Genomic DNA, 72089 nt, shown 5'->3' on the forward strand with positions numbered 1-72089 from the left:
AATTTGTGCATGTGCATAGTATATATTATTCCTATATTGTATTCTTCTTCTACTGGATTGTCTGGTCCAGACTCGAGTATTAACAGACCGCCGTTATGTAGCTGGAATATTGCTGAGTGCGGTGTTTAACAACAAACAAACAAACAAACAAACAAACAAAACTTCTGAAAGGGTTTAAATAAACGGACATGATTTAGTGTTTGGGGTAAAGTCTGATGATGGTGACTATCATAGCGAAATAAATGGAACGACTTTCATTCAGATGTGGTTGGTTGGTTGGTTGGTTAACGCCGCACTCAGCAATATTCCAGCTATATGACGGCGGTCTGTAAGAATCGAGTCTAGACCAGACAATCCAGTGATTGACATCATGATTATCGATCCACACAATTGGGATCGATGACATGCATCAACCATGTCAGCGAGCCTGACCACCCGATCCCGTTAGTCGCCTTTTACGACAAGTATAGTCGCCTTTTACGGCAAGCATGGGGTGCTGAAGACCTATTCTACCTATTCTATTCCTCACGGGTTCATGCAGCTGTGGTACAAATATCAACAACTGCCACATCTATATGACCCAAGTCTGATTGTTCTGGACAATGATAGTTACCATAATCTGAGGATTCCGGAAAGTGTGCCTCCAAATAAGAGCTTAAGAAAAGCTGTCAGGCTGGATGAGCGGGCATTGTGTATGGATTCAAGGATACAAAACCAGTTTAAAATGAGGATATCAATGTTTACAAGACTACACAAGTTTATCAGATAGACAACTGGTCACGGCACGTTCTACAAGCTTTAATATGAGTTCATTAGAATGAATAGACCATCCTGTATGACAAAATGCTGAAAGACATGTTTTTGAGATTGAGCAACAGTATCGCCAGTCAGAGGTTATAGACTTCAGTAAAATCGACCCAGTAATTGTGAATCTTTCTGACATTTCACAGTCCAATTGAAAAAAATGTGTCACAGTGTGTCCTGATAAATTTTTAGACAATCCCGCGTGCACCTGTTACGAGCGTCGTCAAATGTATAAACCGCTTCTGTATTGTTTCTCGTTACTTGAACTTTATCAATAAACATGAATGAACTTCATTTGGGGAAATATTTAAAATCTAAATTAGTTTGATTATCTTATATAAGGTTGGTTTGTTATAAAGTTGTATCTCTTTTTGCTGTACATGATTTATATGTGTTATGTCAAGGGAAGCTAATTTAAAAGGTTTCCAGAAATACTTTACGTACGTGATATTATACAACCGCTTCATTCAGTAAGTCATAGTTCGTCAACCATCATTATGGCATCCGGTTTTCACAATTATTTTCCATTAAACACACAATCATGTGACGAAAGTTGGTTATTACGAACTTATAATCATACTGTGTCTGAGTTGAGTCATGTAATACTGCGGCATAGTATCACAGTGGGCTAGCACTATAAAATTGGCATTAGTCCGGACTAGTACAAGAAGTCACGCACGCACGCACGCACGCACGCACGCACGCACACACATGCATGCACGTCGCTATTTAAGTGCAATAATCGTATAACGCTACGTTAAACCCCTTTTCACTTCATCTGCAGGTTTATAAACGTTAATCAGGACAGAGAATTCAGAGTAAAGTCCTTCGTGAGATGCAAGTTGAATGCAATTTTCTCTTTGTGAAAGAACGGAGATATATCAAGGGTGTTTTCATTCACGTTTACAGATCGCAGTGCATCGTAAGAATAATATCACGTTACCCTCTAACCAAAAACGTCCATGTTACACATGATTTCTCGCCTATACCGACACCGTTGGTACAACGAGGGGTGTAGAGTGGCCTTGAGCCATGCATGCACCAACCATGTGTGACACACATAATGTCAAATTGTGAAAAACCGGGTACCAAAATGATGGTTCATGGACAATACATGTATAACTTATCCCAACAAACATTTCCACCACATAGCTTGAGTCACATGTACTAGTATTTACATTGTATGTACAAGTTGGGCAACTACATACTTTTACATATGTACTCATATATCTTATACAAAAATAGCTAAAATATTTTGCCCAAAGGGTTTTCATCCACACTAATTCACATAATTTACATAGGGTTATAATGCTGGTGCTAATCATGTGTAATGACGAGTGATACACGATGGCCACCATATAGTCCAAGCCAAGATATAGTGCGAAACGTCCTACCTGCATTATACCACACGCAATGTCCGGGTAATCCACTGATTATGCGCTCTAGACAACTGTACTTGTTAAATCCAAGGCTTGGGAATATGGTCAAATCATCGTGAATAACAGCTCAAAGTTGACCGAACACATAAAACCCGAACACACATGCAGATATATCCAACTGGATTAGACCTGTTACACGACATAGAAGACTGCTTGAATATCTGGGCAAGATTATCTGTTATCACAGGCCGCAGTTGCATTGTACTGCTGTGTGGCGTCAGGCAACGAACAGACACTGACCTATTTATACAAACTGGGTGTAGCGGGTGCAACTGTTAGAATGACATGCTTTCCCTTTTCGCGAACACCTGCTATCATCACTGATTTTCAGTGATCCATCGATTTATTTTTTACCGCTATCTGGCTTTGTACGCGCAATTAAATCTGTTTCGGTGGATAATCGAGAGTGATTTGATTACACTGTCGATGACGTTTCATATTTTCAGCATACATTTGTTGAACCTTTTGTTCCTCATAGAGTGAGTGAGTGAGTGAGTATGGTTTTACGCCGCTTTTAGCAATATTCCAGCAATATCACGGCGGGGGACACATGAAATGGCCTTCACACTTTGTACCCATGTCGGGAATCGAACCTGGGTCCTCGGCGTGACGAGCGAACACTTTAACCACTAGGCTACCCGACCGCCCCTCCTAAAAAGAGAACTTTGATTCATAATGATTTCAGTTTCGAACTTGTGGAGAGTACATATTTATGCGGGACAGCTTAGTACTTAAACGTTTGCTCGTCACGCCGAAGACCCAGGTTCGATTCCCAACATGGGTACATTTTGTTGTTTCCCCCAGTGATATTGTCGGGATAATACTGAATGTGTCGAAAAACTCACTCAATCACTCACTCACAAAAAAGATGTTTTTGTGAGCCATATGATTGTCAGATACCTGTATTTCAAAACTTCAAATCTATATTTCCAAATTTGATATTCGTCTATTGTTAATTAAAATAAAACCCGTCTTAAAATCAGCCGTGCTCCTTTGTATATCTGTCCCTAAGTCCATAGTGAATTAACGTGTAAAATACTGCAAAACCTCTGATCGTATTTTCAGTCCTACAATGGCATCAGCGTCCCCGCATAACCGAGCAGTTCAGTGTACACACGAGAGCCTGCTGGGTGATCAGAATATATCATGTGTGTTCCACCCAGAGCTGCCACCGAGGCCCCGCCCAACAACACCTGCAGTGCTCGAGCTGCCAGGATGGGGGGTGATCAGTGTGGCGGTCAGTGTCAACAGAGAGCAAACACTGATGGAAATGGTGGAGCTGGGTATGTGTCTTGGCTAACATATAGTCCCTGAAATAAAGTTATGAATGACGTTGAATAAACTTAATTATACAAGGGAACCCTCGTGTATGAGGGAGCCCTAAATGTTCTAAATGTCTTGAGTTGAAAAGGGGATGATTAATACAGGCCGGTAGGGCTGAAAAGGGGTTGAGAGTTGAATGTTTTATTAAATAAACCATTGTGCAAAAGAAACACCACCAAACAACTTTCTGATCTAACACAAACCAGAAGAAAAAGTTAGTTATAGTTAATGCTTTATTATATAAAAAAAACCCACAATTATTCCAAAACGGTATTTAAAAATGACAACATAAAAAGACCACGTACTTAAAGTTTATCACTGCCCAGTATTCCATCACACCCGCAGAATCGACGTCGATCTCTTTTAAAGTCCCGTGCTACACACATGGCTCTATATCGGATGTGACACACTCCAGCAGTCTTGGGCCATCTCAGTCTGTGAAGTTGGTCCTTCTGCCGACTGGGTGTGTAAGGCTCTTTGTGGATGATGACGTCACTCATCGGCCTGTCTGCAGTACTGCAGTTTGCCTGTGACGTGTGACGAGTCTGGCGATGACGCACTTGAAGCAGCCCATGATCCTGGCAACGTGCTCCTGCGTCCCTCCCATTTGCAACATACCGATGGCTCTCTCCCACTGCTCTGCATTTAGTCGAGGCATGTTTGTTGTTTGTAACGGTTTCATGCGATGAGAGAGTACAATCCTGCTCATGTTTTATACGAGAATTTCATACGGGTAACTTTGTGCACATATTGCATTTTTAGTAATTAAATTCACTTTTCTCGTGAAGCACGTAAAGCACGTGCACATGTTTACAGGGAATAGGTAAGTTGCATTCCAGCTATGTGTTACCAACCGTATGGCAAATTTGTTGAAAACTGACGACCTTTATTTATTTGGTGGCGTTTCTTTTGTCCGCTAGTTTATACCCTTCGGCCTTCGAGAGAGAATAGACCCAGCGGTACGAGGTGTGGAGGCACAGTGTTCAAACCTAAATGTGCACCTACAATATTATTGGAACGTGGCAAAGTAATACGTATTACAATGGCAAGTGACCGACAGAAGACGCAGAAACTGAACGATGCTAAAGGTTCTATTTTCTGATTTACAAACAAGGAACGGCAGCACACCCTCCCATCCAGTGTTCTCAGGAGAGCGAAGTGGACCATCACATCCCGTGCTCGGGAAGTTAGTGTATACAGGAGTCAGTGTGAGGGTGGGAGTAGGCATGGGGATGGACAGTGGTCGGGTCAGAGAGGAGCCATCGTTTCATATCAATCTTTGTGCACTAAATATGACCATCAATTCTGGTTGACAAATGCCTGTAGGCTGATAATTATCCCATCTTTTTTTGCCTTTGTTCGCCCAGCAACGAATGGGTACCCGGAAGGATGGGCTGTTAATGTGCATGGAATTCTTTCTACCACCCAACATGCACTGTGGGTCGTTTACACACGCTTGTTAGGAGTCCTGCACTTTATATATATTTTAATTTGACGCACATGAATCAATGATGTCATTCCAATTTGCTTGCCCTTTCAGCCATATTGTCTGGAGTTTTGGCACATGATATACAATAGGCCTGTGTGTGTTGAGATTGTATATATTTGTGCATGCGGATATGTTACGATATTATTACCATTGAGTATATACGGAGTATAATTATAGCAATGCCTCCTTTTCGTACATTTCTTCTATATCATTAACCGCATGGTTATTGAAGCTGAATTTTGTGTTTGTGTTCACAGTAAGTGAATCATTGTTACTGAAAATAAATTCAAACCAAAACTGTGGGTGCTTTTGCTTTGTCTCACAACTCCGAAACTTCTTCATATGTAATGTATGCTACAGTGAGAATGTCTTGTGTGTCTCATGGTAGATTCCAGACCGCCTCCGTGGTCTAGTGGTAGAGCGTCCGCCCGGAGTTCAACAATCTTGGACGCGACGTTAAACCCCATTTCACCTCACCTCGCCTCACATGGTAGATTCCACAAAGCCTTGTGACCCTATTTTAAAATGTTCACCAAAAGCTTCTTTTTGTTCTCTACGCCGTCTTTTCTAAAACACTTATGTTTAATGCAGTCTCATGTAGTAAATAAAGAAGGTGTCATCCATAAATTGTCTCTACTTTGTTACACACAGGTATTTTGTCTTTTAGTTAACTTTGGTTTGCTTTACAGAATCATAATAAATGGAGATTATTCAGGTTATATTTATCATTTGGGACGGTCTGGTAGCCTAGTGGTTAATGCGTTCGGTCGTCACGCCGAAGACCCGGGTTCGATTTCCGACATGGGTACAATGTGTGAACCCATTTCCGGTGTCGACCAACGTGATATTGCTTGAATATTGCTAAAAGCGGCGTAAAACCATACTCACAATATTATCATTTCATGTTTGGTAGCCAAGGACTTGAATTATTTAGTTGGCATTACCTTGGGATTATGTAAGATTCTTTTACTGACTAATTTATTATTTTACAGACATAAATGGATTGTGTATACCAATAAATCTGATACTGAATATTGTGCGCACCCCCACCCGCCTTTTATTTCGAAAAAAATCTTTACTTCTGTACAAATTACCACCAAAGACAATAAATAGATCTTAATTGTGCACCACCACCACCACCACCACCACCCCACCCACCCCCCCCACCCACCCACCACCCACCCACCACCACCACCACCACCACCCCCACCACCCCACCCCCTCCCACCACCCCACCCCACCCCTGCTGTTCAACAGCACTTCGGAAGTACACATATCATTCTCCCGCGTAGATTCCCTTCCTCGTTGTTGTATCACGTGATTACTTCTGGTTTGATAAATTGTGCGCGGGATAATTTCAATATATAGAAATCCCATGGTACTTAAATACTTTGGACATTCAACGTGCGATTTCCGGCTGATGTCGGACATGATAACGAATTGCAGGCTGCTTTTTGGTTGTATAAGTGGATTATATCTTAAACAAACAAGTCCACGTAAGTTACATTTTACAATAATATCTACATTGGTTAAGTCAATTGTTTTATCAGTTATTGTTGCCTTGTTAAGATATTCGTATTGTAACTGTATTAACAATGTGGATTAGCATTTATAATATATTATGTGCTTACGTATTCAGAACTTCGTAAAATAGATGATATTTGTGTTGATTAAACTCCGAAGAAATCCTCAGTCATCCTGAGCAGATTTCACCTTTGCAATAAGTTGCAAAATGAATGTACATTAGGGTAGAGAAAGAACGTGCACGCGGACTTCATATAGCCAAGTCCCTTCCCAAGTGGGACGAATTTTGTTTGAAAAGGTTTATGATTTTTGTCAGCACTTCAAAATATATGTCAAAGTGTAGCGCCAGCGCAGCATACCCAGTGAACCAGGCTGGGCCTCAGTAGAGCTTTGAAAAGGTTTTTCAAAATGATGCCCGATGCTTTTCCCTATTTTGACTAGTACCATAGTTCCTGAGTTTGTTTAGGTGAACAATTGACGTGCCTTTGCATGTGTGTGTGTGTGTGTGTGTGTGTGTGTGTGTGTGTGTGTGTGTGTGTGTGTGTGTGTGTGTGTGTGTGTGTGTCTGCGAAAACTGCATGTCATTAAACTGTGTCTGTTAGTGAGTGAGTGAGTGAGTTCGGTTTTACGCCGCTTTTAGCAACATTCCAGCAATATCACGGCGGGGGACACATGAAATGGGCTTCACACATTGTACCCATGTCGGGAATCGAACCCGGGTCTTCGGCGTGACGAGCGAACGCTTTAACAACTAGGCTACCCGACCGCCCCACTGTGTCTGTTAACATGGAGCCATAAATATTTTCCATTTTTTTCATTTAACTCAAATATTCGATTTTCTTGAAGTCTTTAACTAGTACAAGCAGCAACACATATATATTCCTATTATATTAATGAAGAGTACATATTTCAGTGTGTTTCTTTCAGTGTCGAATCCCTTAATCAATGCCATTAAGTCAGTGGTGTATATTATTAAAAAAAATGCATACTATACAATGTAATGCCTGTAAAACTCTCAGACCATACCATGTGTAGAGATGTGTATATGTTATGTTTTAGTTGTGCTTTCAAATATACTAAGAAACGCAAAGCCAGATTTGCATGAGGCAGAAAACACATTCATACGAGGAACAGTACAAAGTATTGCGCCACAATGTTGTGGAGAGAACACGTGGTGATTGTAGTCATCTCAGTTATCGGTACATGTGAAAAGTCAAAGATGAAGATCAGCTATAATAACACGTATGTCCTCCGTTGGAATCGAGGGCGGCCTGTCTCCTGCTCATGGAAGAGACGAGTATGCGAATCCTATTTTGGGGAATGGTAGCCTATTCAGCCTGCAACGCAAAAGCCAACTAATGCAACGTCGTGGGTTGTGGTTGACGTCGGCGTAGCTGTCTATCAAATTCATCCCACAGGTGCTTTATTGGGTTCAAATCCGGGGATCTGGAGGGCCAGGGGAGAACATCAACGTTTTTGTTGTGTAGACAGGCTCTTGTGATTCGTGTTGTATGCTGTCGAACGTTGTCCTGCTGGTGTACACCGTTGCCGTTGGCTGCAATTCGGAAGACGTGTGGTATGAGAATTTCGTTGATGTATCGTTGAGCCGTAAGGTTGCCCTGGATATGGACCAAACCTGGATGGGAGATAGCCGCCCACATCATGACGCTACCCCACCAAACCTGTCCACTTGCTGTACGCAGTTTCTGACGTAACGTTCTCACTGTAGACCCGTGCTCATCCATCCCCTCGACGGAGGAGAATTTTTCTCGGTGCTGAACAAAACATCTCTGAATCGCAATTGAACCCATACCCTGTGTTGACGAGACCATGCAGTCGTTGTTGACGATATTGTCGACTCAATATGATTCGTCGAACAGGACGTCTTGCTCGTAGACCTGCTGATCTTAAACGGTTTCGCACGATCTGATGGGAGATTCTGCGCAGTCTGTTTTTTGGGATGCGGTTTGAGGTGGCTGTGGTCGTCCTTTCACGTAGGTGGCGCACTCGGATGTAGCGATCTTGGGCGGGGGTGGTTACTCTTGGTCGTCCCGACATTGGCCGATCACGTGTTGACCCCTGCTGTTGAAACCGATCCCATAGCCTTGTGATGGAGCTGGGCTCTACATTGAAAACCCGGGCTACAGCTGATCGGGATTCCCCTGCCTGCAAGCGGCCTATGACGTTGTTTCTTTGCACTTCTGTTAATCTTAGCATGTTGTTGAACTGCCACTGTTCGATTGCCATAAATAGTGACTAACAGGATCGGGTGGTCAGGCTCGCTGATGCATGTCATCGTATCCCAATTGCGTGGATCGATGCTCATGGTGTCAATCACTGGATTGTCTGGTCCAGACTCGATTATTTACAGACCGCCGTCATATAGCTGGAATATCACTGAGTGCGGCGGATACAATAAACAAACAAACAAACACTGTTCGTTTGACGAAGATGCTAGGCAATCAAAAACCCTGCACTTTCCGAATCGTACGTGTTTCCCGACTAATGGTTTGCACGTCATTGTTGTGATGATTTTGATTCTGGAAATTTGTCACTGACACTATAACACAATACAACTGTTCATTTTGCAGCTCTTGTTCCTCTTATTTTGCTCTAATGGCTAAAAATACCCGTTTTGCTTTTCTTTTTTTAAAGAATGTATGAGCTCTGTGTGTGTTTGTTTTATGGTATTTACCCCATAACTCTGAAAAAAACCCGGAGGCATATATATATTTTGTCGAAAAATCAATAAATGATGTTTGAAACAAAGTCAGCTGTGAAGACACTGTTTGTTAATTCTAATTGCAAATTATCAGTCATGTTCCTTATTATGCTTTTCACTATAGACACATTCCAACACATGATATTGTTTGTCAACAGTACACGCTGACCAAATATGGCGGGTGGTTGTAGTAGCATTCTACCCGCCCTCGTGCAGGCGATAGCAAATGTTTCTTACTCGCTGTCGAATACAGAAATTATAGTTAAAACATAATTTACATAACATTGTAATCCCGCTACTACTGATTACAGTGTAAGGACGAGTGATACAGGACGGCGACATATATTTAAAGCCAGAATAAAGTACGTTACATACCCACGACCTGAATTATATCTCATGGCATTGAGATCCGGGTACTCCACTGATTATGAACTCTACACAACTATACATGGTAAATCGAAGAATATGATCCATCAAACAAGAAATTGTGTTGAAAGACACCTCACTGGCGAAATAACACACTCAACACGAACACAAACACAATGTACGGGATGGGCTCTGTTACCCGTCTCAACCTGTCCTCACAGTTCGCACTTTGCTGATTTGAAAATAGTTCAGGGGACACAACTCTGTGTACACTATAGATGGCATAGATTCGCTTAGGATTTCAATATCAAACTATTTATGAAAAGCACAATTAGTAGTGTCTTTTTAAGTAATTTATCATTTAAACTTAGATGCATAGTATGAAAATATTTGCATAATGTTCAAGTATATTTTCAACTATGACAACCAGTAATTATTATCAAAGAAATAGACATCTCAATTATTGAATGTTGACAATTTTGAACCCCTAGAACCTGCCTTTGAATGATTTGTTGTAAAAAACACCATCGACAAAAAATAAATATCAGGCAACAAACAGACATCTGGATGTCCGGGAAATATAGATGTATATAGATGTAGAACAAAATACATTTATTCGTCTCCTTTTCATTTAAAAAATGATTTGTTTTGAAGCAGTAACTGAAGAAATACCCCGCAACCAGAGAAACACCCCGGCCACTTGACCTGCTTAAGATGTCCGACACAATTTCCTATTTTATTCCCGTATTTGTTTAGGTGAACTCTTGTCTTGCCTTTGCATGTGTTTGTGATGGGTACCATCGTTGGGGAAGGACACGTTCACCTTTTCGCGAACACCTGGTATCATCAGAATCTGATAATTCATAAACACATATGATTATGCAAAGGTTCTTTTCGTTTTTAATGGACTTACAGCAACACTTATTGGTGAGTTAATGATGTGTTGAAAATATATTCAGGTTTTCGGGAAGCGTTTTACTAGCATTTGAACATGAACAAGTCTTTGACTCAAATTTGATGTTCATAGAAACAGTACAAACATGGCGTTAAAGTTATTTTGGCGTCGTAGACTTGTCCATGGTTAGATTTAAAAAAAAGAAGAATAAACTTGTAAATTACTGCAAAACCTCTGATCTTATTTTCAGTTCTGCCATGGCATCAGCGTCCCCTCATAACCGAACTGCTCAATGTTCGCAGACAAGCCGGCTGGATGATCAAAATATCATTTGTGTTTCGGCCAGAGCTGCCACCGAGGTTCTAAGTGAACCCTCGAGTATGAGGGAGCCCTAAATGTTCTAATGTCTGGAGTTGAAAAGGGAATGATCAATACAGGTCGGTAGGGCTGAAAAGGGGTTGAGAGTTGAATGTTTTATCAAATAAACCAACGTGCAAAAGAAACACCACCAAACAACATTCTGGTCTAAAACAAACCAGAAGAAAACGTTAGTTATAGTTGATGCTTAATTATAAAAAAAAAACCACAATTATTCCAAAACGGTATTTGAAAATGATAACATAAAAGACCACGTACTTAGAGTTTATCACTGCCCAGTATTCCATCACATCCGCAGAATCGACGTCGATCTCTTTTAAAAGTCCCGTGCTACACACATGGCTCAATATCGGATGTGACCCCCTCAAGCAACGATGCAGGCCCTAACACGTCGAACTGAGCACACGAGTTTCCTGAAATCCTGATTAGGAATCCTACGCCATTCTTCCTGCAGGGCAATTGCCAAGGCATCCTTTGTCAATGGCGGCTGTTGCTGTTTCCGGATCCTGCGTCCAAGATGGCCCCAGAGGTGCTCTATGGGCGACAGATCCGGCGATCTGGCTTGCTGTCACGTTGTTGGCGTTCAGAAAGTCGCTAGTGACTCGAGCTGTGTGAGGGGTGGCGTTGTCCTTCTGAAACAGCGTCCGTGGGTGTCGTTGCAGGAAAGGCAGTAGCACAGACCGCAAAACTTCATCAATGTAACGACGTGCAGTAAGATTTCCGTCAATGATGACCATCTGTCTTCTGTCTCTCGCAGATGCTACCCCAGATCATGACACTACCACCTCCATAAGGCTCCATAAGGACGCAACAACGTGCCGTCCGTTCACCACGTCGTCCTCGGTAGATTCGAACCCGCCCGACTTGAAGAGCTGGAACCTACTTTAGTCGATGAAGAGCACTCTTCAACACTTATTCTGCTGTCACTGCTGTACAGTCCTGGACCATCTCAGTCTGTGAAGTTGGTGTAGAAACGTAGGCCATACAGGCGGTGTGGTCTAGCAACGGTCCTGAAGCAGCCCATGATCCTGGCAACGTGCTCCTGCGTCGCCCCCATTTGCAACATACCGATGGCTCTCTCCCACTGCTCTGCAGTTAGTCGAGGCATGTTTGTTGTTTGTAACGGTTTCATGCAATGAGAGAGTACAATCCTGCTCATACGAGAATTTCATACGGGTAACTTTGTGCACACATTGCATTTTTAGTGATTAAATTCACTTTTCTCGCAAATCACTTTAAGCAAGTGCACATGTTTACAGGGAATAGCTAAGTTGCATTCCAGCTACATGTATGTGTTACCAACTGTTTGGCAAATTTGTTGAAAACTGACGACCTTTATTTATTTGGTGACGTTTCTTTTGTCCGCTAGTATATACCCTTCGGCCTGCGAGAGAGAATAGACCCGGCAGTACCAGGTGTTGAGGCATTATTGGAACCCGGCAAAGTAATACGTATTACAATCGCAAGTGACCGACAGAAGACGCAGAAACTACACGATGCTAAAGGTTCTATTTTCTGATTTACAGACAAAGAACGGCAGCACACCCTCCCATCCAGTGTTCTCAGGAGAGCGAAGTGGACCATCACATCCCGTGCTCTGGAAGTTAGTGTATACAGGAGTCGGTGTGAGGGTGGGAGTAGGCATTGGGATGGACAGTGGTCGGGTCAGAGAGGAGCCATCGTTTCATATCAATCTTTGTGCACTAAATATGACCATCAATTCTGGTTGACAAATGTCTGACGGCTGATAATTATTCCCATCTTCATTGGCCTTTGTTCGCCCAGCAACGAATGGGTAGCCGGAAGGATGGGCTGTTAATGTGCATGGAATTCTTTCTACCACCCAACATGCAGTATGGGTCGTTTACACACGCTTGTTAGGAGTCCTGCACTTTATATATATTTTAATTTGACGCACATGAATCAATGATGTCATTCCAATTTGCTTGCCCTTTCAGCCATATTGTCTGGAGTTTTGGCACATGATATACAATGAGTTGCCTGTGTGTGTTGAGATTGTATATATTGGTGCATGCGGATATGTTACGATATTATTACCATTGAATATATACGGAGTATAATTGTAGCAATGCCTCATTTTCGTACATTTCCTCTTTGTCGTTACCCGCATGGTTATTGAAGCTGAATTTTGTGTTTGTGTTCACAGTAAGTGAATCATTATCACTGCACATAATTTCAAACCAAATCTGTGGGTGCTTTTGCTTTGTCTCACAACTCCGAAACTTCTTCATGTGTAATGTATCCAACTGTGAGAATGTCTTGTGTGTCTCACTTTAGATTCCAGACCGCCTCCATGGTCTAGTGGTAGAGCGTCCGCCCGGAGTGCAACAATCTTGGACGGGACGTTAAACCCCATTTCACCTCACCTCGCCTCACATGGTAGATTCCACAAAGCCTTGTGACCCTATGTTAAAATGTTCTACCAAATTCATTTAAATATTTGTTCTCTACGCCGTCTTCTCTCAAACACGTATGTTTAATGCAGTCTCATGTAGTAAATATAGAAGCTGTCTCTACTTTGTTGCACAGAGGTATTTTGTCTTTTAGTTTACATCGGTTTGCTTTACAGGATCATAATAAATTATGAGCATTCTGAAGAATATTCAGGTTATATTATCATTTGGGACGGTCGGGTAGCCTAGTGGTTAAAGCGTTCGCGTGTCACGCCGAAGATTCGGGTTCGATTTCCGACATGGGTACAATGTGTGAACCCATTTCCGGTGTCGACCAACGTGATATTGCTTGAATATTGCTAAAAGCGGCGTAAAATCATACTCACTCACTCACTCACAATATTATCATTTCATGTTTGGTAGCCAAGGACTTGAATTATTTAGTTGGCATTACCTTGGGATTATGTAAGATTCTTTTACTGACTAATTTATTATTTTACAGACATAAATGGATTGTGTATACCAATAAATCTGATACTGAATTTTGTTGTATGCAACAACACATCGGAAGTACACATTCTGCCATTGAGAGCCGGAATAATACTCAAATCATCTTCCGCGCAGGTTATTAATTTATTAAGGTGTCGCATGATATACATACATAGGGTCAGACAGTGAAACACAATTATTGTATATCATCCGGCCGATATGGCCTATGGGACACCAAATATCTCATGAGTACAAATAAAAGCACATAGTGTGCTAAAAACACAGATGTTAAAAAAATAAAAAACAAAAAATTACATTTAAAATAAACAATGTAAAACGTAAGAGGCACGGGTGCGCGACATGTATCCCGCATTAAGTAAATGATTGGATAGATATAGGTAAATAAAATAGATGGATACAACTACATGTGCAACAGTCATAGCAATGCGAGACAGCCGACGTGCGCCCGGACCTATGGCATATTACTAGTTTTTTGTAAAATGCTTTCTACGCTCAAACATCCGGTTCACTAAAGCGGCAAGGCTTGCCGATAATTCATCGCATTGCATTAAAAAGGCGAGCTGGTCAGTAGGAATCATAGCCACGATCAATAGGTTAATTAAAGACGCTTGATGGAATAAGTTATATCTTAGGTCTGAATAAAGGTCACAAGTAACTAAAAAGTGCGTTTCGTCTTCAACTCTATCTAAGTTACAAAACTTACATGTACGTTCTGGCAGAGGTGTTATAGGGCGAGAAAATCGTCCAACTTCAACTTCTAACGGAAGAGTGCCACAACGGAGTTTAGCTAAACAGCTACGGTTTGACCTGTTCCGGTTATTGTAGACATAAAAGGAAGTATGAAGCGTGTTCTTAAATTATCGAAATGTTCGGAGTTTATTACCGTTAGGCTGACCAGAATCGTTCGATATGGTACTCTGCCACCTTTAACCATCAATACTAATCAGTTTTTTCTTTAATAATATGTAAATCTCTCGGTGAGACATTATGAACATCTAAACCAGGAAGCTGTAAACTGTTAAGCATGTTTAGCACAGTGTTTTCCCAGGAATTACTGAATTTTCTTGACCAGGTTTTAATGAGGCAAATCAAACGATTGGGTGGTGCATTATTCAATTTTGACCAAAAGCGTGAGATATCGATTCTTTGTTTCGTTAGAGATGATAGCCACCCCATTTCTGCGCGAGTAGCCAAGTTAGGGGTTTTGAGACCGACTGGCAAGTAGAAACGACACGCTTTATTTTGGACAGCGTTGATACATCTAAACTCACGATTACCCCAAATAGCAGAACCATAGGATAACACCGGTTGAACCAGATTAAAATACAATGTATTGAAAACCTCGAACGGCATTCCACCCATTACTTTAAATTTGCTAATTATAGCGCCGAGCGCTCTACCCGCGGATTTAGCTATTTCTTTTGCGGTATAGTTTAAGTCGAGATGTTCCTGAAACCAAAGCCCGAGGTATTTATAGCTCGGAGCGATGTCAATCAAACTTTCACCACAGTTAAACAAATAGGTAGTTTTTGCGACACTCGGGAGTCTATAATGAACGATCTTAGTTTTATTTAAATTGATTTGCAGTCTCCACTTTTTACACCAGTCCGCGACACGGTCCAACAGAGACTGGAGAGAGCGCTCGTCAGGGCCTATAAGTGCAATGTCGTCCGCATATAATAATAAACTTAGCATTGTACCGTCGACGTCTACGCCGCAATGAAGATTGTTGATGCAAATCATTAATAAATACGGAGAATAATGTGGGGGATAAGACGTACCCTTGTCTGACGCCGCTTAATACGGGGAACATGTCCGTGAGAACACCGTTTACCGACACACACGACTGCAAAATAAAACTTTCCGCCAATACCCAATTTTAACAGTTTATACCATAGTTACGATTCACCCGGTCGAAAGCTTTCATTGCGTCAATGTTACACACGAAAGTAGATTTCTTAATTGCCTTTCTATTGTTAATGACTGTGTAAAGTGTATACAGATGATCAGTTGGGCTCCATAACAGCGGGAAAGTACGCGTACTATTCAAAACAGCTTTCTATGGGTGAACTGCACCACAACATGTCCCACATGTGTTCAGTAGAGCATTGCTTATTTTGGAGATTTAACGTGCCCTTTCCGACTGATGCGTATTTCGCACACGGCAAATCAGCAATGCAGTGTGCTTCTTGGTTGTATAAGTGGATTATATCTTAAACAAACAAGTCCATGTAAGTTACATTTTACAATAACATCTACATTGGTTAAGTCAATTGTTTTATCAGTTATAGTTGCGTTGTTAAGGTATTCGTATTGTAACTGTATTATCAATGTGTATTAGCATTTATTATATATTATGTGCTTACGTATTCAGAACTTCGTAAAATAGATATTTGTGTTGATTAAACTCCGAGGAAATCCTCAGTCATCCTGAGCATATTTCACCGTTACAATAAGTTGCCAAATGAATGTACATTAGGGTAGAGGAGATCGGGCACTGGGACTTCATATAGCCAAGTCCGTTCCCAAGTGGGTATTTTGAGAATTTTGTTTGAAAAGGTTTATGATTTTTGTCAGCACTTCAAAATATGTCAAAGTGTAGCGCCAGCGCAGCATACCCGGGGAACCAGGCTGGGCCTCAGTAGAGCTTTGAAAAAGTTCTTCAAAATGATGCCCGATGCTATTCCCTATTTTGACTAGTACCATAGTTCCTGAGCTTGTTTAGGTAAACACTTGACGTGCCTTTGCATGTGTGTGTGTGTGTCTGTGTGTGTGTGTGTGTGTGTGTGTGTGTGTGTGTGCGTGCGCGCGCGCGCGCGAAAACTGCATGTCATTTAAACTGTGTTAAAGTATTTCATATGTCTGTTAACATGGAGCCATAAATAATTTCATTTTTTTTCATTTAATTCAAATACACGAATTTCTTGAAGTCTTTGACTAGTATAAGCAGCAACACATATATATATTCCTATTATATTAATGAAGTGTACATATTCCAGTGTGTTTCTTTCAGTGTTAAATCCTTTAATCAATGCCATTAAGTCAGTGGTGTATATTATTAAAAACAAATGCATACTATACAATGTAATGCCTGTAAAACTCTCAGACCATACCATGTGTAGAGATGTCTACATGTTATGTTTTAGTTGTGCTTTCAAAAAAACTCTTAAAAAAAAGAAAGGCAAAGCCTTTTTTGCGTGAGGTAGGAAAACACATTTATACGAGGAACAGTACAAAGTATTTCGCTAAAATGTTCTTGAGAGAACACGTGGTGATTGTAGTCATCTCAGTTATCGGTACATGTGAAAAGTCAAAGATGAAGATCAGCTGTAATAACGCGTATGTCCCCCGTTGGAATCGAGAGCGGCCTGTCTCCTGCCCATGGAAGAGACGAGTATGCGAATCCTATTTTGGGGAATGGTAGCCTATTCAGCCGGCAACGCAAAAGCCAACTAATGCAACGTCTTGGGTTGTGGTTGACGTCGGCGTAGCCGTCTATCAAATTCATCCCACAGGTGCTTTATTGGGTTCAAATCCGGGGATCTGGAGGGCCAGGGGAGAACATCAACGTTTTTGTTGTGTAGACAGGCTCTTGTGATCCGTGTTGTATGCTGTCGAACGTTGTCCTGCTGGTATACACCGTTGCCGTTGGCTGCAATTCGGAGGACGTGTGGTATGAGAATTTCGTTGATGTGTCGTTGAGCCGTAAGATTGCCCTGGATATGGACCAAACCTGGATGGGAGATAGACGCTCACATCATGACGCTACCCCACCAAACCTGTCCACTTGCTGTACGTAGTTTCTGACTTAACGTTCTCCCCGACGTCTGTAGACCCGTGCTCTTCCATCCCCTCGACGGAGGAGAATTCTTCTCGGTGCTGAACAAAACATCTCTGAATCGCAGTTGAACCAATACCCTATGTTGACGAGATCAATGCAGTCGTTGTTGACGATATTGTCGACTCAGTATGATGCGTCGAACAGGACGTCTTGCTCGTAGACCTGCTGCTCTTAAACGGTTTCGTACGGTCTGGTCGGATATTCTGCGCAGTCTGGTTGTTGGGATGCGGTTTGAGGTGGCTGTGGTCGTCCTTTCACGTAGGATGTAGCAATCTTGGGCGGGGGTGGTTACCCTTGGTCGTCCCGACCTTGACCGATCACGTGTGAACCCGTGATGTTGAAACCGATCCCATAGCCCTTGTGATGGAGCTGGGCCCTACATTGGAAACCCTGGCTGCAAGCGGCCTATGACGTTGTTTCTCTGCACTTCTGTTAATCTTTGTATGTTGTTGAACTGTCACTGTTCGATTTCCATAAATAGTGACTATGCTTGTCGTAAGAGGCGACTAACAGGATCGGGTGGTCAGGCTCGCTGATGCATGTCATCGTATCCCAATTGCGTGGATCGATGCTCATGGTGTCAATCACTGGATTGTCTGGTCCAGACTCGATTATTTACAGACCGCCGTCATACAGCTGGAAAAATGGTTAGTGCGACGTATACAATAAACAAAGAAACAAACACTGTTCGTTTGACGCAGATGCCAGGCAATCAAAAACTCTGCGCTTTCCGAATCGTACGTGTTTCCCGACTTATGGTTTCCACGTCATTGTTGTGATGATTTTGATCCTGAAAATTTGTCAATGACACTAGTACTATAAGGCAATAAAACTGTTCATTTTGCAGCTCTTGGTCCTCTTATTTTGCTTTTATGGCCAAAAATATCCGATTTGCTTTTCTTTTTTTAAAGAATGTATGAGCTCTGTGTGTGTTTGTTTTATGGCATTTACCCGATAACTCTGAAAAAAACCCGGAGACATATATTTATTTGGTCGAAAAATCAATAAATGATGTTCCAAACAAAACCAACCGTGAAGACACTGTTTGTGGTTTCAAATTGCACCTGCCAAATTATCAGTCATGTTCCTTATTATGCTTTTCACTTTTGAAACATTCCAGCTCATGATATTGTTTGTCAAGAGTAGAGTACCTACTGACCCAATATGGCGGAAGGTTGTAGTAGGATTCTACCTGTCCTCGTGCAGGCGATAGCAAATGTTTCTTATTCGCTGTCGAAAACAGAAATCATAGTTACAACATAATTTACATAATATTGTAATCCCGCTACTGCTTATAACATAAAGTGTTAGGACGAATGATACAGGTCGGCGACATATATTTAAAGCCAGAATAAAGTGTGTTACATACCCACGAACTGAATTACATCTCACGGCATTGAGATCCGGGTACTCCACTGATTGTGAACTCTACACAACTATACATTGTAAATCCAAGAATATGATCCATAAAACGGGAAATTATGTTGAAAGACACCTCACTGCCGACCTAACACATTCAACACGGACACAGACACACTGTACGGGGTGGGCTCTGTTACCCGTCTCAACCTGTCCTCACAGTTCGCACTTTGTTGATTTGAAAATAGTTCAGGGGACACAACTCTGTGTACACTATAGATGGCTTAGATTCGCTTATGATTTCAATATCAAACTATTTATGAAAAGCACATTTAGTAGTGTCTTTTTAAGTAATTTATCATTTAAACTTAGATGCATACTATGAAAATATTTGCATAATTTTCAAGTACATTTTCAACTATGACAACCAATAATTATTATCAAAGAAATAGACATCTCAATTATTGAATGTTGACAATTTTGAACCTCTAGAGCCTGCCTTTGAATGATTTGTTGTAAAAAACACCATCGACAAAAAATAAATATCAGGCAACAAAGAGACATCTGGATGTCCGGGAAATATAGATGTATATAGATGCAGAAAAAATACAATTATTTCGTCTCCTTTTCATTTAAAAAATGATTTGTTTTGAAGCAGTAACTGAAGAAATACCGCGCAACCAGAGAAACACCCCGGCCACTTGACCTGCTTAAGATGTCCGTCGCAATTTCCTATTTTATTACCGTATTTGTTAAGGTGAACTGTTGTCTTGCCTTTGCATGTGTTTGTGACGGGTGCCACCGTTGGGGAAGGACACGTTCACCTTATCGTGAACACCTGGTATCATCAGAATCTGATAATAATTCATAAACACATCTAGTCAGTTGGCCAGGGGTGAAAAACAATATTTTCGTTCCCTCATTTTCCTGTATACCTTAAACCCTTTCTATTGCATAAAGGAGGTATCTGTACACAATTTCCATTGGGTAGTAAGCTTGCAAGTGTGTGCAGGAATTTTCAGGGGGTCGAAATTGCATGAGTTGAAGCAAAAATGCATAATTTGACAAAATTGGCTGTAACATTTTTATTAAGTCATTAAACTATCCAAATCATGTCTTTGATTACAGGTTGTGTTCGGTTACCTGAATTTGGCAAACATTTTATTTCATATAACTGTTATTCTAATTCTCAGTGGAAACATTGGTAAAAATCATGTTTTTTACTTCATTTTCAAATCTTGTGAGGAGGTAAAACACTAACTCCATTGAATTGCGACAATAAAACCACTATAACTGAGTAATAAAATCTGCCTGAACCATTGTACTATCATATACAGAAAACAAAATGAAAATATATTACATAGATATTGTATACAATGTTACCTCACCCTCCAAAAACACATTTTGACGAAAATTGCTTATTGAGATATGGTGGTAGAATATGTTGATGTAGCGGATGAGTGGGATAATTGCTACAATGCTTAAAAACACCAAATTAGTAAACTCATAAAGAAAAAATATGTCTAAATCTAAACTAAGCCTCTTTTCCGCTGGTATGCTGGTTAACTGACTAATATGAATATGGAAATGTTCTGTTCGCGTTTAATGGACTTACAGCAACACTTATTGGTGAGGTAATGATGTGTTGAAAATATATTGAGGTTTTCGGGAAGCGTTTTACTAGCATTTGAACACGAGCAAGTCTTTGACTCAAATTTGATGTTCATAGAAACAGAACAAACAAGCAGTTAACGTTCTTTTGGCCTCGTAGACTTGCCCGTTGTTAGAATTTAAAAAAAAGAAAAGCCATTCGTGCTTTGTTGTTTAAAAAGGAAATACCTTTCAATATAATCATCCATGGTCCTTATTATATCCGTCACTGACGTTATCTGCTAACACCCGATTGAATCAACTTGTAAAATACTGCAAAACCTCTGATCTTATTTTCAGTCCTGCAATGACATCAGCGTCCCCTCATAACCGAGCTGTTCAGTGTACACACGAGAGCCTGCTGGGTGATCAAAATATAATGTGTGTTCTACCCAGAGCTGCCACGGAGGCCCTGCTCAACAACACCAGCAGTGCTCGAGCTGCCAGGGTGGGGGGTGATCAGTGTGGCCGTCAGTGTGAACAGAGAGCAAACACTGATGGAGCTGGGTATGTGTCTTGGCTAAAATATTGTCCCTAAAATAAAGTTATGAATGATGTTAAATGAACGTAATTATACAAGGGAACCCTCGAGTATGAGGGAGCCCTAAATAGTCTTAATGTCTGGAGTTGAAAAGGGGATGATTAATACAGACCGGTAGGACTAAGAAGGGGATGAGAGTGGGATGTGTTATTAGATATATGCTGTACGGCCTGAAAGAGAGATTAGACCTACGGGTATCAGGTGTGGAAGCGCAGTGTTGAAACCTAAGTGTGCATCTGCAACATTAATGGTTTAATAGTATTTCCCTTATCGAGAATGTACAAGATCGGACCGTTTAGTGGTAGATTACAGTAAATGTGCGGAACTAGACAAAGTAATACGTATTACAATTCTGACGATCGCGAGTGACCGACAGAAGAGACACAAACTGAACGATGCTAAAGGTCTGTTTTCTGATTTACAGACAAAGAATAGTAGCACACCCTCCCATCAAGTGTTCCCAGGAGAGCGAAGTGGACCATCACATCACGTGCTCGGGAAGCTTGAGTGGACGGGAGTCAGTGTGAGGGTGGGAGTAGACATGGGGATGGACAATGGTCGGGTCTGAGAGGAGCCATCGTTTCATATCAATCTTTGTGCACTAAATATGACCATCAATTCTGGTTGACAAATGTCTGAAGGCTGATAATTATTCCCATCTTCATTGGCTTTTGTTCGCCCAGCAACGAATGGGTACCCGGTCGAATCTGCATGGACGCTGGATCGTTTACACACATTGGAGGAAGTCCTGCACTATATAGTTGGCAGCTAGTTTTTGCATGCACATATATCATCTTTTTGCTTGACGTGTTTGCTTCAGTTTTTTGAGTCAGTGGATCAGTACCGAAATATGATGGAAATTCTATAGTAGACTATAAGATCTGACTTGTTTTTGATACCAATACAGCGTTTGTATATCGTGTACAGTTTAATACGTGAAATATTGTATTAGCTATGACATCTGAAAACGTGATTTACTTGTTAAATGTTTCTTTTACACATGCTGATCAATTTGTCCATTTATATATTTTAACACAAATTTGCATCTATAGAATATATACGTCTGTTTTGAATGCCTACGGAGGCCACACGTGACATCCGAACTCGTAGCTTTTCGCGTGTATAAATTTGGTGAGCCTCGTCAGAATAGAGGTGAACTTTGGAGTCGAACTTACACTCAGCGGATTCTAGTAGTAGTAGTTGTTGTCGCAGTTGTAGTATTAGTAGTAGTAGTAGTAGTAGTAGTAGTAGTAGTAGAAGAAGGAGTAGAAGTAGTAGTGGTCGTAGGAGTAGTAGTAGTAGTAGTAGTAGTAGTAGCAGTAGTGGTATTAGTAGTAATAGGTTTAGAAGTAGTGCTGGTAGCAGTAGTAGAAGTAGGAGTTGTAGTAGTAGTAGCAGAGAAGCAGTAGTGGTATTAGTGGTAGTAGGATTATTATTATTATTATTATTATTAGTAGTAGTAGTAGTAGTAGTAGTAGTAGTAGTAGAAGTAGCAGCAGCAGTAGTAGTAGTGGTAGTAGTAGTAGAAAAAGGTGTAAAAGAAGTAGTAGTAGTAGCAGCACTAGTAGTAGTAGTAGTAGTAGTAGTGGTAGAGGTATTAGTAGCAGTAGTAGTAGTAGTGGTATAAGTGGTAGTAGGATTAGTATAAGTAGTAGCAGCAGCAGTAGTAGTAGTGGTAGTAGTAGTAGAAAGAGTAGTAGTAGTAGTAGTAGCAGTAGCAGTAGCAGTAGCAGTAGTAGTAGTAGTAGTAGTAGTGGTAGTACTAAAAGAAGTAGGAGTAGGAGTAGCAGCAGTAGTAGTAGTAGTAGTAGTAGTGGCATTAGTAGTAGTAGTAGTATTTCTGGAGAATCTGAGTGAAACACAATACGACCATCTCAGGGTGTTATTATCAGTGGAGAATCTGAGTGAAACACAATACTACCATGTCAGTGTGTTAGTGGTGAATCTAAGTGAAACACAATACGACCATCTCAGTGTATTATATATTTATTAAGTGGAGGCTACCATTTATCCAGTGCTAATCACCTATCAGCGCCAATTATCTGTTGGCCTCCCTTGTTAGGTTTCCTCCTGTGTTGTCTTATCACTTTTGTTATATCATGTATTCACCTGATGAAGGAGTGAGTATATTCTCCGAAACGTCGTGTTCCCCACAATAAAGCAGTTGACATCCATAAATTCTCTTTCGTACGAACTTCTACATGTATGTTGCAAAAATACTATGGACACGTATTTGCGGAAAACTTAACTTCATAATTGTACATATACATATACACAAGCAGGTGGATTTTTCAAGGTGAAAGGTTATAGTAAGCATCGTCTGACACTGGCTGGTTCGAAACCGAGTTGTTTGGGACATTGACGCTGATTGGCATCTTGTGATTACGCGGGGTAATTAAAACGGCCCTGGCTGAACGACTAGAGCGCTGTTTCACTGGATATGGTCTTTTTGCCCGAAAGAACCATTGCAGTTCGAAAGGTCAAGAACTGTGATTGAAAATGGTTCTTCACAAGGGAGGGCACAACACCACTGCTACAGGCTAATTTGCATATCACGTGACCGGACTTTTCTCTTGTTTGTAAACACACGCTTTATCAGAAATCAGTATAGAACGGACTAATGCAAGTATTTGAGGGCGCTTTACATACTGTGTTACAAAAATAAATAGATAACTATATATGTCACTACAACTGCGACAGTGAGTTGCATGACAATATATACTCTTCAAAAAAAAGAAACTTGACATAGGTGTAAAACCACTTTTAGCCAAATATCTAAAATAATTACATTAGATGAGAACCTAATAAGTCAAACAGAAAGATGATGTGTCTATAATTCGCGAAAACACATGCAAAGCACATAAACGGAGCGTTTGGGTATCAATTTTACAGCTTCCTCCAAACGCAACCGCCTGTAAAAAAACGTGCAGCACAGGATCCTGCATTTAGGCATGCAGGCCCCCCTGCTGAATGGGTATAAAAATCCACATCACCGGCTGTTCATGCAGTCCTTATAACGGCAGTAGAGGCGGTGACAGAATGCCAAGACTGAATGCAGCTCAACAGAACAACGCCATTGGGAGATTACAAGCTGGAGCAAGTCAGCAAGACGTGGCCAGGCACTTTGGCGTATTCAGACAGACAATCTCCGCACTGCGGACCCGATACAACAACACCAACAGAGTTGACGACAGACCAAGGTCAGGAAGACCAAGGGTGACAACCTAAGCACAAGATCGATACATCCGGTTGCGACACCTCCGAGACCGCACTACCACAGCCACGTCTACAACCACACCGATCCCTGGGGTACGCAGAATTTCAGTTCAAACGGTACGGACCGCCTCCGTGGTCTTGTGGTAGAGCGTCCGCCCGGGGAGCGGAAGGTCCAGGGTTCGATCCCGGGCCGCGTCATACAAAAAGACGTTAAAAGATTGTACTTGTTGTTACCCTGTCTGGCGCTCGGCATTGAGGGGCTAAAACAAGGACTGGTCGGCTCGGAGTCAGTATACTGTGTCTGAGTGGGGTATTCATGTTAAACTGCGGCATGGTATCTCAGTGAGCTAGCACTATAAATCGGCATCAGTCCGGACTAGTACAAGCAGCCACACACACACATACACGTGCATGCACGTCGCTATATAAGTGCAATAATCTTGGACGCGACGTTAAACCCAATTTCACCTCACCTCACCTCAAACGGTACGCAACAGACTGAGGTAGGCTGGACTTTTTGCACGAAGACCTGTTCGACGTCATGTATTGACCCCACGTCATCTGGCGGACCGTCTGCTTTGGTGGCAACAAGGGGTTAGACTGGCACGTGCAAGGTTGAGAAATATACTGTTTACTGACGAGTCTCCTTTCCTACTCACACGTGCTGATGGGCGCGCACGTGTCTACAGACGTCGGGGTGAACGTTACGCCCCAAACTGTGCGCAGCAGGTTGTCCCATTTGGCGGCGGGAGTGTCATGGTATGGGCCGGAATTCATCACGATGGTAGGACGCCTCTCGTATATGTGTCAGGTGCATTGACATGTGTGCGTTAAAGAGACTTGATCCTACAGCCTTACGTTCTTCCTCACGTCAACGTTCATGGCGGACAGTTCCAGCAGGACAACGCTCGACCGTTTGTCAGGACTTCTTACACCACAACAGCATCCAGACATTACCTTGGCCAGCCCGGTCACCATATTTGTCACAGATTGAGCATCTGTGGGACGAGTTGGATCGACGCGTTCGCAGAAGGAAACCCCAAACACTTCCGACGCTTCTTGATGCACTTCAGCATGAATGGCAGCACATCCAACAGCGTGTTATTGACAACTTGATTGCATCTATGGGTGTCAAGCGGTGATTCATGCACGTGATGGGCACAACCGATACTGACATTTTCTGTACCCCTGTGACATTAACTGTATCGTGTGTCTGTCTAGGTGACACGATTAATATTTTGAACATTGTGTACATTGATCTTCAAACAGTGTTTCAATTATGGTGTCTGTGTCCTATTTTGAAACAATCGCATTATATTACATTTTGAAAGTCAGTGTCAAGTTTCTTTCTTTTTAAGAGTATATATTTATTCCTTAAAGTGACCGTATCGATATCTCTCCGTTGGGCTTCGATGTCAGCACGTGCAGCTGTACAACCAAAGGATAACTACGCAAAAACAAGAAGATTATCACGTATTAAGATACTTTCTAAATGAACCGTAACCGTTCTTTGACATTTGTTTATGAAAATGTGTAGACTTGTCAAAGATGAAACGGATGAAAAGCATATGCAATATCTTGAATGGACTGTGAAAGGTGTGACGAATCGACTATGCTGGCTGGCTGCCTCTCTGGGTAGGAGGATGAAGGGAGTGTTATTTATCCAATATAATTCAATATCATGATCAAAGGACCTTTTCGCGGAACTGCCTCTAAATATCATTGCTGCAGTTTGCAGATGGTAGATCGTTGTGGAGACATGTGATAATTTTCAGTTTGTCTTGGAATTTATCCTAAACTGGTTAAGTAAAATCAGTAGATGGTGTTCAAAATGGGGGTTTAAGATATCCCAATAAAAATCATTGGACGATGATGATCACAAGACGAAAAATCCCCCTTGAAAAACTCTCCAGCACCATAAATTGGAAATAATGTCAGTGTTCAAATGTGTTGGTGTTCATATTGATCAAAGTGAGTGAGTGAGTAAATGAGTTTGGTTTAGCAATATTCCTGCAACATCACGGCGAGGGACATCTAAAATGGCATTCGAACCTGGGTCTTCGGCGCGAGGAGCGAACACTTTAACCACTAGGCTACCCTGCCACCTTGGGTTGAACATACGAAGATTACCCGGTAGCTGCTCAGAATTTTCTTTACAATTGTAACCCAGTTGGTGTTTCTGCTCCGCCTGTCACGTCACTGTGGCCTCTGCTCCGCCTGTCACGTCACTGTGACCTCTGCTCCGCCTGTCACGTCACTGTGACTTCTGCTCAGCCTGTCACGTCACTGTGACTTCTGCTCCGCATGTCACATCACTATAGCTTCTACTCCGCCTGTCTCGTCACTGTGGCCTCTGCCCCACCTTTCACGTCACTGTGACTTCTGCTCCGCCTGTCACGTCACTGTGGCTTCTGCTCTGCCTGTCACGTCACTGTGGCTTCTGCTCCAACTGTCACGTCACTGTGGCTTCTGCTCTGCCCGTCAGGTCACTGTGACCTCTGCTCCGCATGTCACGTCACTGTGACTTCTGCTCTGCCTGTCACGTCACTTTGACTTATGCTCCGCATGTCACATCACTATGGCTTCTACTACGCCTGTCTCGTCACTGTGGCTTCTGTTCCGCATGTCACATCACTGTGGCCTCTGCCCCACCTTTCACGTCACTGTGACTTCTGCTCCGCCTGTCACGTCACTGTGGCTTCTGCTCTGCCTGTCACGTCACTGTGGCTTCTGCTCCGACTGTCACGTCACTGTGGCTTCTGCTCCGCCTGTCAGGTCACTGTGACCTCTGCTCCGCCTGTCACGTCACTGTGACTTCTGCTCTGCCTGTCACGTCACTTTGACTTATGCTCCGCATGTCACATCACTATGGCTTCTACTACGCCTGTCTCGTCACTGTGGCCTCTGTTCCGCATGTCACATCACTGTGGCCTCTGCTCCGCCTGTCACGTCACTGTGACTTCTGCTCCGCCTGTCACGTCACTGTGGCTTCTGCTCCGACTGTCACGTCACTGTGGCCTCTGCTCCGATTGTCACGTCACTGTGGCTTCTGCTCAGCCTGTCACGTCACTGTGACTTCTGCTCCGCCTGTCACGTCACTGTGGCTTCTGCTCCGACTGTCACGTCACTGTGGACTCTGCTCCGACTGTCACGTCACTGTGGCTTCTGATCCGCCTGTCACGTCACTGTGGCTTCTGCTCCGACTGTCACGTCACTGTGGCTTCTGCTCCGACTGTCTCGTCACTGTGGCTTCTGCTCCGCCTGTCACTTCACTGTGCCTTCTGCTCCGACTGTCACGTCTCTGTGGCTTCTGCCCCGACTGTCACGTCACGGTGGTTTCTGCTCAGCCTGTCAAGTCACCATAGCTTCTGCTCCGACTGTCACGTCACTGTGGCTTCTGCTCCGACTGTCACGTCACTGTGGCTTCTGCTCCGACTGTCACGTCACTGTGGCTTCTGCTCCGCCTGTCACGTCGCTGTGGCTTCTGCCCCGACTGTCACGTCACTGTGGCTTCTGCTCCGACTGTCACGTCACTGTGGCTTCTGCTCCGCCTGTCACGTCACTGTGGCTTCTGATCCGCCTGTCACGTCACTGTGGCTTCTGCCCCGACTGTCACGTCACTGTGGCCTCTGCTCCGACTGTCACGTCACTGTGGCTTCTGCCCCGACTGTCACGTCACTGTGGCCTCTGCTCCGACTGTCACGTCACCATGGCTTCTGCTCCGCCTGTCACGTCACTGTGGCTTCTGCTCCGACTGTCAAGTCACTGTGGCATCTGCCCCGACTGTCACGTCACTGTGGTTTCTGCTCTGACTGTCACGTCACCATAGCTTCTGCTCCGACTGTCACGTCACTTTGGCTTCTGCCCCGACTGTCACGTCACTGTGGCTTCTGCTCCCCCTGTCACGTCACTGTGGCCTCTGCTCCGGCTGTCACGTCACTGCGGCCTCTGCTCCGCCTGTCACGTCACCATGGCGTCCGCTCCCCCTGTCACGTCACTGTGGCTTCTGCTCCGAGTGTCACGTCACTGCGGCTTCTGCTCCGACTGTCACGTCACTGTGGCCTCTGCTCCGACTGTCACGTCACTGTGGCTTCTGCTCCGACTGTCACGTCACTGCGGCTTCTGCTCCGACTGTCACGTCACCATGGCGTCTGCTCCGACTGTCACATCACTGTGGCTTCTGCTCCGACTGTCTCGTCACCATGGCTTCTGCTCCGACTGTCACGTCACCATGGCTTCTGCTCCCCCTGTCACATCACTGTGGCTTCTGCTCCGACTGTCACGTCACTGTGGCTTCTGCCCCGACTGTCACGTCACTGTGGCTTCTGCTCAGACTGTCACGTCATTGTGGCTTCTGCTCCCATTGTCACGTCACTGTGGCTTCTGCTCCCCCTGTCACATCACTGTGGCCTCTGCTCCGACTGTCACGTCACCATGGCTTCTACTCCGCCTGTCACGTCACTGTGGCCCCCGCACCGCTTGTCACGTCACTCTGGCTTCTGCTCCGCCTGTCACGTCACAGTGGCCCCTGCTCCGACTGTCACGTCACCATGGCTTCTGCTCCCCCTGTCACATCACTGTGGCTTCTGCTCCGACTGTCACGTCACTGTGGCTTCTGCTCCGACTGTCACGTCACCATGGCTTCTGCTCCCCCTGTCACATCACTGTGGCTTCTGCTCCGACTGTCACGTCACTGTGGCTTCTGCTCCGCCTGTCACGTCACTGTGGCCCCTGCACCGACTGTCACGTCACCATGGCTTCTGCTCCCCTAGTCACATCACTGTGGCTTCTGCTCCGACTGTCACGTCACTGCGGCTTCTTCTCCGACTGTCACGTCACCATGGCTTCTGCTCCCCCTGTCACGTCACTGTGGCTTCCGCCCCGACTGTCACGTCACTGTGGCTTCTGCTCCGACTGTCACGTCACTGTGGCTTCTGCTCCGACTGTCACGTCACTGTGGCTTCTTCTCCGACTGTCACGTCACTGTGGCTTCTGCTCCCCCTGTCACATCACTGTGGCCTCTGCTCCGACTGTCACGTCACCATGGCTTCTACTCCGACTGTCACGTCACTGTGGCCCCAGCACCGCCTGTCACGTCACTGTGGCTTCTGCTCCGACTGTCAAGTCAATGTGGCTTCTGCTCCGACTGTCACGTCACTGTGGCTTCTGCTCCGACTGTCACGTCACTGTGGATTCTGCTCCGACTGTCACCCCCCTAGTGGCCTCTGCTCCAGCCTTGATTGAGTCCGGAACTCACTTTGAGTGTAAAAATGAAAATGGACCAAAACATAACAAAAGTAATAACTCAAGACTTTGAACGTTATTCTAATTTAACACACATATCCACTGATGCATCAAAAGCGTCAGCCAACGATCGTACTGCTGGGACTCTTTAGATACCCGGTTTCTCCGTCTCTGAGGTGTCTAGATTCCCTGATAATCTGTCAGTTTTTGCAGCTAAACTTTCGCAAGCCCTGGGGTGGATAGATGAACTTGACCATGAAGCCATTATCTTTACAGGTTCCATGGCAGCATTTAAAGTCCTAGACGTTCCTGCCAATGGTACCCGGAGATGACATTGTTTATGAGATATTAAAATTGGATAGATTCTCAACACGAAGTACATTGCATGCGATATTGTATGGGTTCCAGATCTTGTTTTAATACATGGGGATGAGATCGAGAATCATTTGGCTAAATCTGGATTACAAAATCCAGAAGTTGATTTATTAATTAGCCTTAAAGATTTTGAAACTGTTTTATCGAAATCTATTTCAAGGAATTGGCAACACTTGTGGGACGCTTGTACATGTGTACAAACTTACACCATCTTTAAAACCTGGTCGACTACCTCCGTAGTCTAGTGGTAGTGCGTCTGTCCGGAGAAATCTATTTCAAGGAATTGGCAACAATTGTGGGATCCTGGTACATGTGTACAAACTTAGACCATCTTTTAAACCTGGTCGACCGTCTCCGTGGTCTAGTGGTAGTGCGTCTGCCCGGGGAGTAGAAGGTCCGGCGTTCGATCCCCAGCCCCGTCATACCAAAAGACTTGTTGTTACCCTGTCCGGCGCTCGGCATTAAGAGGTTAAACAAGGACTGGTCGCCTCGGAGTCAGTGTGCTGTGTCTGAGTGGGGTATTCATGTTAAACTGGGGCATGGTGTCCAGTGGGCATCTGTCCGGACAAGTACAAGCTTCCACACACACGTGCATCCACGTCGCTTTATAAATGCAATAAACAAGGACGGGACGTTAAATCCCACGTCACCTCAGCTAACACCAGGTCATAAAAAATTTGCCGCCACAGCCATTAAATTAAAGAATGTCAATACAGCGAGGCTCTGCTTGTCACTCACCGACACCCTATTTAGTCGGTGTAAAGTGACAGTTTCGTTATCAGTAACCAGTAGTTGTTTACGATGTCCGATGTTGTAATGATTTATTTAGAACTGTCTAAATCACTGTGGCCCCTGCACCGACTGTCACGTCACCATGGCTTCTGCTCCCCCTGTCACATCACTGTGGCTTCTGCTCCGACTGTCACGTCACTGTGGCTTCTGCTCCGACTGTCACGTCACCATGGCCTCTGCTCCGACTGTCACGTCACTGCGGCTTCTGCTCCGACTGTCACGTCACCATGGCTTCTGCTCACCCTGTCACATCACTGTGGCTTCTGCTCCGACTGTCACGTCACTGTGACTTCCGCTCCCCCTGTCACGTCACTGTGACTTCCGCCCCGACTGTCACGTCACTGTGGCTTCTGCCACGACTGTCACGTCACTGTGGCTTCTGCTCCGACTGTCACGTCACTGTGGCTTCTGCTCCGACTGTCACGTCACTGTGGCTTCTGCTCCCCCTGTCACATCACTGTGGCCTCTGCTCCGACTGTCACGTCACCATGGCTTCTACTCCGACTGTCACGTCACTGTGGCCCCTGCACCGCCTGCCACGTCACTGTGGCTTCTGCTCCGACTGTCAAGTCACTGTGGCTTCTGCTCCGACTGTCACGTCACTGTGGCTTCTGCTCCCCCTGTCACGTCACTGTGGCTTCCGCCCCGACTGTCACGTCACTGTGGCTTCTGCTCCGACTGTCACGTCACTGTGGCTTCTGCTCCGACTGTCACGTCACTGTGGCTTCTGCTCCGACTGTCACGTCACTGTGGCTTCTGCTCCCCCTGTCACATCACTGTGGCCTCTGCTCCGACTGTCACGTCACCATGGCTTCTACTCCGACTGTCACATCACTGTGGCCCCTGCACCGCCTGTCACGTCACTGTGGCTTCTGCTCCGACTGTCAAGTCACTGTGGCTTCTGCTCCGACTGTCACGTCACTGTGGCTTCTGCTCCGACTGTCACGTCACTGTGGCTTCTGCTCCGCCTGTCACCCCCCTAGTGGCCTCTGCTCCAGCCTTGATTGAGTCCGGAACTCACTTTGAGTGTAAAAATGAAAATGGACCAAAACATAACAAAAGTAATAACTCAAGACTTTGAACGTTATTCTAATTTAACACACATATCCACTGATGCATCAAAAGCGTCAGCCAACGATCGTACTGCTGGGACTCTTTAGATACCCGGTTTCTCCGTCTCTGAGGTGTCTAGATTCCCTGATAATTTGTCAGTTTTTGCAGCTTAACTTTCGCAAGCCCTGGGGTGGATATGAACTTGACCATGAAGCCATTATCTTTACAGGTTCCATGGCAGCATTTAAAGTCCTAGACGTTCCTGCCAATGGTACCCGGAGATGACATTGTTTATGAGATATTAAAATTGGATAGATTCTCAACACGAAGTACATTGCATGCGATATTGTATGGGTTCCAGATCTTGTTTTAATACATGGGGATGAGATCGAGAATCATTTGGCTAAATCTGGATTACAAAATCCAGAAGTTGATTTATTTATTAGCCTTAAAGATTTTGAAACTGTTTTATCGAAATCTTTTTCAAGGAATTGGCAACACTTGTGGGACGCTTGTACATGTGTACAAACTTACACCATCTTTAAAACCTGGTCGACTACCTCCGTAGTCTAGTGGTAGTGCGTCTGTCCGGAGAAATCTATTTCAAGGAATTGGCAACAATTGTGGGATCCTGGTACATGTGTACAAACTTAGACCATCTTTTAAACCTGGTCGACCGTCTCCTTGGTCTAGTGGTAGTGCGTCTGCCCGGGGAGTAGATGGTCCGGCGTTCGATCCCCAGCCCCGTCATACCAAAAGACTTGTTGTTACCCTGTCCGGCGCTCGGCATTAAGAGGTTAAACAAGGACTGGTCGCCTCGGAGTCAGTGTGCTGTGTCTGAGTAGGGTATTCATGTTAAACTGGGGCATGGTGTCCAGTGGGCATCTGTCCGGACAAGTACAAGCTTCCACACACACGTGCATCCACGTCGCTTTATAAATGCAATAAACAAGGACGGGACGTTAAATCCCACGTCACCTCAGCTAACACCAGGTCATAAAAAATTTGCCGCCACACCCATTAAATTAAAGAATGTCAATACAGCGAGGCTCTGCTTGTCACTCACCGACACCCTATTTAGTCGGTGTAAAGTGACAGTTTCGTTATCAGTAACCAGTAGTTGTTTACGATGTCCGATGGTGTAATGATTTATTTAGACCTGTCTAAATCACTGTGGCCCCTGCACCGACTGTCACGTCACCATGGCTTCTGCTCCCCCTGTCACATCACTGTGGCTTCTGCTCCGACTGTCACGTCACTGTGGCTTCTGCTCCGACTGTCACGTCACTGCGGCTTCTGCTCCGACTGTCACGTCACCATGGCTTCTGCTCCGACTGTCACGTCACCATGGCTTCTGCTCCGACTGTCACATCACTGTGGCTTCTGCTCCGACTGTCACATCACTGTGGCTTCTGCTCCGACTGTCACGTCACTGTGGCTTCCTCTCCGCCTGTCACCCCCCTAGTGGCCTCTGCTCCAGCCTTGATTGAGTCCGGAACTCACTTTGAGTGTAAAAATGAAAATGGACCAAAACATAACAAAAGTAATAACTCAAGACTTTGAACGTTATTCTAATTTAACACACATATCCACTGATGCATCAAAAGCGTCAGCCAACGATCGTACTGCTGGGACTCTTTAGATACCCGGTTTCTCCGTCTCTGAGGTGTCTAGATTCCCTGATAATTTGTCAGTTTTTGCAGCTAAACTTTCGCAAGCCCTGGGGTGGGTAGATGAACTTGACCATGAAGCCATTATCTTTACAGGTTCCATGGCAGCATTTAAAGTCCTAGACGTTCCTGCCAATGGTACCCGGAGATGACATTGTTTATGAGATATTAAAATTGGATAGATTCTCAACACGAAGTACATTGCATGCGATATTGTATGGGTTCCAGATCTTGTTTTAATACATGGGGATGAGATCAAGAATCATTTGGCTAAATCTGGATTACAAAATCCAGAAGTTGATTTATTTATTAGCCTTAAAGATTTTGAAACTGTTTTATCGAAATCGTTTTCAAGGAATTGGCAACACTTGTGGGACGCTTGTACATGTGTACAAACTTACACCATCTTTAAAACCTGGTCGACTACCTCCGTAGTCTAGTGGTAGTGCGTCTGTCCGGAGAAATCTATTTCAAGGAATTGGCAACAATTGTGGGATCCTGGTACATGTGTACAAACTTAGACCATCTTTTAAACCTGGTCGACCGTCTCCGTGGTCTAGTGGTAGTGCGTCTGCCCGGGGAGTAGAAGGTCCGGCGTTCGATCCCCAGCCCCGTCATACCAAAAGACTTGTTGTTACCCTGTCCGGCGCTCGGCATTAAGAGGTTAAACAAGGACTGGTCGCCTCGGAGTCAGTGTGCTGTGTCTGAGTGGGGTATTCATGTTAAACTGGGGCATGGTGTCCAGTGGGCATCTGTCCGGACAAGTACAAGCTTCCACACACACGTGCATCCACGTCGCTTTATAAATGCAATAAACAAGGACGGGACGTTAAATCCCACGTCACCTCAGCTAACACCAGGTCATAAAAAATTTGCCGCCACAGCCATTAAATTAAAGAATGTCAATACAGCGAGGCTCTGCTTGTCATTCACCGACACCCTATTTAGTCGGTGTAAAGTGACAGTTTCGTTATCAGTAACCAGTAGTTGTTTACGATGTCCGATGTTGTAATGATTTATTTAGACCTGTCTAAATCACTGTGGCCCCTGCACCGACTGTCACGTCACCATGGCTTCTGCTCCCCCTGTCACATCACTGTGGCTTCTGCTCCGACTGTCACGTCACTGCGGCTTCTGCTCCGACTGTCACGTCACCATGGCTTCTGCTCCGACTGTCACGTCACCATGGCTTCTGCTCCGACTGTCACGTCACTGTGGCTTCCTCTCCGCCTGTCACCCCCCTAGTGGCCTCTGCTCCAGCCTTGATTGAGTCCGGAACTCACTTTGAGTGTAAAAATGAAAATGGACCAAAACATAACAAAAGTAATAACTCAAGACTTTGAACGTTATTCTAATTTAACACACATATCCACTGATGCATCAAAAGCGTCAGCCAACGATCGTACTGCTGGGACTCTTTAGATACCCGGTTTCTCCGTCTCTGAGGTGTCTAGATTCCCTGATAATTTGTCAGTTTTTGCAGCTAAACTTTCGCAAGCCCTGGGGTGGGTAGATGAACTTGACCATGAAGCCATTATCTTTACAGGTTCCATGGCAGCATTTAAAGTCCTAGACGTTCCTGCCAATGGTACCCGGAGATGACATTGTTTATGAGATATTAAAATTGGATAGATTCTCAACACGAAGTACATTGCATGCGATATTGTATGGGTTCCAGATCTTGTTTTAATACATGGGGATGAGATCAAGAATCATTTGGCTAAATCTGGATTACAAAATCCAGAAGTTGATTTATTTATTAGCCTTAAAGATTTTGAAACTGTTTTATCGAAATCTTTTTCAAGGAATTGGCAACACTTGTGGGACGCTTGTACATGTGTACAAACTTACACCATCTTTAAAACCTGGTCGACTACCTCCGTAGTCTAGTGGTAGTGCGTCTGTCCGGAGAAATCTATTTCAAGGAATTGGCAACAATTGTGGGATCCTGGTACATGTGTACAAACTTAGACCATCTTTTAAACCTGGTCGACCGTCTCCGTGGTCTAGTGGTAGTGCGTCTGCCCGGGGAGTAGAAGGTCCGGCGTTCGATCCCCAGCCCCGTCATACCAAAAGACTTGTTGTTACCCTGTCCGGCGCTCGGCATTAAGAGGTTAAACAAGGACTGGTCGCCTCGGAGTCAGTGTGCTGTGTCTGAGTGGGGTATTCATGTTAAACTGGGGCATGGTGTCCAGTGGGCATCTGTCCGGACAAGTACAAGCTTCCACACACGTGCATCCACGTCGCTTTATAAATGCAATAAACAAGGACGGGACGTTAAATCCCACGTCACCTCAGCTAACACCAGGTCATAAAAAATTTGCCGCCACACCCATTAAATTAAAGAATGTCAATACAGCGAGGCTCTGCTTGTCATTCACCGACACCCTATTTAGTCCCTATTTAGTCGGTGTAAAGTGACAGTTTCGTTATCAGTAACCAGTAGTTGTTTACTTTGTCCGATGGTGTAATGATTTATTTAGACTGTATAAATCAAATATATCTGAAACAGACAAGAAGTCAGTGTAAGTTACATTTTACATTAATATCTACTTTGGTTAAGTCAATTATTTTATTTGTTATAGTTGCTGGTCAATATATTCGTATTGTAACTGTATTAACAATGTGGTTTAGCATTTATTATATATTATGTGCTTATGTATTCAGAACTTCGTAAAATAGATGATATTTGTGTTGATTAAACTCCGAAGAAATCCTCAGTCATCCTGAGCAGATTTCACCTTTGCACTAAGTTGCCAAATGAATGTACATAGGGTATAGTAGATTGCGCACTGGGACTTCAACAACGCATAACGACTATGTAAAGTTTGGGGTAAGACATTCAGGCAAAAAGTAGGCATCCCCATGGGCACCGATCGTGCTCCCCTTCTTGCTGATCTGTTTCTTTATGAATTTTAATCCGTATTTCGGCTCGGATAGACAAAATCCAAACAAAGTAATTTGGCCTATGGTAAGAGATATATGGATGATCCGATATCCTGCAATAAAAACCAAATAGCCTAGATTTCGGGCACAAGAGTTTTTCTCAATCGTACAGTCCCAAATTTTCAAACCAGGAACTCGTACTTTGGACTGCATCTGTTTAGAGCTGATAATCAAGAGCTCAGTTTTGTCATCATTAAGTTTGAGAAAGTTGCTTCTCATCCAGCATCTGATGTCATCTGTGCAGCTTGAGATTGCTATAAAGGCAATGCTGACTGATGATGTTGTCAACGGTCGGAATCCCAGATACAATTATGTATCATCAGCATGCAGATGGAAGCTTAGATTGTGAGATCTTGCTATATCTCCTACTGGTAGGGTGTAGATGGTGATCAGCATTGGGCCAAGGACAGAGCCTTCCGGCACTCCAAACTTTAGTTTATACTTCTTTGACCTTACTCCATTAATGATGACAGATTGATAGCGTCCTGAGACATATGAAGCAATCCAGGATAAGGCATCTCCAGTAATGCCAACTCATGATTCGAGTGTTGTCAGTAGAATGGAATGATCTATAGTGTTGAAAGCCGCCGATAGGTCCAGGAGCACAAGAACTTCAGCTCCCTGAGAATCGACAGCATGAAGTAGGTCATTCTGCACACCCACCAAGGTTGTTTCCGTGCTGTGACCAGTCTTGTAGGCGGACTGCATAATTTCACTTAGGTTATTTGCTTGCATATGGTCATGATGACATGATGCTACCGCACGTTCGATCACCTTTGAAATAAATGGCAGGTTTGAAACTGGGCGATAGTTTTTTAGAGCATCTTGAGTGGAGTGGAGTTATCAATGCTATCATCTATACAAAGAAAGAATTGTTTAAAATGAAAATTCTTGATGATGATCTGTGCTCATTTTGTGAAACTGATACTGAATCCTTACTTCATGTATACTGGGATTGTAAGCATGTTGAATAGTTTTGGGCTAAAGTTGAATATTTCTGATAGGAAAATGTTCAAAACAATTGAACATTTACAAAGTTCTCTGTTTTACTTGGGTACAACTCTAACATTCTGTTAAATCAAATCATACTGGCATGCAAATAATATATACATGTATCAAGTATAAAGATAAGCAAATTGTCACTTGAAAGGTTTCTGAGGACTTTAATGGATATATTTCGGATACAGAAATCAATTGCACACAAAAACAATACAATAAGACAGTTTGACAGAAAATGGAAACATTTGACATATGAATTGTATAGTTAATATGTCTCTATTTATTTAAACATGTATAATTTCTACTAATGTGCTGTAAGGATTTAGCTTCACACTTAGTGAACATGGCAAATGTAGCCTGCCCGTTTCACCATTTGTAAACATTGTTGGACACCTGTAGCCAACTGTCTGCTGTAAAGGTATGTAATCTACACCTAATAAGTATACGACATGACGTGCTACTCAATGTATAACTCTGTTATATCATATACTGAATTGAATAAAAAATATTTATTAAAAAAGAAAAGATTGTATGTGTATTCTGATATGTGCCACTGAAATATTACTTTCGATTCTTGGTATAAATACTTTAGACTCTATAGTGCATCTTTGAGGATGAGTTAAATGTTCCAAGTGTTCTCAATCCTCCACGAATGTACATGCATTAAATAATTGTAAAACAATGAAACAACTATTAACCTCTCCTAGATGTGTGTTATAGAAATGGTTGTTGTGTTTCTCCTTCCCCTGGCAGTCTCTGCCCCTTATCGTAACAGCTATGATCTATTTTCAGTAGTATGAGTGCATTACAACTTCGCGCAGAACGCGTCAAGGCCAGGTTATCACAAAGCCCTATCTTTTCAAATACGTTGACGTGATATGGAATACTGGTACGGACATTCTGGCGATCTCGCGAGAATGTCCCTTACAGTATTCCATACTAACACGCCCGAAGTTGGGGTATTATAACACATAGTCTCATTTCGGCGGTACGAGGGGTGATGTACGAGTGTATGCCATTGCTTATAAAACAGAACATAATTTCAACGAGCAAGAACTAAATGTAAGTTACATATAATATATATATTTACATTATTTAAGTCAATTATCTTAACTATTGTAGTTGCATTGTCAATATATTCGTGTTCTAATTGTATTAAAAATGTGGATTAGCATATACTATATTTCATTAACATCTTTATTCATTACCTTCACATTTCATACCTTAGGATGCATATATGTATAACACACTCAGTAAACTGAACATCCTCACGCAGGTCAGTAAGTCGGTTCATGGCATAGATTGGCGGTCGGGTAGCCTAGTGGTTAAAGCGTTCACTCGTCACGCCGAAGACCCGGGTTCGATTCCTGACATGGGTACAATGTGTGAAGCCCATTTCTGCTGTCCCCCGCCGTGATATTGCTGGAATATTGCTAAAAGCGGCGTAGAACCATACTCACTCACTCACTCATGGCATAGATCTACATGTGGAGTGTGGATAACACTAAACGTGGAAATAATGTTGCATATTTCCATGTAGGGGACAAAGACATAATGCCTGTGTAATGAGGATTAGTTTGTTATAAAATATGTACAGTAATCAACCTTAGTATTCTTGATTGTCAACTCAATATCGTAAAGGAGTTTGAATGACTAATGATTGATCAAAGAAAAAGATCAATCCAGCGCTATGTAGGAAACTATTTTATGCCATATACCATGTTGCGTCTGTCCGCCGTCTACTGCACAAAACACACATGCATTAATCTGATTTACTGACGCTTCAGTCACTTCAGCACAACATGCACAACGTATGCACAAATGGGGCAACTACCTGTTGTGTTGGGTAACTACCTGTTATTTTTCATGCTTATATTTATGTACCCTTATGTCTTATAAAAAATAGATAAAAAAATTTGCTAAAGGTTTTTCGTTCAAATTATCTCTCTGAAAATATTTATCAGAGTACATATTTCAGTGTGTTTCTTTCAGTGTTGAATCCCTTAATCAATGTCATTAAGTCAGTGTTGTATATTATTAAAAACAAATGCATACTATACAATGTAACGCCTGTAAAACTAGGCCATAACATATGTATAGATGTCTATATGTGATGTTTTAGTTGTGCTTTCAAATATTCTCTTAAAAACAAAAACAAAACGCAAAGCCAGATTTGCGTGAGGTAGGAAAACACATTTATACGAGGAACAGTACAAAGTATTGAGTCAAAATGTTGTGGAGAGAAAACTTGATGATTGTAGTCATCTCCGTTATCGGTACACAGGAAAAGTCCAAGCTGAAGGTCAGCTATCATCAATAATGCGTATGTCCTCCGTTGAAATCGATAGCGGCCTGTCTCCTGCACATGGAAGAGACGGGTATGCGAATCCTGTTCTGGGGATTCGTCGCTGAACCAGACATCTCTCCATCGCAGTTGAGGTCAAACCTTGTGTCGACGAGACCAATGCAGTCGTTGTTGACGATGTTGTCGACTCAGTATGACGCGTCGAATAGGACGTCTTGTTCGTAGACCTGTTGCTCTTAAACGGTTTTTTACGGTCTGGTCGCAGATTCCGCTCAGTCGTGTATTTGGGATGCGGTTTGAGGTGGCTGTGGTCGTACTTTCACGTAGGTGGCGCATTCGGATGTAGCGATCTTGGCCGATCACGTGTTAACCCCTGCTGTTGAAACCGATCTCATAGCCTCGTGATGGAGCTTGGCTCTACATTGAAAACCCGGGCTACAGCTGATCGGGATTCCCCTGCCTGCAAGCGGCCTATGACGTTGTTTCTTTGCACTTCTGTTAATCTTGGCATGTTGTTGAACTGTCACTGTTCTATTGCCATAAATAGTGACTATGCTTGTCGTTAGAGGCGACTAACAGGATCGGGTGGTCAGGCTCGCTGATGCATGTCATCGTTTCCCAATTGCGTGGATCGATGCTCATGGTGTCAATCACTGGATTGTCTGGTCCAGACTCGATTATTTACAGACCGCCGTCATGTAGCTGGGATATTGCTGAGTGCGGCAAACACTGTTCGTTTGACGAAGATTCCAGTTAATCAAAAACCCTGCACTTTCCGAATCGTACGTGTTTCCTGACTAATGGTTTGCACGTCATTGTTGTGATGATTTTGATCCTGGAAATTTGTCACTGACTATAACATAATAAAACTGTTCATTTTGCAGCTCTTGTTCCTCTTATTTTGCTCTAATGGCTAAAAATATCCGTTTTGCTTTTCTTTTTTAAGGAGTGTATGAGCTGTGTGTGTGTGTTTTATGGCATTTACCCGATAATTCTGAAAAAACCCGGAGACATATATTTATTTTGTCGAAAAATCAACAAATAATGTTACAAACAAAATCAGCTGTGAAGACACTGTTTGTGGTTTCAAATTGCACTTGCCAAATTATCAGTCATGTTCCTTATTATGCTTTTCACTATAGACACATTCCAACACATAAAAATATTGTTTGTCGAGAGTACCTGCTGACCCAATATGGCGGGTGGTTGTAGTAGGATTCTACTCCTAATCGTGCAGGCGATAGCAAATGTTTCTTATTCGCTGTCGAATACAGAAATTATAGTTAAAACATAATTTACATAACATGGTAATCCCGCTACTACTGATTACAGTGTAAGGACGAGAGATACAGGATGGCGACATATATTTAAAGCCAGAATAAAGTGCGTCACATACCCACGACCTGAATTACATCTCACGGCATTGAGATCCGGGTACTCCACTGATTATGAACTCTACACAACTATACATGGTAAATCCAAGAATATCATCCATGAAACGTGAAATTATGTTGAAAGACACCTCCCTGGCGACATAACACACTCAACACAAACACATGTGGACACACTGTACGAATCAGCTCTATTACCCGTCTCAACCTGTCCGTCACAGTTCGCACTTTGCTGATTTGAATATAGTTCAGGGGACACAACTCTGTGTATAATATAGACGGCTTAGATTCGCATATGATTTCAACATCAAACTAATTATGAAAAGCACATTTAGTAGTTGAAACATAGATGCATAGTATGAAAATATTTGCATAATGTTCAAGTATATTTTCAACCATGACAACCAATAATTATTATCAAAGAAATAGACATCTCAATTATTGAATGTTGACAATTTTGAACTTCTAGAGCCTGCCTTTGAATGATTTGTTGTAAAAAAACACCATCGACAAAAAATAAATATCAGGCAACAAACAGACATCTGGATGTCCGGGAAATATAGATGTATATAGATGTAGAAAAAATACAATTATTCGTCTCCTTTTCATTTAAAAATTATTTGTTTTTACGCAGTAGCTGAAGAAATACCCCGCAACCAGAGAAACACCCCGGCCACTTGACCTGCTTTAGATGTCCGTCGCAATGTCCTATTTTATTCCCGTATTTGTTTAGGTGAACTCTTGTCTTGCCTTTGCATGTGTTTGTGACGGGTACCATCGTTGGGGAAGGACACGTTCACTTTTTCACGAACACCTGGTATCATCAGAATCTGATAATATTTCATAAACACATATGATTATGCAAAGGTTCTCTTCGTTTTTAATGGACTTACAGCAACACTTGAGGTAATGATGTGTTGAAAATATATTCAGGTTTTAGGGAAGCGTTTTCCTAGCATTTGAACATGAACAAGTCTTTGACTCAAATTTGATTTTCATAGAAACAGTACAAACATGGCGTTATAGTTATTTTGGCGTCGTAGACTTTTCCATGGTTAGACTTTTTTTAAAAAAGAATAAACTTGTAAATTACTGCAAAACCTCTGATCTTATTTTCAGTTCTGCAATGGCATCAGCGTCCCCTCATAACCGAACTGCTCATTGTTCGCAGACAAGCCTGCTGGATGATCAAAATATCATTTATGTTCCAGCCAGAGCTGCCACCGAGGTTCTAAGTGAACCCTCGTGTATGAGGGAGCCCTAAATGTTCTTAATGTCTGGAGTTGAAAAGGGGATGATCAATACAGGTCGGTAGGGCTGAAAAGGGGTTGAGAGTTAAATGTTTTATTAAATAAACCAACGTGCAAAAGAAACACCACCGAACAACATTCTGGTCTAAAACAAACCAGAAGAAAACGTTAGTTATAGTTGATGCTTTATTATAAAAAAACCCCACAATTATTCCAAAACGGTATTTGAAAATGACAACATAAAAGACCACGTACTTAAAGTTTATCACTGCCAAGTATTCCATCACACCCGCAGAATCGACGTCGATCTCTTTTAAAAGTCCCGTGCTACACACATGGCTCAATATCGGATGTGACCCCCTCCAGCAACGATGCAGGCCCCAACACGTCGAACTGAGCACACGAGTCTCCTGACATCCTGATAAGGGATCCTACGCCATTCTTCCTGCAGGGCAATTGCCAAGGCATCCTTTGTCAATAGCGGCTGTTGTCGTTTCCGAATCCTGCGTCCAAGATGGCCCCAGAGGTGCTCTATGGGCGACAGATCCGGTGATCTTGCTGGCTGTCACGTTGTTGGCGTTCAGAAATTTGCTAGTGACTCGAGCTGTGTGAGGGGTGGCGTTGTCCTGCTGAAACAGCGTCCGTGGGTGTCGTTGCGGGAAAGGCAGTACCACAGACCGCAAAACTTCATCAATGTAAAGCCGTGCAGTAAGATTTCCGTCAATGATGACCAGATCTGTCTTCTGTCTCCCCCGCAGATGCTACCCCAGATCATGACACTACCACCTCCATAAGGCTCCACTTCTTGGACGCAACAACGTGCCCTCCGTTCACCACGTCGTCGTCGGTAGATTCGAACCCGCCCGACTTGAAGAGCTGGAACCTACTTTAGTCGATGAAGAGCACTCTTCAACACTTATTCTGCTGTCACTGCTGTACAGTCCTGGACCATCTCAGTCTGTGAAGTTGGTGTAGAAACGTAGGCCATACAGGCGGTGTGGTCTAGCAGCGGTCCTAAAGCAGCCCATGATCCTGGCAACGTGCTCCTGCGTCGCCCCCATTTGCAACATACCGATTGCTCTCTCCCACTGCTCTGCAGTTAGTCGAGGCATGTTTGTTGTTTGTAACGGTTTCATGCGATGAGAGAGTACATTCCTGCTCATGTTTTATATGAGACTTTCATACGGGTAACTTTGTGCACATATTGCATTTTTAGTGATTAAATTCACTTTTCTCGCAAATCACGTTAAGCAAGTGCACATGTTTACAGGGAATAGCTAAGTTGCATTCCAGCTATGTGTTACCAACTGTTTGGCAAATTTGTTTAAACTGACGACCTTTATTTATTTGGTGGCGTATATACCCTTGTCCTTCGAGAAAGAATAGACCCGGCGGTACCAGGTGTGGAGGCATTATTGGAACGTGGCAAAGTAATACGTATTACAATCGCAAGTGACCGACAGAAGACGCAGAAACTGAACGACGCTAAAGGTTCTATTTTCTGATTTACAGACAAAGAACGGCGGCACATCCTCCCATCCAGTGTTCTCAGGAGAGCGAAGTGGACCATCACATCACGTGCTCGGGAAGTTAGAGTAGACGGGAGTCAGTGTGAGGGTGGGAGTAGACATGGGGATGGACAGTTGTCGGGTCAGAGAGGAGCCATCGTTTCATATCAATCTTTGTGCACTAAATATGACCATCAATTCTGGTTGACAAATGTCTGACGGCTGATTATTATTTCCATCTTCATTGGCCTTTGTTCGCCCAGCAACGAATGGGTACCCGGAAGGACGGGCTGTTAATGTACATGGAATTCTTTCTACCACCTAACATGCAGTGTGGGTCGTTTACACACGCTTTTTAGGAGTCCTGCCCTTTATACATATTTTAATTTGACGCACATGAATCAATGATGTCCTTTCAATTTGCTTGCCCTTTCAGCCATATTGTCTTGGGTTTTGGCACATGATGTACAATGAGTTGCCTGTGTGTGTTGAGCTTGTATATTTTGGTGCATGCGGATATGTTACGATATTAATACCATTGATATATATGGAGTATAATTGTAGCAATGCCTCATTTTCGTACATTTCCTCTATGTCGTTAACCGCATGGTTATTGAAGCTGAATTTTGTGTTTGTGTTCACAGTAAGTGAATCATTATTACTGCACAGAATTTCAAACCAAAGCTGTGGCTGCTTTTGCTTTGTCTCACAACTCCGAAACTTCTTCATATGTAATGTATCCTACAGTGAGAATGTCTTGTGTGTCTCATGGTAGATTCCAGACCGCCTCCGTGGTCTAGTGGTAGAGCGTCCGCCCGGAGTGCAACAATCTTGGACGCGACGTTAAACCCCATTTCATCTCACCTCGCCTCACATGGTAGATTCCACAAAGCCTTGTGACCTTATTTTAAAATGTTCACCAAAAGCATTTTTTTTCTCTACGCCATCTTTTCTAAAACACTTATGTTCAATGCAGTCTCATGTAGTAAATAAAGAAGTTGTCATCCATAAATTGTCTCTACTTTGTTACACAGAGGTATTTTGTTTTTTAGTTAACATCGGTTTGCTTTACAGAATCATAATAAATTATAAGCATTCTGACGATTATTCGGGTTATATTTATCATTTGGGGCGGTCGTGGAGCCTAGTGGTTAACGCGTTCGCTTGTCACGCTGAAGACCCGGGTTCGATTTCCGACATGGGTACAATGTGTGAACCCATTTCTGGTGTAGACCAACGTGATATGGCTTGAATATTGCTAAAAGCGGCGTAAAATCATACTCACTCACTCACAATATTATCATTTCATGTATGGTAGCCAAGGACCTGAGTTATTTAGTTGGCATTACCTTGGGATTGTGTAAGATTCTTTTATGACTAATTTATTATTCTACAGACATAAATGGATTGTGTATACCAATAAATCTGATACTGAATAATGTTGTATGCAACAGCACTTCGGAAGTACACATTCTGCCATTGAGAGCCGGTATAAAACTAATATCATTCTCCGCGCAGGTTGCCTTCCTCCTTATTGTATCACGTCACTCGCCCTCGGGACGATATAGTGGGGTAACACGCGTACTATTTATAGGCCAATGCATTGAGGGCTGTGTAAAGGTATTTGAACATGAAGCTAACTATTAAACGTAGGATAACAAGTTTGCAAAAGAACAGTGTGCTTCTTGGCTGTATAAGTGGATTATATCTTAAACAAAAAGTCCATGTAAGTTACATTTTACAATAACATCTACATTGGTTAAGTCAATTGTTTTATCAGTTATAGTTGCGTTATTCAGGTATTCGTATTGTAACTGTATTATCAATGTGGTTTAGCATTTATTATATATTATGTGCTTATGTATTCAGAACTTCGTAAAATAGATGATATTTGTGTTGATTAAACTCCGAAGAAATCCTGTCATCCTGAGCAACTTTCACCTTTGCAATAAGTTGCCAAATGAATGTACATAGGGTATAGTAGATTCCGCACTGGGACTTCAACAACGCATAACGACTATGTAAAGTTTGGGGTAAGACATTCAGGCAAGAAGTAGACATCCCCATGGGCACCGATCGTGTTCCCCTCCTTGCTGATCTGTTTCTTTATGAATTTTAATCCGTATTTCGGCTCGGATTGACAGAATCCAAACAAAGTAATTTGGCCTAAGGTGAGAGGTATATGGATGATCCGATATCGTGCAATAAAATTCAAACAGCCAATTTCCTTCCTAAGTGGGTAGGGGAGGGGTCCTGAGATTCCTGTTAGAAACAGAATATGTTTTCAGTCAGCGCTTCACAATATATGTCTGTAAGGAGGAATACTGAAAAAAAACCAGCCTTTCCAGTAATATTCCAGCAGCTCCAGCCTTTGGCTGTCTACATTTCACAACATTTGAGGTACAATGAAGATTTCAAAGAGCACCATGCGACTCATGCTCAAAAGGTGTTCGATCAAGGGTACAGCATTCACAGCCTGGTTCCCTGGGCATGCTGCACACAGAGTGTAGCTCCAGCGTAGCATGCCCAGGGAACAAGGCTGGGCCTAAGTAAAGCTTTCAAAAATGTCCGATGCTGTTCCCTATTTTGACTAGTACCACAGTTCCCGTGTTTGTTTAGGTGAATAATTGACGTACCTTTGCATGTGTGTGTGTGCAATAAGTTGCAAAATGAATGTACATAGGGTAGAGGAGATCGGGCACTGGGACTTCATATAGCCAAGTCCCTCCCCAAGTGGGTATTTTGATAATTTTGTTTGAAAAGGTTTATGATTTTTGTCAGCACTTCAAAATATATGTCAAAGTGTCGCGCCAGCGCAGCATACCCGGGGAACCAGGCTGGGCCTCAGCAGAGCTTTGAAAAAGTTCTTCAAACTTTTGCCCGATGCTATTCCCTATTTTGACTAGTACCATAGTTCCTGAGTTTGTTTAGGTGAAAACTTGACGTGCCTTTGCATGTGTGTATCTGTGTTGTTTTGTTTGTGTGTGTGTGTGTGTGTGTGTGTGTGTGTGTGTGTGTGTGTGCGTGTGCGAAAACTGCATGTCATTTAAACTGTGTTAAAGTTTTTCATATGTCTGTTAACATGGAGCCATAAATAATTATTATTTTTTTCATTTAATTCAAATACTCGAATTTCTTGAAGTCTTTGACTAGTACAAGCAGCAACACATATATATTCCTATTATATTAATGAAGAGTACATATTTCAGTGTGTTTCTTTCAGTGTTGAATCCCTTAATCAATGCCATTAAGTCAGTGGTGTATATTATTAAAAACAAATGCATACTATACAATGTAATTCCTGTAAAACTCTCAGACCATACCATGTGTAGAGGTGTCTTTATGTTATGTTTTAGTTGTGCTTTCAAATATACTCTTTTAAAAAACAAAACGCAAAGCCAGATTTACGTGAGGTAGGAACACACATTTATACGAGGAACCGTACAAAGTATTGCGCTAAAATGTTCTGGAGAGAACACGTGGTGATTGTAGTCATTTCAGTTATCGGTACATGTGAAAAGTCAAAGATAAAGATCAGCTATAATAACGCGTATGTCCCCCGTTGGAATCGAGAGTGGCCTGTCTCCTGCCCATGGAAGAGACGAGCATGCGAATCCTATTTTGGGGAATGGTATCCCATTCAGCCGGCAACGCAAAAGCCAACTAATGCAACGTCTTGGGTTGTGGTTGACGTCGGCGTAGCCGTCTATCAAATTCATCCCACAGGTGCTTTATTGGGTTCAAATCCGGGGATCTGGAGGGCCAGGGGAGAACATCAACGTTTTTGTTGTGTAGAGAGGCTCTTGTGATCCCTGTTGTATGCTGTCGAGCGTTGTCCTGCTAGAATACACCATTGCCGTTTGCTGCAATTCGGAAGACGTGTGGTATGAGAATTTCGTTGATGTGTCGTTGAGCCGTAAGATTGCCCTGGATATGGACCAAACCGGATGAGAGATAGTCGCCCACATCATGACGCTACCCCACCAAACCTGTCCACTTGCTGTGAGCAGTTTCTGACGTAACGTTCTCCCCGACGTCTGTAGACCCGAGCTCTTCCATCCCCTCGACGGAGGAGAATTCTTCTCGGTGCTGAACAAAACATCTCTGAATCGCAGTTGAACCCATACCCTGTGTTGACGAGACCAACGCAGACGTTGTTGACGATATTGTAGACTCAGTATGATGCGTCGAACAGGACGTCTTGCTCGTAGACCTGTTGCTCTTAAACGGTTTCGTACGGTCTGGTCGGAGATTCTGCGCAGTCTGTTTTTTCGGATGCGGTTTGAGGTGGATGTGGTCGTCCTTTCACGTAGGATGTAGCAATCTTGGGCAGGGGTGGTTACTCTTGGTCGTCCCGACCTTGACCGATCACGTGTGAACCCATACTGTTGAAACCGATCCCATAGCCTTGTGATGGGGCTGGGCTCTACATTGGAAACCCTGGCTGCAAGCGGCCTGTGACGTTGTTTCTTTGAACTTCTGTTAATCTTTGCATGTTGTTGAACTGTCACTGTTCGATTGCCATAAATAGTGCCTATGCTTGTCGTAAGAGGCGACTAACAGGATCGTGTTGTCAGGTTCGCTGATGCATGTCATCGTATCCCAATTGCGTGGATCGATGCTCATCGTGTCAATCACTGGATTGTCTGGTCCAGACTCGATTATTTACAGACCGCCGTCATACAGCTGGAATATTGCTGAATGCGACATATATAATAAACAAACAAACAAACACTGTTCGTTTGACGCAGATGCCAGGCAATCAAAAACCCTGCACTTTCCGAATCGTACGTGTTTCCCAACTAATGGTTTGCACGTCATTGTTGTGATGATTTTGATCCTGGAAATTTGTCACTGACACTATAACATAATAAAACTGTTCATTTTGCAGCTCTTGTTCCTCTTATTTTGCTCTAATGGCTAAAAATATCCGTTTTGCTTTTCTTTTTTAAAGAGTGTATGAGCTGTGTTTGTGTGTGTGTGTTTCATGGCATTTACCCGATAATTCTGAAAAAAACAACGGAGACATATATTTATTTTGTCGAAAAATCAACAATGATGTTTCAAACAAAATCAGCTGTGAAGACACTGTTTGTTGTTTCAAATTGCACTTGCCAAATTATCAGTCATGTTCCTTATTATGCTTTTCACTATAGACACATTCCAACACATGATATTGATTGTCGAGAGTACCTACTGACCCAATCTGGCGGGTGGTTGTACTAGCATTCTACCCGTCCTCGTGCAGGCGATAGCAAATGTTTCTTATTCGCTGTCGAATACAGAAATTATAGTTAAAACATAGTTTACATAATATTGTAATCCTGCTACTGCTGATAACATAAAGTATGAGGACGAGTGATACAAGACGGCGACATATATTTAAAGCCAGAACAAAGTGTGTCACATACCCACGACCTGAATTACATCTCACGGCAGAACCGGGTACTCCACTGATTATGAACTGTATACACATATACATTGTAAATCCAAGAATACGATCAATAAAACGGGAAATTATGTTGAATGACACCTGACTGCCGACATAACACACTCTACACGAACACAGACACACTATACGGGGTGGGCTCTGTTACCCGTCTCAACCTGTCCGTCACAGTTCGCACTTTGTTGATTTGAAAATAGTTCAGGGGACACAACTCTGTGTACACTATAGATGGCTTAGATTCGCATTTGATTTCAGTATCAAACTATTTATGAACAGCACATTTAGTAGTATCTTTTTAAGTAATTTATCATTTAAACTTAGATGCATAGTATGAAAATATTTGCATAATGTTCAAGTATATTTTCAACTATGACAACCAATAATTATTATCAAAGAAATAGACATCTCAATTATTGAATGTTGACAATTTTGAACCTCTAGAGCCTGCCTTTGAATGATTTGTTGTAAAAAACACCATCAACAAAATAGTAATATCGGGTATCAAACAGACATCTGGATATCCGGGAAATATAGATGTATATAGATGCAGAAAAAATACAATTATTCGTCTCCTTTTCATTTAATAAATGATTTGTTTTGAAGCAGTAACTGAAGAAATTCCCTACAACCAGAGACACGACCCGGCCACTTGACCTGCTTTAGATGTCCGTCGCAATTTCCTATTTTATTCCAGTATTTGTTTAGGTGAACTTTTGTCTTGCCTTTGCATGTGTTTGTGACGGGTACCACCGTTGGGGAAGGACACGTTCACCTTTTCGCTAACACCTGGCATCATCAGAATCTGATAATAATTCTTAAACACATATGATTATGGGAAGGTTCGTTTCGTTTTTAATGGACTTACAGCAACACTTATTGTTGAGGTAATGATGTGTTGCAAATATATTCAGGTTTTCGGGAAGCGTTTTACTAGCATTTGAACATGAACAAGCCTTTGACTCAAATTTGATGTTCATAGAAACAGTACACACATGGCGTTAAAGTTATTTTGGCGTCGTAGACTTGTCCATGGTTAGATTTTTTTTTAAAAAGAATAAACTTGTAAATTACTGCAAAACCTCTGATCTTATTTTCAGTTCTGCTATGGCATCAGTGGTCCCTCACAACCGAGCTGTTCAGTGTACACACGAGAGCCTGCTGGATGATCAAAATATCATCTGTGTTCCACCCAGAGCTGCCACCAAGGCCCTGCCCAACAACACCAGCAGTGCTCGAGCTGCCAGGGTGGGGGGTGATCAGTGTGGCCGTCACTGTGAACAGAGAGCAAACACTGATGGAACTGGGTATGTGTCTTGGCTAACATATTGTCCCTCAAATAAAGTTATGAATGATGTTAAATGAACTTAATTATACAAGGGAACACTCGAGTATGAGGGAGCCCTAAATGTTCTTAATGTCTGGAGTTGAAAAGGGGATGATTAATACAGACCGGTAGGACTAAGAAGGGGATGAGTGTGGAATGTTTTATTAGATATATGCTGTACGGCCTGAAAGAGAGATTAGACCTAGGGGTACCAGTTGTGGAAGCGCAGTGTTGAAACCTAAGTGTGCATCTGCAACATTAATGCTTTAATAGTATTTCCCTTATCGAGAATGTACAAGATCGGACCGTTTAGTGGTAGATTACAGTAAATGTGCGGAACTAGACATAGTAATACGTATTACAATTCTGACGATCGCGAGTGACCGACAGAAGAGACAGAAACTGAACGATGCTAAAGGTCTGTTTTCTGATTTACAGACAAAGAACGGCAGCACACCCTCCCATCCAGTGTTCCCAGGAGAGCGAAGTGGACCATCACATCACGTGCTCGGGAAGTTAGAGTAGACGGGAGTCAGTGTGAGGGTGGGAGTAGACATGGGGATGGACAGTGATCGCGTCAGAGAGGAGCCATCGTTTCATAGCAATCTTTGTGCACTAAATATGACCATCAATTCTGTTTAACAAATGTCTGAAGGCTGATAATTATTCCCATCTTCATTGGCCTTTGTTCGCCCAGCAACGAATGGGTACCCGGTCGAATCTGCATGGACGCTGGATCGTTTACACACATTGGAGGAAGTCCCGCACTATATAGTTGGCAGCGAGATTTTGCACGCACATATATCATCTTTTTGCTTGACCTGTTTGCTTCAGCTTTTTGAGTCAATGGATCAGTACCGAAATATGATGGAAAATTCTATAGTAGAATATAAGATCTGACTTGTTTTTGATACCAATACAGCGTTTGTATATCGCGTACAGTTTAATACGTGAAATATTGTATTAGTTATGACATCTGAAAACGTGATTTACTTGTTGTGTTTTATATATGTTGATCAATTTTTGCATTTAAATATGTTAATATAAATTTGCATCTATAGAATATATATGTCTGTTTTGAATGCCTATGGAAGGGCACATGTGACATCCGAACTCGTAGCTTTTCGCGTGTATAAATTTGGTTAGCCTCGTCAGAATAGAGGTGAACATTGGAGTCGAACTTACTAGCTGATTCTAGTAGTATTAGTTGTTGTCGCAGTTGTAGTAGCAACAGCAACAGCAGCAGTAGTAGTAGTGGTGGTAGTACTGGTAGAAGAAGAAGGATTAGTAGTAGTGAGAGTAGTAGTAGTAGCAGCAGCAGTAGCAGTAGTAGTAGTAGTGGTAGTAGGATAAGTAGTAGAAGTAGTAGTAGCAGCAGTAGTAGTAGTGGTAGTAGTAGTAGAAGAAGGAGTAGAAGAAGTAGTAGTAGTAATAGTAGAAGTAGGAGTAGGAGTTGTAGGAGCATAGTAGCAGTAGCAGTAGTGGTATTAGGGGTAGTAGTAGTAGTAGTAGTAGCAGCAGCAGTAGTAGTAGTAGTAGTGGAAGAAGGAGTAGAAGAAATAGTAGTAGTAGAAGTAGAAGTAGTAGTAGTATAAGTAGTGGCAGTAGTAGTGGAAGAAGGAGCAGAAGAAGTAGTAGTAGTAGTAGCGGTAGTGGTAGCAGTAGTAGTAGTAGTAGTAGTAGTAGTAGTAGAAGTAGTAGTAGTAGTGGAAGAAGGAGTAGAAGAAGTAGTAGCAGTAGTAATAGTAGCGGTAGTGGTATAAGTGGTAGTAGGATTAGTAGTAGTAGTAGTAGTAGCAGCAGCAGTTGTAGTAGTGGTAGTAGTAGTAGAAGAGTGAGTGAGTATGGTTTTACGCCGCTTTTAGCAATATTCCAGCAATATCACGGCGGGGGACACCAGAAATGGGCTTCACACATTGTACCCATGTCGGGAATCGAACCCGGGTCTTCTGCGTGACGAGCGAACGTAGTAGTAGAAGAAGGAGTAGAAGAAGACGTAGTTGTTGCAGTAGCAGTAGTAGAAGCAGTGGTAGTAGTAGTAGTGGTAGTAGTAGTAGTAGTAGTAGAAGAAGGAGGAGAAGAAGAAGAAGAAGTAGTAGCAGTAATAGTAGTAGTAGCGGTAGTGGTATTAGTGGCCGTAGGATTAGTAGTAGTAGAAGCAGCAGCAGTAGTGGTAGTAATGGTAGTAGTGGTAGAAGTAGTGGAAGAAGGAGTAGAAGAAGAAGTAGCAGTAGTAGTAGTTGTAGTAGCAGCAGCAACAGTAGTAGTAGTAGTAGTAGTAGTAGTAGTAGTAGTAGTAGTAGTAGTAGTAGTAGTAGTAATAGTAGTAGTAATAGAAGAAGAAGAAGTACCAGTATTTTGCTTTCTCAACTAATCCTTGAGCTCAAAATAGTAAAGGGGGAAGATCTTGATCAACTGCACTTCTTGAACCATACCTCGAGTATTCACGGGCAGAACGCTCCAGCAAAAAATAGGAAACTCATAACTTGAACAGTCTGGAGATACATCCTTATAGATCAGACACTGAGTTCGCCATGCCCAGCGGATCCTCATATAACAGAGGTGAAGGTGCGCTCTCCCGGCAGACCCTCTGTTAACTAGACCAGGAGACAGTCCTGATATCTTAACATGTTGTGGAACCCTCGATTACTTGATCAACCTTGTACACAAGAAAACCTACACCAGTCTACATGGAGTGGATGAGTGAGTGAGTGAGTGAGTCTTGAGATACATCCTTATAGATCAGACACTGAGTTCCCCATGCCCAGCGGATCCTGATATAACAGAGGTGAAGGTGCGCTCTCCCGGCAGACCCTCTGTTAACTAGACCAGGAGACAGTCCTGATAACCGATTACTTGATCAACCTTGTGCACAAGAAAACCTACACCAGTCTACTGGCCGGACTCCGTGTAGGTGAAGTCCCAGTGCCCGACCTACTCTTCCCTATGTATACCTACTGGCTCCGTGTAGGTGAAGTCCCAGTGCCCGACCTACTCTATCCTATGTATACCTACTGGCCGGGCTCCGTGTAGGTGAAGTCCCAGTGCCCGACCTACTCTACCCTATGTATACCTACTGGTCAGACTCTGTGTAGGTGAAATCCCAGTGCCCGACCTACTCTACCCTATGTATACCTACTGGCCGGACTCCGTGTAGGTGAAGTCCCAGTGCCCGACCTACTCTAACCTATGTATACCTATTGGCCGGGCTCCGTGTAGGTGAAATCCCAGTGCCCGACCTACTCTACCCTATGTATACCTACTGGCCGGACTCCGTGTAGGTGAAGTCCCAGTGCCCGACCTACTCTACCCTATGTATACCTATTGGCCGGGCTCCGTGTAGGTGAAGTCCCAGTGCCCGACCTACCCTACCCTATGTATTCCTACTGGCCGGGCTCCGTGTAGGTGAAGTCCAAATGTGTCCGACCTACTCTATCCTATGTATACCTACTGGCCGGGCTCCGTGTAGGTGAAGTCCCAGTGCCCGACCTACTCTACCCTATGTATACCTACTGGCCGGGCTCCGTGTAGGTGAAGTCCAAATGTGTCCGACCTACTCTATCCTATGTATACCTACTGGCCGGGCTCCGTGTAGGTGAAGTCCCAGTGCCCGACCTACTCTACCCTATGTATACCTACTGGCCGGGCTCCGTGTAGGTGAAGTCCAAGTGCCTGACCTACTCTAACCTATGTATACCTACTGGCTCCGTGTAGGTGAAGTCCCAGTGCCCGACCTACTCTACTCTGTGTATACCTACTGGCCGGGCTCCGTGTAGATGAAGTCCGAGTGCCCGACCTTCTCTACTCTATGTATACCTACTGGCCGGGCTCCATGTAGGTGAAGTCCCAGTGCCCGACCTACTCTACCCTATGTATTCCTACTGGCCGGGCTCCGTGTAGGTGAAGTCCAAATGTGTCCGACCTACTCTACTCTATGTATACCTACTGGCCGGGCTCCATGTAGGTGAAGTCCCAGTGCCCGACCTTCTCTACCCTATGTATACCTACTGGCCGGGCTCCGTGTAGGTGAAGTCCCAGTGCCCAACCTACTCTACCCTATGTATACCTACTGGCTCCGTGTAGGTGAAGTCCCAGTGCCTGACCTACTCTACTCTATGTATACCTACTGGCCGGGCTCCGTGTAGGTGAAGTCCAAATGTGTCCGACCTACTCTACTCTATGTATACCTACTGGCCGGGCTCCGTGTAGATGAAGTCCCAGTGCCCGACCTACTCTACCCTATGCACACACACACACACACACACACACACACACACACACACACACACACACACACACACACACACACACACACACACACACACACACAAAGGCAGAGGACAACTGTTGATTATCAAATAATCGCTATAAGATCGTTGTGAGACCATCAGATATCTTCATCAGCATTTGTAAGTCATATGTTGTAATAATCGGCGCAACATCGGATGGCTGTGTAGTCGTATACTGTGTCACGTTGAACAGTCGTCCCCGCTAGTAACACACATTGTCAGTAGTCAGGAACAGTTGAATACAATGTGTGACCAGGCCGGGTGTGTCACAGTAGCCCTACAGTGCTCATGCTATCAACCACTGGTTGCCTGGACCAGACTCCATTGTTTCCAGGCACCCGTGATATACCTGGAATATTGCTCGTAGTGGTACATCATATTCACTGCCTCGTTTTCATCATCTTCCCAAGGTAAGAGTGTATACTAGCCTATAATAAAGTCTACATTCTACCCTTGCCATTTCAAGTTTACATTGTCTTGGCTCGATCGTGGTGCCACCTCGTGTAGGACACGAGTTGTGTCCCTTGTGATAAAAAAGTTAACTCTTATCAGATCGCAATTCTTATTTCGATTTGAGATTTAATCCCTGACAGACAAAAACAATAACAATTTACCACAGTAAAGATGATTGTCAGTGCCGCAATACCCAGGGAAACAGGCTGTAGAGGCATATTGACTATCAGTGTCAAGTATGGCTGCATATCGCTGTAACATGACATGCCTAGCAGATGACATCTGAACATTGCACTGCTTCTGAGTCACCGTGATAAGCGTTCAGTCATTCGAGTTAAAAAGATAAAAATAATTAAGGTTTAACTCAAATGTATAAAAGTACATTTGCGAGTTGATTGAACACTGAACCACTTCGAAAATATTTGTCCTCGCTTAATTTTGAAAATATGTTAAACACAAATGCGACAGGCGATGGCTGGGACCCCGTTTTCGGAACCGAGGTTTGATTTTGTTAAACGTTCTCTGACTGGATTATTGTGCGATAGTCGGCATGAAGGGTGATAACTAGACTTTGATATAGGCTAGTAGACACTCCTGAGTTTGGAGGATGCATATTCATTCCTACATATCCACTGCCCACTGCCTCGTAGTAATTCACTCATATTCACAACCTCGTATTAATTCACTCATATTCACTGCCTCGTAGACATTCACTCATATTCACTGCCTCGTAGTCATTCACTCATATTCACTGCCTCGTAGTAATTCACTCATATTTACTGCCTCATGTTTATTCGCTTATATTTACTGCCTTGTATTCTCTCACTCATATTCATTCCCTGCCTCGTACTCATTCCCTGCCTCGTATTCCTTCGCTCGTATTCACTACCTCATATTCATTCGCATATATTCACTCCTTCATATTCGTTAACTCATATTCACTCATTAACACATGCTATCACATAATTGGAACATAACTCAATAGTTCATAATACAGTAACGACAAATATTGGCATAACCATTCTACTTGAATCATATATTAGTAATCAAGCATGTGTTGTTTTTACCTTTAAAGGGGCACTGATCTGACGCAATTCCTCGGACTGGTTGTTGCCTTTGTTATTGTTTTTTCCCCCGTGAGTACCCGGATGATACGCAACGCAACTGAGCTTGACCAGAGACTGGGCTACCGTCTGCAAGGACAGATAAATAAACTTGGGAGGCTGGAGGCAATATTTGTTTTACGCATTTTTGCATAAACACTGATTGGGTAACTGTGATCTATTAAGATTTCGACAAAGGGCGCATGTTAACTAATTTCTTCAGCCTAAACAAACAGACAAAAAGAACGGCGGAGCTCATCGGATGTCGTCATTTGGAAATACCCCAGATGGTTATAGTTTAATACTAAAAAAAGTTTTCTCGTATAACCCTACACTTGTGTATTTGTCGTCATTCACTTGATGCTCAGTTAATGAATTTATTACAGGTACAATTAGTGGTAGCACCACTTAGATTACCTGACAAAGGTTCCCATTTTGCATTTATTGTGTCTGGGGTAATTATTCAATCTAAATCCAGGTTTGAAGTGAGGTGAAATGTGTGTTATGTAATATGCACGTGGCAGCCCAGCAAGAGATGAATGATCAGTTGATTTACTTTTTTTTGGTAAATCAACGGATCGTTCATCAAAGGATTAACAGAAAATACGTTGATTGATTAATCACTGTTATCTTGCACAGTGGATATGTCAAAAGTGAGTGTTTACATGTCTAGGTTTACTAAAACAAAGGGAATACACTCATATCATGGCGTGAAGTGCCGATGTAAAAACAACATACTTTGTTCAAAGGGTTAACTGATAATACGTTGATTGATTGATCATTGTTATCTCTCACTCAATGGATTTTTTAGGAACCGTGGAGGTTATGAAAATAGTTGTCACGTGGGCTTTCTCAGCCGACCCTTGAGACTTAATACCTATGTGAAACACCTGAAACAATCCAAGTGACCACTTGAGAAACGAACACGGGTTATTATATCCCGAAACGATATATATCTTTTGAAATATGTGATTGTTACAGTGACACGTGACATCGAATAAGTTTCTTTGTACAGCTGCAGGCGAGTGGGATATTGTTCCTTTGTGTGGATATTCATGGATACATTCCTCGAACAAGGAAGCTGCCTAAAATATATACACATAAATTTGGTAGGTTGTTATTATGGTATTTGCATTTTGTTTTCCTTCATTTGAACCGATAATTCGTTCTTGTTTCTCTACGTCTTGGTTGGGAAATTCTTCAATGCGCGATAGACGTTGTTTTCACAGGTCTTTTCCTTTGTAAGCGTGTATATATTACCGTCAATTTGTAAAATGTGATTCTCTCAGGCAATTTATAAAATGTGTAAATATTTCAGTCATTTTGACTAAAAAATCTGTCCAGATTCATTAAGATGATCAAAAGGGCCCACAAACATCACAACAGATTATTATGTAGGATTAGAAGCCAAACAACATAGACATGTAATTTTCAACGTAACATTTTCAGTCTCTTGGTGATGACATTAAACATCAAAATGTTTGGAATTCGTTATCATAATAATAGAGATGGAAATGTGTTTCAGTCAATTTGTAAAATAACTGAATATTTAGACGTTTAATAAATATGTTACACATATTGACAGTAAAATAACATACACACTATTAAAAAAAGCAATGCTCAGAAGAAATATTTACTTTGTGTTGCAAGTCAAAATAGTGTAAACGAAAATCGAAAAATTACCAAGCAAGTGACTTATCAAAACTTCGTCGCCATTACCGATGCTACCCACAAAGATACCTACATTTCCTTATTATCTCGAAAACTGTATTTCATTTTGTTCATCAATGTGACCATACGCCCTTATTACTACCCATAAAAGCGACTAATGCGCTTACGAATGGCGCAGCAGAGGTCGCGAACTAGTCTAGATTTCTGCTATACATCCGGGTACTCACAGGGAAAAAACAATAACAAAGGCAACAACCAGTCCCGGGGAATTGCGTTAGATCAGTGCCCCTTTAAAACCGAATCAAACCTGCTAAAACTGCACGAGATTGTTAAGCCAGGTTTGACTTATCTGCAAGTCTTCAATATCTCCTCAATATGGCGAGGCAAGCTTGTTCTCAACGGTTTGTGGCTGGAATAATGCCGATGCGACGTTATATTTAACTCATATACTCAGTCAATATCGTGAGGCAATCTAAAATAGCGTTTTAACGCAGCGTCCAAAATTTATTCACTTGTCTAGCGTCGTGCTTGTACAACAAGCCCACTTACGCCGGTCTGACAGTCCAGCCCACTGAGATACCATGTCGCAGCTGAACATGGATGCACCATGGATGCCCCACTCAGAAACAGTAACTGACTCCACTCAACCAGTCGCCGCTTTTCCTAAACCCGAGCGCCAGGCAGGATACCAACAAGTACCATCTTTCACGTATGACCCCCTCGTCCAGAGGATCTAACAACCTACCTTCTGCATCCCTCAGGATCTGAATGAATCTGTCTGATATATAACCGAGGGTTGGTTTGCGACACCAGGTTCACTCCTCTAGTTCGCCTCGCATACTGCATGTGAAGTTCCATTAACAAGCTGTTGCATGATGCATTAAATAAGATGCAAGTCATTGTTACTTTTCGCGCAGTCATGCCGGCATATCTAGGACACGACATGTCTATTAAGTCCAAAGAAGTTTTAACGAAATTATAGACTTTCAAAATGATATTTTGTACATTAAATGGGCTTGCATAGTAAAGGATTTACTAAACTGACATTGCATGAAATGACCTTGGGTATATTAGTGAATCAGCGTTATTCTCACCAACCTGACAAAATGCCTGTCGTGTTGAACTGCGGATCTCAATGACTGCGGGCCTTAATTGTGCAGTGGGAGGAGCTTGTGTTATCACGTGACACTATCTTCGGCCAAAAAAGGTGGGGTCCAAAGAACACATCTCAGTGGTGTCATTGCGTGAAAAAGATGTCTCACGCACAATCTGCACATGCGGTATACTCTTCAAAACAAGTAGAGGATCATGAAAATGGAAATATCAAGTAATAGTAACAAAGATACGTGTTGACAAGAAACGTCCTATGCAAGAACGTTAGCAAATCTTTGTTTCATGTTTCAGGAGAATACAAACTACAGGTGTGTATAACAAACAGTCCCAAGGATACGATAAACGCAGACCTAAATAACTAGGTTATTGATAAAGAGTGAGGGAGTGAGTTGGGTTTATCACCGCTTTTAACAGTATTCCAGTCATATCACGGCGTGTCAGCTTAATGGTGGAGGAAAGCTCGAAGTGATGCAGGTCTCAGACGTTTACGAAACCCAAGAGCACGGATATGATGCTGACAAACCTAGAAACATAATCGGGGCGAACCGGGATTCGAACCCATAATCATAGGTTCCTGGCGTGCCCATGGGACGCAATTCTGCACAGCGAATCGCGTCGCCTTAGACGACTAGGCCATTCGTGCCCAATATTAATAAAGAACATTACAGTAAACTTCGGACATAACGAACTCAAAGGGACAACTAATTTTAATTCCTTATAACCGTAGTTCGTTATAAGCAAATGTAAGGAATATGTACAGCAAATGGTCAGGACCAAAATATAGTTCGTTATAAGCGTGTTCGTTATAAACGTAGTTTACTGTATATTTAAAAAGAGTCCCCAAAAGAAAAAAAACAAAACACAAACTTCAATTTGAATAACTGACAGAAAAAATTAAAAAAAGAGTTCCAACTCTATGTCTTCACGAACGAATCCAGTTTTAAACCCAGAGTAGCCTAGAAGTAGGGACAGAAGCTCACCTTCATGTAGTGATATAACATCAGAGGGGTGACATGTGTCAAATTGGTTACTTTGTAGAATAAATAATTCTTGGTAGTTTGAAACAGTGGGTTATTTAAAAATAACCTATTGAGTTCTCGGATCATTTTTATGATACCCTTTTTATTGAATGATATCATGTTTTCTTGTAAATGTTGGCAAACGATTACAGACTACTAAGTGATATTCCACAACAAATCAATTGGGCATAACTGTCAGTGATTTGCAGCTACTGTTGACATTATGCATACACAGTCAAGGGTGAAGGGTGAGGGTGAGAGAGACAGTAACTACTGAATCAACAAAGTCACAGCCAAGGTTGGACAGATTTTAGGTGGATGGAGCCGGAGGGTGGAGCAATTAATACACATTTGTACACATTGAGAGGTGATGGGGGGGGGGGGGGGGGGAGACGCTGCCTTGACGGGCCTGACACACTTTCTCACTTATTTACACATTACCAGCCCATTACAACATCACTACTATTTATCATGCCTATGGGATTTATCTCTAGCCCAATAAAACATTACGTAATTTTTAACGTTTGAAAATATCCTGTTTAGAACTGTTCTTCAGGAACCAATGCTTGTAAGAGGCGACTAACGGGATCGGGTGGTCAGACTCGGTGTCTTGGTTGATCCATGTCATCGTATCCCAACTGCGTATATAGATGCTCATGGTGTCAATCACAGGATTGTATGGTCCAGTCTCGATTATTTACACACCACTGTCAAATATAGATAGGGATACAAGGAGATACAAGTGAATCCTAAGATGCAAGCATGGGAGAGGTGTTAGATATTATTAACATAGATAGAAATAAGGAAAATCACCTTCCCCAGCTGGTGTCAAGAGATATTTAACGTGCACATAGACTATCTTTAAGAATTTATAAGAGTGAGTGTGAGTGAGTGAGTTGGGTTTAACGCCGCTTTTAACAGTACTCCAGTTATATCACGGCGTGTCAGCCCGAAGTGATGCAGGTCTCAGACGTTTACTACTTCGGTGTAACACAAGAGCACGGGTATGGTGCTGACAAACCTAGAAACATAATCGGGGCGAACCGGGATTCGAACCCACAATCATAGGTTTCTGGTGTGCCCAAGGGACGCAATTCTGCACAGCGAATCGCGGCGCCTTAGACGACTGGGCCACCCGTGCCCCCTTTAAGAAATTAAAAGAAACCACACCCACTCATGGTGAAACGTAAAACGTATAAAACGCGACACACAGAGAAGAGGTAGTTCTGCACAGACCCAGGATAGTGATGCCAGGCTGGAACCAGGAGGCAGGATGAAGAAAACAGAACTGACTTTCCGCCTCGATCACTCCGTCCCAGCATGAGAGAGATAAGACGAACAACAGATGGGGACGTGGCCCGGGCCAAGATGATTGTACGGTGTTTCATACAGGTTCACCTACAATGTCCCCTTTGTTAACTGGAACCATACAATTTAATTTCTGGGTCTAGAGTAACATCCAAGCTGGACGATTATAAACGTGTAATATTAAACTTTGTTAACATATTTGATATCGTCAGGCTGACTGAAACATGGTTGAAGGAGACAGATTTGATATTACTATTTACACCCCATCTTCCCGAGGCAAGCGTGTCCACAAGCCTCTATCAAACCCTAGTTTCTACCCTTGCCACATCAGGGCCACTGTTTTTTGTAACAGTATTGATCAGAAACACTTTAGCTCATCTTGTAGAGTGGACCAAAGTGTGTGAGAGTGGTATATGAAAGACGGTTTACTGAAAGACCTGCTGTATGCATGTGTTTATATTCACCCGGAGTCTTCAACCTGGTATAATACCCTGTTACGTCAATGTGAATACGTTTTATTACTATTATAAGATGATCTGTTGTATGCAAGTGTTTATATTCACCCGGAGTCTTCAACCTGGTATAATAGCCTGTTACGTCAATGTGAAAACGTTATATTACTATTATAAGATGATCTGTTGTATGCATGTGTTTATACTCACCCGGAGTCTTCAACCTGGTATAATACCCTGTTACGTCAATGTGAAAACGTTATATTACTATTATAAGATGATCTGTTGTATGCATGTGTTTATATTCACCCGGAGTCTTCAACCTGGTATAATAGCCTGTTACGTCAATGTGAAAACGTTATATTACTATTATAAGATGATCTGTTGTATGCATGTGTTTATACTCACCCGGAGTCTTCAACCTGGTATAATACCCTGTTACGTCAATGTGAAAACGTTATATCACTATTATAAGATGATCTGTTGTATGCATGTGTTTATATTCACCCGGAGTCTTCAACCTGGTATAATACCCTGTTACGTCAATGTGAAAACGTTATATTACTATCATAAGATGATCTGTTGTATGCATGTGTTTATATTCACCCGGAGTCTTCAACCTGGTATAATACCCCGTTACGTCAATGTGAAAACGTTATATTACTATCATAAGATGATCTGTTGTGAGGATGTGTATATTATTATCTTAATTCTTGGGGTGACACACTACCTGATTTTGTGAAAGACGATGTCCTAGATTTTTTGGAAGGTAAAGATAACAACAGTTGGGATTTTTGATTGGATAGTTTTAGCATGAAACGATTTTCGGTAGTTTCAACTATAAACAGGTTTAGTAAATGCTTTTTAGATATGTGCAGTATTCTTAACAATCATATTATTAATGGAAGATGCGAATCAGACGCGGATGTAGGGGGGTTTCTCTTTTAAAGGACATCAAGGTGTCAACAAGAATAAGATTATTTGCAGACAGCTGTCATGTGCATGTAGCTGACATATTGCTGAGTGAGGCGTTATGCAAGAAATAAACTACCAGAACACGTTTTCCTTAAAAATGTGTCACGCTAAACAAACATATGTCGCCTCTTACGACAAGCATAGTCGCCTCTTGCGGCAAGCATAGTCGCCTCTTGCGGCAAGCATAGTCGCCTCTTGCGGCAAGCATGTGTTGCTGAAGACCTATTCTAACCCGGATAATCACGGGACAACCACCAGACTATTGGATACATATAGCCATATAAGATTCTATCAATTGGTGTCCAATTGATAACATAAATATTCAATCTGTACCAACACACCCTTAGATATCAGCCACCTGTGTAAATAATGTTCAGGTAGACGAAAAGAGGCTTACAATCCACAAAATGACATTGTTAGTTCTTTCTTTTACAAAAGACCCGTGAAGATCCGGGGTAGTATAGTTCTCAGAAACCCATGCTTGACCTAAAACGCGATTATGCTTGTCGTAAGAGGCGACTAACGGGATCGGGTGGTCAGGCACGTTGACTTGGTTGATGCATGTCATATAGTTGGAATATTGCTGAGCGCGGCAAACAAAAAACAAATAAACAAACTTTATCTATTTATTGCCATTATAACCTATGAAAAATCTCAGCTTTCTAATAAACCCAATATATTTTATACTAATATGGCATTGTATCATATATTATTTGACGATAAAAGTCGTCTCCCTTGAAAACCTTGACTTGCATGATATATTTCTTACTTCAGTTTTGTTATATATTGCACATGTATGTGGATCATTGTTAGCTGTACAGGACGAATGAAAGTCCTGTGTGGGTGTTATTTTTTATCCAGCAAAATTATTGCACCTCTCTGGGTGTAGTCTTTTTATATCAAGGATTCTAAAATGAAAATAATAAAAAAATTAAAAAAAATTAACCCACCTTTGCCATACCAGAGGTTGCCTAGATCCTGCGTATTACAAATATAGAAAGCTGTGTTGTATAAGTATTGAGTTGGGTGACAAAACGTTTGACTGCGCTGTTGTGACTAACTACTTTTCACAGCAGGGGTCACGGATGGCCTAGTCGTGTAAGGCGCCGCGATTCGCTGTGCAGAGTTGCACGCCAGAAACCTATAATTGTGGGTTCGAATCCCGGTTCGCCCCGATTATGTTTCTAGGTTCGACAGCACCATATCCGTGCTCGTGGGTTTCACCGAAGTGGTAAACGTCTCAGACCTGCATCACTTCGGGCTTTCCCCCCACATTAAGCTGGCACGCCGTGATATAACTGGAATAATGTTAAAAGCGGCGTTAAACCCAACTCACTCACTCAATCAAAGCAGTATCTAGCTGAGATAAAAACAACAAACTTGCGTAGCAAGTGAAACAAGGGGTAGGTCGGGGTTGAATGAAACAAAAGTATTTTTAAGGGGGTTCTCTTGTTGATTCAAACTCCTTTATGTTAAATTGAGAATTTTGAATTTGACAACGCAGTTTACTTTGTCTTGATGACAACTTATCCTCATTATGTATTTGGCTTTAGGCATGTTCAATATTTTCGTCCAAAGCGTACCAAAAACAAGTGTAAACATTTGTTCCTCCTGTCAATGAAATGTGAACTCTCGTAAAAGTAATATAAGAATTAGCATCAGGGAGGTAACTGTCATAGAGAAGCACGGTTTCTGGTTGAAACAAACCCGCACTCACAACGGTTGTGGGTTTCAGTTTTAAGAATATCTGCATGTCTCCACTGATCTATTTCATTATACAGTAATAATATTATCAAATCGGTCTAACATGAATCTTATTTCCAAACACAGTACGTCCATTTCCTAATTGTACCATGACTACGTGAAATATTTGAATTTGATTGAACAATCAATATCAGACATGTAATCAATTTAGTTTGAAAAAATGCGTCTGATTTTATGACCGCTTCACTGCGCACTTAGCTCTATTACAGTTGCACTGTATTGATGACATTTCTGTTGATTAAAGTTCCAAGAAACCCTCAGTTATCAAGAGCAGATTTCACCTTTTCGGTCGTACAAAATGCTAGGTTCGATGGCTTATGAAGGGGAAATATAACGTATTTGAACATTCTTGTGTTTTCTAATATTTCGATGTTTTTTAGTTTCTTGTCATGCGCGGCGGCAGCTATGAAGCTTGTGCAGGTAAAACATTCATAATAAATCTGTGTCGGAGAACGTTCACATGACGAACAACAGCCTTACTTGTAAGACTCGGTTACCCTACTTGGTAGGGGTTTTAATTATATGGATAACGAGGATCTGTAAATAATCGGTCTCTAAATAATCGAGTCTGGATTACACAATCCAGTGATTGACATCATGAGCATCGATCCGCGCAATTGGGATACGACGACGTGCATCAGCGAGCCTGACCACCCGATCCCATTAGTCACCTCTTACGACAAGTGTAGTCGCCTTTTACGGCAAGCATGGGGCGCTGAAGATCTATTTTACCCCGGATCTTCACGGGTCATGTATATATTAATTATAGTGTAATGTGATAATAGAAACATCACAGTGTATATCAAGATGGCTTGATAGTAATGAGAGTGTGTGACGGTACTGAGAGTGTATAGTAATGCGATGTGAGGGTACTGAGAGTGTATGGTAATGTGGTGTGAGGGTAATGAGAGTGTATGGTAATGTGGTGTGAGGGTACTGAGAGTGTATGGTAATGCGGTGTGAGGGTACTGAGAGTGTATGGTAATGCGGTGTGAGGGTACTGAGAGTGTATAGCAATGCGGTGTGAGGGTACTGAGAGTGTATGGTAATGCGGTGTGAAGGTACTGAGAGTGTATGGTAATGCGGTGTGAGGGTACTGAGAGCGTATGGTAATGCGGTGTGAGGGTAATGAGAGTGTATGGTTATGCGGTGTGAGGGTACTGAGAGTGTATAGTAATGCGGTGTGAGGGTACTGAGAGTGTATGGTAATGCGGTTTGAGGGTACTGAGAGTGTATGGTAATGCGGTGTGAGGATACTGAGAGCGTATGGTAATGCGGTGTGAGGGTAATGAGAGTGTATGGTAATGCGGTGTGAGGTACTGAGAGTGCATAGTAATGCGGTGTGAGGGTACTGAGAGTATGTGACGGTACTGAGAGAGTATGGTAATGCGGTGTGATGGTACTGAGAGTGTATGGTAATGCGGTGTGAAGGTACTGAGAGTGTATGGTAATGCGGTGTGAGGGTACTGAGAGCGTATGGTAATGCGGTGTGAGGGTAATGAGAGTGTATGGTTATGCGGTGTGAGGGTACTGAGAGTGTATAGTAATGCGGTGTGAGGGTACTGAGAGTGTATGGTAATGCGGTTTGAGGGTACTGAGAGTGTATGGTAATGCGGTGTGAGGATACTGAGAGCGTATAGTAATGCGGTGTGATGGTAATGAGAGTGTATGGTAATGCGGTGTGAGGTACTGAGAGTGCATAGTAATGCGGTGTGAGGGTACTGAGAGTATGTGACGGTACTGAGAGTGTATGGTTATGCATTGTGACGGTACTGAGAGTGTATGGTTATGCATTGTGAGGGTAATGAGAGTGTATGGTAATGCGGTGTGAGGTACTGAGAGTGCATAGTAATGCGGTGTGAGGTTACTGAGAGTATGTGACGGTACTGAGAGTGTATGGTTATGCATTGTGAGGGTACTGAGAGTGTATGGTAATGCGATGTGAGGGTACTGAGAGTGTATGGTTATGCCGTGTGAGGGTACTGAGAGTGTATGGTTATGCGGTGTGAGGGTACTGAGAGTGTATGGTAATGCGGTGTGAGGGTACTGAGAGTGTATGGTAATGCGGTGTGAGGGTAATGAAAATGTATGGTAATGCGGTGTGATGGTACTGAGAGTGTATGGTAATGCGGTGTGAGGGTACTGAGAGTGTATGGTAATGCGGTGTGAGGGTACTGAGAATGTATGGTAATGCGGTGTGAGGTACTGAGAGTGCATAGTAATGCGGTGTGAGGGTACTGAGAGTATGTGACGGTACTGAGAGAGTATGGTTATCCATTGTGAGGGTACTGAGAGTGTATGGTAATGCGGTGTGAGGGTAATGAGAGTGTATGGTAATATGGTGTGAGGGTACTGAGAGTGTACGGTAATGCGGTGTGAGGGTACTGAGAGTGTATAGTAATGTGGTGTGAGGGTAATGAGAGTTTATGGTAATGCGGTGTGAGGGTACTGAGAGTGTATGGTAATGCGGTGTGAGGGTACTGAGAGTGTATAGTAATGTGGTGTGAGGGTACTGAGAGTTTATGGTAATGCGGTGTGAGGGTACTGAGAGTGTATGGTTATGCGGTGTGAGGGTAATGAGAGTGTATGGTTATGCGGTGTGAGGGTAATGAGAATGTATGGTAATGTGGTGTGAGGGTACTGAGAGTGTATAGTAATGCGGTGTGAGGGTACTGAGAGTGTATGGTAATGCGGTGTGAGGGTACTGAGAGTGTATGGTAATGCGATGTGAGGGTACTGAGAGTGTATGGTTATGCGGTGTGAGGGTACTGAGAGTGTATGGTTATGCGTGTGAGGGTACTGAGAGTGTATGGTAATGCGGTGTGAGGGTACTAAGAGTGTATGGTAATGCGGTGTGAGGGTAATGAAAATGTATGGTAATGCGGTGTGAGGGTACCGAGAGTGTATGCTAATGCGGTGTGAGGGTACTCGGAGTGTATGGTAAAGCGGTGTGAGGGTACTGAGAGTATGTGTGGTACTGAGAGTGTATGGTAATGCGGTGTGAGGGTACTGAGAGTGTATGGTAATGCGGTGTGAGGGTACTGAGAGTATGTGTGGTACTGAGAGTGTATGGTAATGCGGTGTGAGGGTACTGAGAGTGTATGGTAATGCGGTGTGAGGGTACTGAGAGTATGTGTGGTACTGAGAGTGTATGGTAATGCGGTGTGAGGGTAATGAGAGTGTATGGTAATGCGGTGTGAGGGTACTGAGAGTGTGTGTGGTACTGAGAGTGTATGGTAATGCGGTGTGAGGGTACTGAGAATATGTGTGGTACTTAGAGAGTATGGTAATGCGGTGTGAGGGTAATGAGAGTGTATGGTAATGCGGTGTGAGGGTACTGAGAGTGTATGGTAATCTGGTGTGAGGGTACTGAGAGTATGTGTGGTACTGAGAGTGTATGGTAATGCGGTGTGAGGGTAATGAGAGTGTATGGTAATGCGGTGTGAGGGTACTGAGAGTGTATGGTAATCTGGTGTGAGGGTACTGAGAGTATGTGTGGTACTGAGAGTGTATGGTAATGCGGTGTGAGGGTACTGAGAGTGTATGGTAATGCGGTGTGGGTGTACTCAGAGTGTATGGTAATGCGGTTTTAGGGTAATGAGAGTGTATGGTAATGCGGTGTGAGGGTACTGAGAGTGTATGGTAATGCGGTGTGAGGGTACTGAGAATATGTGTGGTACTGAGAGTGTATGGTAATGCGGTGTGGGTGTACTCAGAGTGTATGGTAATGCGGTGTGAGGGTAATGAGAGTGTATGGTAATGCGGTGTGAGGGTACTGAGAGTGTATGGTAATGCGGTGTGAGGGTACTGAGAATATGTGTGGTACTGAGAGTGTATGGTAATGCGGTGTGGGTGTACTCAGAGTGTATGGTAATGCGGTGTGAGGGTAATGAGAGTGTATGGTAATGCGGTGTGAGGGTACTGAGAGTGTATGGTAATGCGGTGTGAGGGTACTGAGAATATGTGTGGTACTGAGAGTGTATGGTAATGCGGTGTGGGTGTACTCAGAGTGTATGGTAATGTGGTGTGAGGGTAATGAGAGTGTATGGTAATGCGGTGTGAGGGTACTGAGAGTGTATGGTAATGCGGTGTGAGGGTACTGAGAATATGTGTGGTACTGAGAGTGTATGGTAATGCGGTGTGAGGGTAATGTGAGTGTATGGTAATGCGGTGTGGGTGTACTCAGAGTGTATGGTAATCCGGTGTGAGGGTACTGAGAGTGTATGGTAATGCAGTGTGAGGGTACTGAGAGTGTGTGTGGTACTTAGAGTGTATGGTAATGCGGTGTGAGGGTAATGAGAGCGTATGGTAATGCGGTGTGAGGGTACTGAGAATGTGTGTGGTACTGGGAGAGTAAGGTAATGCGGTCAGACGGTAATGAGAGAGTATGGTAACGCGATGTGAGGGTACTGAGAGTGTATGGTAATGCGGTGTGAGGGTACTGAGAGTGTATGGTAATGCGGTGTGAGGGTACTGAGAGTGTATGGTAATGCGGTGTGAGGGTACCGAGAGTGTATGCTAATGCGGTGTGAGGGTACTGAGAGTATGTGTGGTACTGAGAGAGTATGGTAATGCGGTGTGAGGGTACTGAGAGTGTATGGTAATGCGGTGTGAGGTACTGAGAGTTTATGGTAATGCGGTGTGAGGGTAATGAGAGTGTATGGTAATGCGGTGTGAGGGTACTGAGAGTGTATGGTAATGCGATGTGAGGGTACTGAGAATGTGTGTGGTACTTAGAGTGTATGGTAATGCGGTGTGAGGGTAATGAGAGCGTATGGTAATGCGGTGTGATGGTACTGAGAATGTGTGTGGTACTGGGAGAGTAAGGTAATGCGGTGTGACGGTGATGAGAGAGTATGGTAATGCGGTGTGAGGGTACTGAGAGTGTATGGTAATGCGGTGTGAGGGTACTGAGAGTGTATGGTAATGCGGTGTGAGGGTACTGAGAGTGTATGGTAATGCGGTGTGAGGGTACCGAGAGTGTATGCTAATGCGGTGTGAGGGTACTGAGAGTATGTGTGGTACTGAGAGAGTATGGTAATGCGGTGTGAGGGTACTGAGAGTGTATGGTAATGCGGTGTGAGGGTACTGAGAGTTTATGGTAATGCGGTGTGAGGGTAATGAGAGTGTATGGTAATGCGGTGTGAGGGTACTGAGAGTGTATGGTAATGCGGTGTGAGGGTACTGAGAGTGTATGGTAATGCGGTGTGAGGGTACCGAGAGTGTATGCTAATGCGGTGTGAGGGTACTGGGAGTGTATGGTAATGCGGTGTGAGGGTACTGAGAGTATGTGTGGTACTGAGAGTGTATGGTAATGCGGTGTGAGGGTACTGAGAGTGTATGGTAATGCGGTGTGAGGGTACTGAGAGTATGTGTGGTACTGAGAGTGTATGGTAATGCGGTGTGAGGGTACTGAGAGTGTATGGTAATGCGGTGTGAGGGTACTGAGAGTATGTGTGGTACTGAGAGTGTATGGTAATGCGGTGTGAGGGTAATGAGAGTGTATGGTAATGCGGTGTGAGGGTACTGAGAGTGTGTGTGGTACTGAGAGTGTATGGTAATGCGGTGTGAGGGTACTGAGAGTATGTGTGGTACTGAGAGTGTATGGTAATGCGGTGTGAGGGTACTGAGAGTGTATGGTAATGCGGTGTGAGGGTACTGAGAGTGTATGGTAATGCGGTGTGAGGGTACCGAGAGTGTATGCTAATGCGGTGTGAGGGTACTGAGAGTATGTGTGGTACTGAGAGAGTATGGTAATGCGGTGTGAGGGTACTGAGAGTGTATGGTAATGCGGTGTGAGGTACTGAGAGTTTATGGTAATGCGGTGTGAGGGTAATGAGAGTGTATGGTAATGCGGTGTGAGGGTACTGAGAGTGTATGGTAATGCGGTGTGAGGGTACTGACAATGTGTGTGGTACTTAGAGTGTATGGTAATGCGGTGTGAGGGTAATGAGAGCGTATGGTAATGCGGTGTGATGGTACTGAGAATGTGTGTGGTACTGGGAGAGTAAGGTAATGCGGTGTGACGGTGATGAGAGAGTATGGTAATGCGGTGTGAGGGTACTGAGAGTGTATGGTAATGCGGTGTGAGGGTACTGAGAGTGTATGGTAATGCGGTGTGAGGGTACTGAGAGTGTATGGTAATGCGGTGTGAGGGTACCGAGAGTGTATGCTAATGCGGTGTGAGGGTACTGAGAGTATGTGTGGTACTGAGAGAGTATGGTAATGCGGTGTGAGGGTACTGAGAGTGTATGGTAATGCGGTGTGAGGGTACTGAGAGTTTATGGTAATGCGGTGTGAGGGTAATGAGAGTGTATGGTAATGCGGTGTGAGGGTACTGAGAGTGTATGGTAATGCGGTGTGAGGGTACTGAGAGTGTATGGTAATGCGGTGTGAGGGTACCGAGAGTGTATGCTAATGCGGTGTGAGGGTACTGGGAGTGTATGGTAATGCGGTGTGAGGGTACTGAGAGTATGTGTGGTACTGAGAGTGTATGGTAATGCGGTGTGAGGGTACTGAGAGTGTATGGTAATGCGGTGTGAGGGTACTGAGAGTATGTGTGGTACTGAGAGTGTATGGTAATGCGGTGTGAGGGTACTGAGAGTGTATGGTAATGCGGTGTGAGGGTACTGAGAGTATGTGTGGTACTGAGAGTGTATGGTAATGCGGTGTGAGGGTAATGAGAGTGTATGGTAATGCGGTGTGAGGGTACTGAGAGTGTGTGTGGTACTGAGAGTGTATGGTAATGCGGTGTGAGGGTACTGAGAGTATGTGTGGTACTGAGAGTGTATGGTAATGCGGTGTGAGGGTACTGAGAGTGTATGGTAATGCGGTGTGAGGGTACTGAGAGTGTATGGTAATGCGGTGTGAGGGTACTGAGAATATGTGTGGTACTTAGAGAGTATGGTAATGCGGTGTGAGGGTAATGAGAGTGTATGGTAATGCGGTGTGAGGGTACTGAGAGTGTATGGTAATCTGGTGTGAGGGTACTGAGAGTATGTGTGGTACTGAGAGTGTATGGTAATGCGGTGTGAGGGTACTGAGAGTGTATGGTAATGCGGTGTGGGTGTACTCAGAGTGTATGGTAATGCGGTGTGAGGGTAATGAGAGTATGGTAATGCGGTGTGAGGGTACTGAGAGTGTATGGTAATGCGGTGTGAGGGTA

Source organism: Haliotis rufescens, unplaced genomic scaffold (assembly GCF_023055435.1).
Source record: "Haliotis rufescens isolate VD_foot unplaced genomic scaffold, xgHalRufe1.0.p SCAF_2, whole genome shotgun sequence".
Lineage (NCBI taxonomy): Eukaryota > Metazoa > Mollusca > Gastropoda > Lepetellida > Haliotidae > Haliotis > Haliotis rufescens.